At 46.7% G+C, this 55,000-nt stretch overlaps 6 protein-coding genes across 7 annotated transcripts in view; 5 read left to right on the top strand and 1 right to left on the bottom strand.

Moving 5' to 3' along the window:
• Positions 1 to 7,602, top strand: part of LOC139336250 (latent-transforming growth factor beta-binding protein 4) — a 25,766-nt gene extending 18,164 nt beyond the window's left edge. Inside the window, exons 22-35 of the mRNA XM_070970273.1 lie at positions 182 to 304; positions 435 to 566; positions 815 to 940; positions 1,308 to 1,451; positions 1,546 to 1,791; positions 1,912 to 1,983; positions 2,093 to 2,221; positions 2,624 to 2,764; positions 2,891 to 3,043; positions 3,512 to 3,625; positions 3,733 to 3,913; positions 4,335 to 4,642; positions 4,727 to 4,879; positions 4,960 to 7,602. Of these exons, the coding sequence (XP_070826374.1) occupies positions 182 to 304; positions 435 to 566; positions 815 to 940; positions 1,308 to 1,451; positions 1,546 to 1,791; positions 1,912 to 1,983; positions 2,093 to 2,221; positions 2,624 to 2,764; positions 2,891 to 3,043; positions 3,512 to 3,625; positions 3,733 to 3,913; positions 4,335 to 4,642; positions 4,727 to 4,879; positions 4,960 to 5,102 (2,165 nt within the window). The 3' untranslated portion in view covers positions 5,103 to 7,602. The remainder of the gene's footprint in view (positions 1 to 181; positions 305 to 434; positions 567 to 814; positions 941 to 1,307; positions 1,452 to 1,545; positions 1,792 to 1,911; positions 1,984 to 2,092; positions 2,222 to 2,623; positions 2,765 to 2,890; positions 3,044 to 3,511; positions 3,626 to 3,732; positions 3,914 to 4,334; positions 4,643 to 4,726; positions 4,880 to 4,959) is intronic.
• Positions 7,603 to 10,989: 3,387 nt separating this feature from the next.
• Positions 10,990 to 16,988, top strand: esrrd (estrogen-related receptor delta). The gene is made up of 8 exons (XM_070969886.1): positions 10,990 to 11,206; positions 12,001 to 12,292; positions 12,770 to 12,923; positions 13,417 to 13,533; positions 13,958 to 14,050; positions 14,146 to 14,307; positions 14,396 to 14,668; positions 16,128 to 16,988. The coding sequence occupies exons 1-8, from the start codon at positions 11,148 to 11,150 to the stop codon at positions 16,364 to 16,366; spliced, it is 1,389 nt and encodes a 462-aa protein (XP_070825987.1). The 5' UTR covers positions 10,990 to 11,147; the 3' UTR covers positions 16,367 to 16,988.
• A 26-nt stretch (positions 16,989 to 17,014) lies between these two features.
• shkbp1 (SH3KBP1 binding protein 1) lies at positions 17,015 to 28,522 on the bottom strand. Its single transcript, XM_070969885.1, has 17 exons — positions 28,353 to 28,522; positions 27,549 to 27,602; positions 27,115 to 27,160; positions 26,906 to 27,038; positions 26,613 to 26,693; positions 26,296 to 26,463; positions 26,024 to 26,114; positions 25,658 to 25,848; positions 25,438 to 25,553; positions 25,257 to 25,344; positions 25,003 to 25,119; positions 23,250 to 23,420; positions 22,981 to 23,136; positions 21,956 to 22,052; positions 21,484 to 21,668; positions 21,181 to 21,283; positions 17,015 to 20,618 (listed from the first exon to the last, which is right to left on the bottom strand). The coding sequence occupies exons 1-17, from the start codon at positions 28,409 to 28,411 to the stop codon at positions 19,868 to 19,870; spliced, it is 2,607 nt and encodes an 868-aa protein (XP_070825986.1). The 5' UTR covers positions 28,412 to 28,522; the 3' UTR covers positions 17,015 to 19,867.
• Positions 28,523 to 31,309: 2,787 nt separating this feature from the next.
• On the top strand, positions 31,310 to 37,922 carry LOC139336727 (P2Y purinoceptor 14). The gene is made up of 2 exons (XM_070970922.1): positions 31,310 to 31,388; positions 36,299 to 37,922. Exon 2 carries the CDS (start codon positions 36,301 to 36,303, stop codon positions 37,336 to 37,338), a length of 1,038 nt encoding a protein of 345 aa, XP_070827023.1. The 5' UTR covers positions 31,310 to 31,388; positions 36,299 to 36,300; the 3' UTR covers positions 37,339 to 37,922.
• Positions 37,923 to 40,050: 2,128 nt separating this feature from the next.
• Positions 40,051 to 42,782, top strand: LOC139335955 (P2Y purinoceptor 14-like). Its single transcript, XM_070969738.1, has 3 exons — positions 40,051 to 40,188; positions 40,291 to 40,547; positions 42,071 to 42,782. The coding sequence occupies exons 1-3, from the start codon at positions 40,051 to 40,053 to the stop codon at positions 42,780 to 42,782; spliced, it is 1,107 nt and encodes a 368-aa protein (XP_070825839.1).
• A 6,147-nt stretch (positions 42,783 to 48,929) lies between these two features.
• Positions 48,930 to 50,830, top strand: gpr171 (G protein-coupled receptor 171). 2 transcript variants are annotated; one of them, XM_070971019.1, is made up of 5 exons: positions 48,930 to 48,962; positions 49,050 to 49,243; positions 49,570 to 49,776; positions 50,050 to 50,178; positions 50,284 to 50,830. In XM_070971019.1, the coding sequence occupies exons 2-5, from the start codon at positions 49,076 to 49,078 to the stop codon at positions 50,809 to 50,811; spliced, it is 1,032 nt and encodes a 343-aa protein (XP_070827120.1). In that variant the 5' UTR covers positions 48,930 to 48,962; positions 49,050 to 49,075; the 3' UTR covers positions 50,812 to 50,830. The 2 variants fall into 2 exon arrangements, with proteins under 2 accessions (XP_070827120.1, XP_070827119.1); XM_070971018.1 differs by having other exon boundaries at positions 49,567 to 49,776.
• The last annotated feature ends 4,170 nt before the right edge of the window (positions 50,831 to 55,000 follow it).

Genomic DNA, 55,000 nt, shown 5'->3' with positions numbered 1-55,000 from the left:
GTGTGTGTGTGTGTGTGCAGGCTCCTGGAGCTGGAAACTCAGCGTTCATGTCGTTCTGCTGCCAGCGGCTCACAGTTCAGGACTCCTCTGGTCCTGCTTAGACAGCTGAGGTAATGGTGATGTCATCGTCCCCATGACGATGCCTATGTATGTGTGTGTGTGTGTGTTTCCCTGTCTGTAGATGTGGACGAGTGTGTGAAGCCGGGCGTGTGTGTGGACGGTCGCTGTGTGAACACTGAAGGCTCCTTCCAGTGCCAATGTCAAACCGGCTTCACCACCAACCCGGAGAAGACGGCCTGCCTCGGTATACACACACACACACACACACACACACACACACACACACACACACACACATGCGCGCACACACAGGCACGCACACACTCTGTGCTAAAGTTTTGAAGTACCTGTCTTTGTGTTTCTGAATCTTCCAGATGTTGATGAGTGCGTGTCGTCCGGCGGCTCGGTGTGCGGCTCGCAGCGGTGTGAGAATACGATTGGTTCGTACCACTGCCTCACTTCCTGTGACCCGGGCTACCAGGTCACACAGAGCGGCAACTGCATGGGTGCGTCTGACAGCACGTTACAACCACACACACACACACACACACACACACACACATACACTTGATTGGCTGAAGAACACACTGAATCTGTGTGAAGGTCGACATTTCCTGCAGGTGTTTCACATTAAAAGCATTCCAGGGAAGAAAAGATTCTCATTTAATGTGAAACAGACAGGAAGTGTTGCACAAACATTAGGAGAACGCCATGAAGCACACCGCTCTGACTCCACCTCTCCTCTCTCTGGCAGACATCGATGAATGTGCCAATCAGACGGTGTGTGGAGACCACGCCCTCTGCCAGAACCTGATAGGAACCTACCTGTGCGTGTGTCACCAGGGATTCACCTCCACCGCCAATGGAAAGGCCTGTGAGGGTACGTTAGTCTGCAGGAGGTGTCGGGTTCAGGTGGAGAGCTAACTGCTAACAGGCTAGCTCTGTGCTGACTCACACAGCTTATTAAAGGGAGCTCCTACCTGTTTCCAGGTGTGGGGAGCTCTGCTGCACACCTGCAGCCTTCAGTGTCTCAAAGAGACAAAGTGTCTGATAAATGTCCTCTAGTGATGTCACTTGAGTCTGACCTCTGTAGCTGCTGCAGGCTACGTTAGCCGCTGCTAGCATAGCACGCTACAATCTCACGCACAGCTATCCTTGGTTGAGTTGCATTGTGGGTAATGTAGGCAGCAGGCTTTGACAGGAAGAAGAAGTTCTGTTTATTCTGTCTCTCTCTCTGTGTGTGTCAGACGAGGACGAGTGTGTGTCTCTGCCCGGTGTGTGCGGTTCTGCTCGTTGCGAGAACGTCGAGGGTTCCTTCATGTGTGAATGTGACAGGCGAGGAGATGAGTTCGACGCCAGCAGCAGACGGTGTGTCAGCGCCACTCAACCAGGTAGACGCCACCGACCGCGCTGAGAAACACCGTCCTGAAAACACCGTCAGTTTGAGCGTCAGACATGTTTGTCCTCGTCTTTCTTCTCCTGCAGCAGAGAGACAGCCTGGCTCCTCCTCCTCCTCCTCCTTCCATGTCAGTGTGGTGGAGCTGGCGCCGATGCTCCCCCCGCTCCCCGCGGCCCGTCCAGGTGAGCTGAGGGAGTGTTACTACAACCTGGCGGAGCGAGGCACCTGCAGCCTGCTGGCCACCAACACCAGCCAGCAGGAGTGCTGCTGCACGGTGGGCGAGGGCTGGGGGCTGGGCTGCCAGTACCACACCTGCCCGTCCGCAGACACAGGTGAGACACGCAGGAACGGCGCAGTCTGTCCTCTAGCGCCACCTTCAGTGCGATTAAAGCATCTGTGTGTGTGTGTGTGTGTGTGTGTGTGTGTGTGTGTGTGTGTGTGTGTGCGTGCAGCCGAGTTTCTGTCTCTGTGTCCCAGTGGGAGAGGATACGTCACCGCCAGCCCAGCAGCCTTCAGCTACAGAGGTACACACACACACACACACACACACACACACACACACACACACACACACACACACACACACACACACACACACACACCTGTCACAGAATCCTTCTTTGTGTCTGCCAGATGTGGACGAGTGTAAGCGCTTCCATCCAGAGGTGTGTAAGAACGGCGTGTGTGTCAACAACATCCCCGGATACAACTGCTACTGCTCCAGTGGATACGTGTACAACAGCACGCTGCTGGAGTGTGTGGGTACGTACGCACACGCACACGCACACATACACACGCGCACACACACACACACACACACACACACACACACACACACACACACACACACACACACACACACACACACCAGACTCTGAGGAATCTGTTTATTGAGTCTGGAAACATTTCAGTCAAACACTGTGTGAAGACATGAAGATGTGTGTTCATGTGTGTTGGTCTGTCTTAAACATGGAGGCCTGTGACATCATCAGTCGATTTGATCCAATCAGAATGCTCACCTGGTCTTTATAAGATGATGTCTGTCTCTCTCCCTCTGTCTCTCTCTGTGTCCCTCTCTGCCTCTCTCTGTCTCTGTCTCTCCCTCTGTCTCTCCCTCTGTCTCTCCCTCTGTCTCTCCGTCTGTCCCTCTGTCTCTGTCCCCAGATCATGATGAGTGTGAGGAGGAGAGCTGTTTCGGAGGAGTGTGTGTGAACACCGTTGGTTCGTATTACTGCAGCTGTCAGCCTCCTCTGGTGCTCGACGACACACAACGCAACTGCATCAACTCCTCCCACCTCACTGTGGGTAAGACACCTGCCTGCTCCTCCTCCTCCTCCTCCTCCTCCTCCTCCTCCTCCTCCTCCTCCTCCAATCACTGCCTGTTGCTCCTCCTGTGAGCAGCTGTGTGACAAACTGTGGTTTCTGCTCCAGATGAGAACCTGTCGGTCTGCTGGCAGCACGTCACCGCGGACCTGGTCTGTCAGAGTCCTCTGCTGGGGGCTCAGGTCACCTTCATGGACTGCTGCTGTCTGTATGGGGAGGGCTGGGGGATGGAGTGCGCCCTCTGTCCCTCCACGGACTCCGGTGAGTCCCCCACAGGACACACTTCACCAGCTAAAACGCGTGAAGACGATTCACGTCTCAGCGGCAAAACATGAACCACGACTCCAGAACTGAAGGTAACCCTGAAGAGTCTGGAACTGGTCTGATGTGGTCTGATCCGGTTTGTACCGGCTGTAGGCCTGAGATCGTTTTTTAGCTCTAAACCCTGAAACAAACAGTTATGATGAAAGCATGAATGACCTTTTTAAAGCAGCTCCTCACCTGGTCCGCCTCGTTTTCAGGTGAAAGGTCACTTGGGACATTTCTCCCTGGTTCTGGCTGCAGGTTTGAGACCTTTTTGTCAACCTGGACTTTGGTGAAAAACTCACTTCCTGTCTGTCTGTCTGTCTGCCTGTCTGTCTGTCTGTCTGTCTGTCTGTCTGTCTGTCTGTCTGTCTGTCTGCCTGTCTGCCTGTCTGTCTGCCTGTCTGTCTGTCTGTCTGTCTGCAGAGGACTACGCCAGCCTGTGCAGCTCGTTCGTTCCTCTGTTTCCTGAGAGTTTTCCAGAATCCAGCAGACCAGAAACAGGAGTGAGACCAGGAGCTGGACGAGGAGGAGGAGCAGGTGAGTTTATCCGTTTTTCTTCTTTCTCGTCTCTTTTTTTGAAACGTTTTCACTCATTTAACTCCTCTTCTGTCCTTCTCTTCTGTCCTCCTCTCTGTCCCCCTCAGCTCCTCCGTTCTTCCCTCCCTACAGTCCGGACTCCTTCCCTCCGGCTGTGGTTCCTGGCAGAGACTTTGGTCCAGACTATGACGATTACTCTCCAGCAGGGGGCAGCAGGTCCGGCTTCAGAGGGAGGACGCCCGCCACCTTCAGCCTGCCGGACGGAGCCTATCGCAGGCCGGAGTACAGGTGAGGACGCGTCCACGTCCCGCTCAGCTGACGTTTGTCATCTCTCGATCTGAAGTCTCAGATTTTAAACTGAACTCAGCTCAGCTGTTCCTTTACATTGTAGTGCTCTTCAAAATAAAAGCATCCTCTGATGTTTCTGTTTGTTTTCAGACAGTATTGATCTTCATCAGTAGAATGTTTCTGATCAGCCTCTAAAAACTGTTTCTAAACTGATTTCGTGTAAATTAGCAGGAAGTTGAAACAGCTGATAAACACGACAGAGAAAATAAAAGCATGAAAATTTAATTAAAAAGACTGAAGGTGTTAACGAGCAGGTTTGCAGAGAAGCCTCTGTTGAGTTGATTATCATCATCATCATCATCATCATATCAGGCTGATGTCTGTCTGTCTCTCTGTCTCTGTCCCTCTGTCTGTCTCTCAGTGCTGGTTACTACTCAGAAGGAGACTTCGGCCCCTCCGATGGCTCCCCCCCCAGACCTCCGTCCTTCAGCCTCCCTCTGGACCCCCGGGGTGAGAGGGCATTCGGAGCCCGGCCTCCTCCCCCGTCCCGGCCCGAGGGGTCTCCTCTCAGCCTGGCCCCTCTGCCCGGCGCGCCCTACCAGGAGCAGGAGGAGGAGGAGGAGGAGGAGGAGGTGGCGTGGAGGCCGGGCCCTCCCTTCCCGGGCCCTCCCTTTACTGAAAGGAGCAGAGGAGGAGGAGCAGGAGGAGCACCGAGGAGGGTGTTTGAGAGTGAGTGGTGACACGTCAGTCGTCACGAATGAACACGTGATAAATGCGTTCATTCCATGCTAACGTCTTCTTCTTGTCTTTCAGGGCGCTATGAGTCCTACGCCGGCCTGAGCGCAGCAGAGGATTGTGGGATACTGCACGGCTGTGAGAACGGCAGGTGCATTCGCGTTGCTGAGGGATACACCTGTGACTGTTACCAAGGATACGAGCTGGACATGACCTCCATGACGTGTATCGGTACGCAGACATGTTAGCATTGACGTTTGACCAATCAGCTCCTCGCACTGACCTTCATCAAACCTTTTCTGTGTGTGCAGATATAAACGAGTGCGAGGACGGCGTCCGCGTGGACTTCCCGTGCGTCAACGCTCGCTGCGTGAACACCGACGGCTCGTTCCGCTGCGTCTGCAGGAGAGGATACGTCATGTCCCGCAGACCCAACCACTGCGTGGCAGCGTAGGCGGGACCACGCCGGACCGGACCAGACCGGACCGAGCTTTATTAGACCAGTCTGAACTGGTCTAGACAATCGAGACTACGTGTCGGCAGACTGGGCTAAACTACGTTAGGCTAAACTGGCTCGGGCTTTTTTATAGGACCAGATTTGACAAACTGGACTTGACCAGGATTAAAGGTTCTGGACTAAAGGACTGCACTAAAGGTCACAGTTGGTCCCTCACGGTGCACTTGAAGTACTTATTCTTTGTGTTTATATGTCGGGGGGTGACGAGACATCGTCCTGCAGTTTGGGGGACAGAAAAGCAAAACATTTCCCGTTTAATGACCACGGTGGGCCGGGACCAGCATCAGCTGATGGTGTCAGAAAGTGACACCAGCTCAAAAGAACTACAGATGTTTGTGTGAGGAAATATGATGACGTTACCGTCTTTACCGTTTTTACCATTTTTGGGACTAATGAGGTTTTGTCACGGTGTCTTCATACAGTTCATTTTTATCTGTCTCTATAATGTTCGTGGTTTGGGAGGACCCATTGTCCTGCTGTGTTTTTACGTCACTTGGAATGTGGAATCTAGCAGGCTAGGCTAGCTAGCTAGTTAGCCCGGCTTGCTTACATTAGCACTGATTCCCTCTGGATGTTATTTCCAGTGCTGTGTTTGTCCTCACGGAAAGGACGTGGCCTCGCTAACGTCTCTCCCTGTTGTCTCTCTCGGTTCATCGCGCTCTACGTTTCCTGTTTGAATCCTGACGTAACGGAAGTAACGTACCAAATAATTCAAGATAAACATTGATGATGTTCTGCCTTTTAGATAAAAACAAAAGATTTTTGGTCCAAAGTCCTGCTTCATTATAACAAGTAGCTAATTAGCTTAATATCCACTAATTAGAGTCAGTGTATGCTCAGTAAGGCCCACCATCAGCTGATCCTGGTCTCAGTCTTCAGTGCTCATTGGAGCATGTGTTCACTATTAAAATGAAGAGGGAGTTAATGAATAACGTACAAAGTTTGATAAAATGACACCCAGTCTGAGCCAGTCTAGCCCCGTTTAGCCCCGTTCTGAAACCAGAAGTAGACTCCAGGCTAACACTGATTAGCCTCATAGTGCGAACCAGGCCAGCTTCCAGCCCTGCAGACTCTGTCCGGATGTTCGTTGTGAAGAAAAGTCTGGTGGCTTATTTTCAACGGGAGGAAGGTGTTTGGAGACGTGTGGAGCTGTGCAGTAGAAGAAGAAACGGTTGTGTGTGTGATTGTTTGTTAGCAAACTAACCCGACGTCACTGGACGACACCTGCAGAGAAACACTGAGCTCAGATCAGCTGAGAAACAGCAAAACTTTACCTTTTAAACCACAAGGAAAGACATTACAGCAGCTCACAGGTGTCAGACTCACTGAAGGAGCTCAGGTGTGTAAACAGTGTTTGATTATTGGCAGAAATCACAAATATAATCAGAATATTTACAGCGTAAAATATATATAAACACACGAAAAGCACCAGGTTCACTATTTACACCAAACTGTTCAGTACAACAAAGACATGAGGAGTCATCTGGAGACAGAACCGAGGAAGAAATAGCTTTAAATACAGCAATAAAGCCTGATGTATTAGCATGATAGCTGTCCCTTTGTACACAACAGAAAGGCTATGCTAACATTGGCTAAAGTTAGCAACAAAGACCTGTCGTTAGCCTTTTGTTGTTCCTCATGAAGAAACTACAGTGTGTTATGATGCAGAATTCATTTCATCACACCTCATTTGTAATGATCAGCTAGCTCGAAGCTAAACGCTAAGGTTAGCTCGCTCTAGCTGTTAGCTCACTGGCTAACAAATGTGTTAGCCTGTACATTACAGAAGGAAAGCCTCACTTGATTAATTTTCTTTGTTCGGTCATACATTCTGGCAGCGTTTGTTAGCTAGTTAGCTGTTAGCTCAATGGCTCAAACATGTCGGGTTAGCCTGTATATTAAAGAGTGAAAGTCCCGGTTGATTCATTTTCTTTGTTCAGTCATATATTCTGGTTGTGTTAGTTAGCTAGTTAAGCAGCTGTCAGGATGAAATACTTAAATCACTTGATTACACATTAATTTGATTTTATGTTTTTTATTTTATGCCTTCCTGAACATGAGATTTTTAATCATTACTGATTGATTATTGATTACCTTATGGGTTGACTTTTCTAAATACTAAATGTTGATGGATTTTCATGTTTGTTGACCATAAATTCAGTCATGTTGTGTATATAATAATTCTTCCTCATTAATCCTTCTCGTTACCAAATGATCGAAGCTGTCGGAGCGTCGTGAACAAACGTCGGCGCCTGAAGGTTGATGTGTAACGTGCACTGTTCTCACTGTTTTCTCTGTTTTCACGCAGGAGATTTTGTACATTGTTTTAATTTTCAGTCTGGTGTTTTGCAGATGTTCATTTTTATGGTTAATGATTCACTTTTTTATGGTTGTTTGTATGACGGGAAAGGAAATATATTTGCACACACTTTTACTGAAAGCTGTCTGTTTGTCTTGTTTGACACAGAGCAGAGACAATATGAGAGGCAGCGGCAGGGCGAGCCTGAAGGTTGCTGGTTCAAATCCCACCTCCAGCTGCTAAAGTGTGGTGAGGGAGGAAGTGAGGCGCGGCGGGTCAGTGTCAGTGCGTGGAGGAAGGACAGATCAAAGTATGACTGCAGGTTTTTAGTTTTCAGAAAGACGAGCGAATCAGATGACGTGCTGGTGACACTGACCAATAGGAGCGCAGAGCGCTCTTCACCTGTAAACACGATGCTGTCGTTGCTTCAAGGTGGAACTGATGGGAGTCTACACTAGCATGTTGCTAACAGCTAGCCTCACGTAGTGAGTGTTTGTTGTGGTGGAGTCACCTCAGGTGATACTCTCGTGCTCATCGGCTCTAATCCTCCACCTGGCTCCATAACCTTAATGCCTGCACTGTTTATGTGGATCCGGGCTCTAAGCCTCTTTACGTTGTAGGCCAATCTGTCCACACACAGCACACACACCTTCACCTCAGGCAGCATTAATGGGATTACAGAGGTTCACCCAGTACTGAGGCTGAAACTGTGAGCCAGCGGAATATCAGCTTTCACTTCCACTGCAGCACTGAGACACTCACCACTGCAGGTATTACACACACACACACACACACACACACACACACTGCATCACAAGCTTCAGCTGATCCCAGTGAGCGGCGAGAATGAACAAACTGCAGCACTGAGCTGTGAGATTCACACACACGAACATTTCTTTTAAAAAATAGTCCCTCCCTCCACAAACTGTGTGTATGCAGTACATATACATATATACAGCACCAAGTACTGCGTTCAAGCTCCTAAGTAAAAGTACAAAAGTATTAGCATCAGAATACCCTTAAAGTAGTAAAAGTTCTGGTTAATTTGAAAATGATCTACGTGCAGATTCTGATGACTGATGCATTCATGTGTTCATCACTTTAATGACTTCATGCTGCTCGCTAGTTTAACCTTTAATAACACTGAATCATGTATTCTGTTTTGAGGAAAAAGTCAAATATTTCCCTCTGAAATGAAGTGTAACAAAGCAGAAAATGGAAATACTCAAAGTACACATACTTCTAAATTGTACTTTTTTGCAGTATTTGAGTAAATGTACTTTGTTTTTTTCTATAACCTGCAAACTTCTCGATGTTTACAGTTAAAATACTCGTAGCAAACTAACGATGACGAGGGTTCTGAGCGAGAAGGAGAAACATCTTCAACACGATGAAGATGAGACGTTACACTGGAGGAGGATCAGCTGCACTTACTGTTATTCTGCCTGTTTGGAAGATCTGAGAAGAGTTTTATTGTTTGTTAGTTTGAGTTTCATAATCAGACGAATTAAGAAAATTAATCATTCACTTCTTATTGAATGTTGCTCTTTTTAATCCCTTACTTTTACGTAAAGCGACTGAATTCCTGCTGAACACGACGCAGCCTGAATGAGCTTCAGGTGGGAATCCCACCTGTGCAGGTGTCACAGCCAAAGACCTGCAGGAGGACCTGAAGAAGGCCAGAACTGAAGACTGAGCACAGATTTGAGCCTCATCACACCCAAAAGATGATGAAACATCGAGCCTGTAGAGTTCTGGGGTGATGAGTCTGGACCAGTCTGGACCAGTCTGGACTAGTCTGGACCGGTATGGACCAATGGGGACCAGCAGAAAACAACCATGAGTCAAGCATGGACCTCGTTCCTGGTTAGTTATTATTCATGTGCAGCAGTGACGGTTAAACACTTGAAGCTCCTGTGAGACGTGAACCAGCAGGAGGATCCTGGATGTGAGACCCCCTCTGGGACCAGGACCGGGTCCCCCGGCCTGCGGTCTGAGCCTCAGACCAGAAGCTGGAGCAGCGTTTGTTCTGCTGAGCCGAGCGCTGACTCAGAGCGCCGCTGACCCAGATCTGATGGAGGTGAGTGGGTCAGCCGTGAGAACGCCGTCAGGCTCTTGGAGGATTTCGACTCGTTCATCTCAGGATATTTTACTCAGATTATCTCGCTGCACTCGAGGATCGTTTCCCCGCTCTGCTGAGAAAATATGAAGCAAAGACGTTCTTCATCCTGTCAACTGACCAACGTGAAAACTGCAGTACTCATCAGTACCTGAAGTACTTCATGTTCACAATGAGTGTTTGGTCTGTGCGTCCAAAATATAGAACAACATGACGGCGGCTTCAAGCAACCGACCAATCAGAACACAGCACGAGAGACAGACAGGTGGACAAACAGAGAGACAGACAGAGAGACAGGTCTGGTTATGCAGCTCTTATGAAACAGCAGATGTAGGTGAGACTGATCTGAGCTGCCTGAACGTCTGAGGGTGAGATTAGGACATGGTGTGTGTGTGTGTGTGTGTGTGTGTGTGTGTGTGTGTGTGTGTGTGTGTGTGTGTGTGTGTGTGTGTGTGTGCTTCTCACATCGTGTTGTGGTAGAAAGTGCTGCTTCAGCATCCTCACTCACTCACACACACACACACACACACACACACACACACGTTAATCCTCGTCTCCGTTTCACCTGAAGCCTCACGTGTGTGTCAGTGTTTCCTCTGAAAACGTCTTTCGTGGACACTCTGTCCCTCTGTCGTCTCTCATGTCCGGCTCGTCCTCAGACTGTTAAAAGTCATTAAATGTTTTCTTTGTTCCTGCTGTGAGAGAACGTTCACCGAGAACCTCGAAAAGACAGAAAAGACGTAAAAAATGCTCGTTTTTACTTCATAAACAAATGATCCAGTTAGTTTAAACTGGACACCACTCGACTCTCGATCAGGTTAGCCACACATGCTAACGACACGCTGTTTCTTTATTCTGAGATTGAAGCAAAAATATCGAATAATTCACTTTATTTTATCAGAAAACTCATCTGGTTCCTGTTGCTCACCCTGATGAAAACATGTTTATTTGTAGTTTTTTTTTTTTTAATTAATGAAGATTTGATCTCCAGGATGTTTCTGTGTTTTCAGGACTAAATACTGAACCTCGTTATTAGAATTGAAGGTTTTTGTCCAGAAGCTTCTCAGAGGACGCGACTGTTTGAGGAAAAGTCGTTTAAAAAAATGAACTTTGTGGATTTCTTCCAGTCTGGTGGTCGTGCGGCGGCGTTGACACACAAACATTTCAAAGCTGCAGCTGGACATCAGCACAGAGGACAGTGTCCTACATCTGTCACTGTCCAAATCAATAGAGATGATAGAAGAAGAAGAAGTCAATCCTGTGTGCAGACTGCTGATGCTGCGTGCTGATTGGCTGCTCTGGGCCACGTCCCCTCCCTCCTGTCCTGTGGACAGACGGATAAATAAGAGCTCCGAGCTTCATGTCTGTCCGTCCTCTGCAGGAGACACTTCAGGGAAACTTTTCATCTCCTGCTGGTCAGAAAAGCTTTTTTCACCAACTGTGAGCTGGGTCTGTGAACGCACCGCCGAGGCCTGCTGAAGGCTGCTTTTTGGTGGATTTGTCAAACTGCTGCAGGTCTGAAGTCTGTGTTTCAGGCTGTGGAAGCTGATCTGGGATCAGGCTGATGATGGAGCTGAAGGACTTCTGTCTGACAGACGACTGTCACTTCATCAGTCCTCCGCGGTGAGAAACACAGCTTCCTGTTCTCTGCTCCTTCTTCCTCTCTTCTTCCAAACGCTTTGAGATGAAGTTCATTAAATGCCTGCGGCTCTAACAGCAGCACCAGGATCAGTTTAGAGCTCTTAAGTTAGAGGCAGAGTCTGAATTTATGAGTCTGATTGTGTCAACGTGGAAAAAACAGATGGTGACGATGTTTTTCATTAAAATCCTTATTTCAGATAATAATTCTTTAAATGTGGTTCTTAAAGAAGTTTGAACACGAACATCAAATAGAACAAACTTCAGAGGAAAATTACTTTAAATCCACCAGTACCAAAATGTTTTTAAGGATCTGAAACTCTGAACGAGCTCATGAATCTTCATTCATTAGTTGATCATGTTTGGATTAATAATCTGTGAAGTGAAATGAAATGTTTTTCAGTGTGTTTTATTTTGAAAGTGTGTCTGCATGTTGCTTATTTATTATTGCTAACTTGACTGGAGTGTGTGAATGAATCAGACACTTTGGTTTGACATCGGGTCGATTCACTTCCTGTTCTGCCGCTGATTAAAACCTCCAGTTTCCTTTAAGTCAAATCACGTTTCCAGATAAATTCAAGGTGACCTTCATCATTCGAGGCTTTTATCAGATTTGAGTCATCAAACTCTTTCAGGACCCTTCAGTTTAAAAGAATCAACTTTTAAAAGAAGAATTTAAAAGAACAGAAACAGACTTTTATTCTGAAAATCTCTGATTTGTGGCTGCTGCTGATCATTGACTTTCAGTTGTGTCATCTCACACTTTTCTTCCTCCTCAGCCTCCTGGAATCCCCCTCCTCCTCCCCCCCCCTCTCGTCCCCCGCTGATGAAGCTCAGTCTCCGGCTTCCCTCCCCCTCTCCTCCCCCCTCAGCCCCTCCCACTCAGTCTTCATCCTCCCCAGCCCGGCGTCCTCCTCCTCCTCCTCCTCCTACAGCCTCCTCTGTGGGGCGCCGGACCCCGACTCCCCGACAGGATCTAGTTCCAGCGGAGGAAGCGTGGAAGGCGGCGGCGTGGCGTCGGAGGCTTCGGTGTGTTTTTCGATGTCACAGTCGGGTTCGTTCTCAGCACAGGTAATCATGAACACACACACACACACACATACACACACACACACACACACTCACTACAGCACAATGTGGATTCATCTGCCGGCCTGCTTCCTCATGCGTTTTGTGTGTGAGGTGTGTTTAAACATTCACGCCTCCAGCAGGAACCAATGAGCTGAGAGCCACAGACAGGAAGTACTGAGAGATGGACCACAGAGTAACCGCTCACATGTCTGGTTGACGAACTGCTGCAAGCTAACCGCTAACACACTGGCTCGCCGGGTAGCGTTGGTTTTTCCAGCCGACTTCAGGTGAAACCACGCCCACTTCGGTCGAGGCTTTTGTCGTACAGAAGTGGGCATGGTTTCAGCTGATGCGGGTGGGAAAAGGATGGACATGCTAATGCTAATGCTAATCAGTCACAATAGCTGGCTGAGGTTCTCCATGCTGAAGGTCTCTGGGCGCTCTGTCATGGTGGCTTGAACTGTTACCTCCCTGCAGGTGGACTCCATCCTGAGGGGCGACTACCTGACGCCGATGGGGGCTGCGGGGCCCAAGAGGCTCTGTCTGGTGTGCGGAGACTTCGCCTCTGGGTATCACTACGGGGTGGCGTCCTGCGAGGCCTGCAAGGCTTTCTTCAAGAGGACCATACAAGGTGACGGCGGCGTGAATCATCAGAGGATTAACGAGCAGCTGATCAATACAGCGGCTCACTGCATTGATTACTGTGTGAAGCTGTGAGCTCACTCATCAGCTGCTGCATTCAGACCATTGATCGTTCAGTTTATACTCAGGTTCTGTACTCAAGTACACGTTTGTAGTACTTGCAAACAGAGAAGTTTAATGAGACAGCTGTGACCAGGACAGAGGAGGAACATAACGAAGTACATGTACTCAAGCACAGTATGAGTATTACCATTTCATACTCTGATTGTACTTCTACTTCATTCCCTTAACTTTATGATTTGAATCCAAAAATAAAATATTACATGTATTTCTACATAATGAGTACTTTTCCTTTTGCTACTTTAAGTGTATTTTGACGCTACTGTGTTCTGGACACTCAAAGTAAACCCTACAGTGCGTCTCTGACTGAGGACGTGATGTCACTGACATGTGGCATGTACTTCCTGTTTGTGGTTACCTAGGTAACATCGAGTACAGCTGCCCAGTGATGAACGAGTGTGAGATCACCAAGAGGAGGAGGAAAGCCTGTCAGGCCTGCCGCTTCCGGAAGTGTCTCCAGGCCGGGATGATGAGGGAGGGTACGCCACGCCCACAAAACGACACAAAACGACCACAAAGACACACAAAACAACACAAAACGACCACAAAGACACACAAAACAACACAAAACGAACACAAAGACACACAAAACAACACAAAACGACCACAAAGACACACAAAACAACTCAAAACGAACACAAAGACACACAAAACAACACAAAACGATGAAAAACGACACACAAAACAACACAAAACGATGAAAAACGACACAAAATGACACAAAAAACACACAAAACAACTCAAAACAACACAAAATGACTACGAAAACAGACAAAACGACCGCAAGGACACACAAAATAACACAACATAATGACAAAAATACACAAAATGACCAGAAAGAAGCACAAAACGAGAAACGGCGTGGAGGACAGCAGCTGACAGGACGTCCTCTCTGTGTCGCAGGTGTCCGGATGGACCGGGTGCGAGGGGGGCGGCAGAAGTACAAGCGGCGGGTGGAGGCCGGCCTGGGCTCGTACCTCCACCCCGTCAGCAGCAGTGCGTTCTCGCTCCTCCATCTTTTTTCTGCTCATTCAAACGTCTTGACCGCCGTTTCACTTCCTTATTTCACTTCGTTATTTCCTGTCTTTCAGGAAACAAGGTCGTTTCCCATTTGCTGCTGACCGAGCCCGCCCCCCTGGCCGCCAATCAGGACGATTCGACCGATGACGGCAGCCTGCGGACCCTGCTGACCCTCTGTGACCTCCTGAACCGGGAGCTGCTGGTTCTGATTGGCTGGGCCAAACAGATCCCAGGTACGCAGTGCGATCACCTGGAGGGTGAAACGATCCTCCATGTTTAGAGACACACCTGAGTGACACCTGCTCTGCCCGCCCCTCTCAGGTTTCTCCGGGCTCTCTTTGGTCGACCAGATGTCGCTACTACAGAGCGGCTGGATGGAGGCGCTGCTGGTGGGTGTGGCCTGGCGATCGCTGGCCGCGGCGGGGGAGGAGCTCGTGTTCGCCGGAAACCTGCGGATGGACGAGGATCAGTGTCGAGCTGCCGGATTGGCCGACCTGTACGAGGCGGTGCATCACCTGACGGCTAAATACCGGGCGATGAACCTGAGCGCAGAGGAGGCGGTGACGTTAAAGGCCATGGCGCTCGCCAACTCAGGTACACACACACGCACACACACTCACACCTATCAACAAACAGAGTTTTAAAAAAATACACAAATCAAATCCAGTGTGGAATGTAACAAAGTACATTTACTCAAGTACTACTCTTTGAGGTACTTTAACTTGAGTATTTCTGTTTTCTGCTACGTTTCACTTCTACTTCACTACATTTGTTTCATTACTTCGTTACAGCTTTCGTTACTTTACAAATGAAGATTTTACATGAAATCAAAAGTAATAGTACTACTAATACTTGAACCACAGAAAACTTCAGTACTTGTACTACATGAAGCTGAGAGTACTTGAGTACTTTGATATTACCTGTAAACTAATGCAGTAGCCTGCAAAAACAGATCTGTGGGGGGGTCTGAACTTAGTGATTACTGATATTGATCAGAGGCTGAAGCGTCAGTATTGATCGTCTCAGGAGGACGATCAGACGTGACGTTGGATTCTGGTGGAATTACATGTTTGTCTTCATTAAGTCTCACATTCAGACCCAAACCAACATGTTGGTCCGTCTCTAAATACTGTGTGACTTCCTGTTTGACTTCCTGTCTGACTTCCTGTCTGACTTCCTGTTTGACTTCCTGTCTGTTGCTCATTGGTTCCTACTGAAAACGTTCATCATCAAAAACTCAAATATTTGGTTTCATGTTTAAAAGCTTCAGTCATCAAACAGCTGCTCACTGTAGGAACTATTTTCAGCAGCAGATGAATCCACATTTGGTGCTGTAGTGTGTGTGTGTGTGTGTGTGTGTGTGTGTGTGTGTGTGTGTGTGTGTGTGTCTGTGTCCATGGTGATGAAGTGATGTGTTTGAATGGAGCTTCAGAGGATGAAGATCAATCAGCTGTGATTAACACTGAGCTGCTCGGAGGGTCGATGCTAACAATGCTAACAATGCTAGCAGTGTGTGGACAGCTGTGTGTTAGTTTATCAATAATCATCATCTGACACTGTCCTGCTGAAGCAGTGCATGATGGGACACTAGTGGGTCCCTCTAGCTGAAGTCTGGTCAGTCTCCCACCGTCTGAGCCTCGGATCAATAAACTGTATTGATAGACTCTGTTCTGGATCTATAAACTGTTAACTGTCAGCTGTGTGTGTGTGTGTGTGTGTGTGCGTGTGTGTGTGTGTGTGTGTGTGTGTGTGTGTGTGTGTGTGTGTGTGTGTGTGTCTGAGTTTCTCTGCTCAGTCCATTAACTGAACATCAATAGTTGACACAATGGAAGACGACGCTTGTGTGTGTGTGTGTCTGTCTGTCTCAGGCTGACCTTGACCTTGGCTGTCTCGTGTCCTCTTTGTGTCCTCGTCAGTCGTCCATCTGAACATACATACATACAAATATTAGAAATCTCCTGAGCAGCATCAAACAGGACTTTAAGAGTACTTTTACCTCAAAGCTGTACTTGATGTCCTCCTCTGAATGTCCTCTTTCGCTCTGTCCCGTCAGACGCCGACCCGGTGGACTGTCCGGACTCGGTGCAGCGGTTCCAGGACGGGCTCCATGAGGCCCTGCATGAGTACGAGTCGTCCCGCGGCGAGCAGCGCCGGGCGGGCCGCCTGCTGATGAGCCTCCCCCTGCTGCGGCAGACGGCCGACCGAGCCGTGCAGGCCTTCCTGCGGCTGCACCGCCGCCGCCGCATCCCCCTCCACAAACTGCTGCTGGAGATGCTGGACGCCAAGGCCTGAACGGGACTGTATGTCACCCTGAGACCAGGATCCTGAGAGGACCTGCTTTATCTGACCGAGGCTGAAACCACTTCTCATTGCTGCCGTTACTGGAGGTGAAGCTAAGCCCCGCCCACAGATCGTGACCCCAGGTGACGGCGTCAGACCGGAGGCGCTGAAGACGCCAACAGAACAGTATCGTCTGCAAAGAGACGCAGAAACGCCACTGTGCTAACATTAGCATGTGACCCCTCGCTACTACTGCAGGTGCTAAGCTAGTTAGCTGCACATGCTAACATTAGCAGACACTGTGAGTCAATAAAAAGACTCGACCTGCCTGCCACACATAGAAACTGCTGCTACGCTATGATTGGACAATTGCTTTTTGGGGGCGGGGTTTAGAGCAAAGAATCAGTGGACGAACACACCTTCACCTCACGTCCTTCATCACCATCATCATCATCATCATCATCATGACCGTTGTCTGAACCAGAACAATTTTCATAAAGTTTGGAGTTTCAATCTATTTTTGTAAACAGACGATGACGTTTTAATGTTGTGAACTTTTGTTTGTCTCCGTTTCCTCTTTAGCTTTAATGTGTAATGAGTTCATTAAATGCTTTTGGAATAAAAACAAGATTTAGTTGATTCTTTGATTTTTTTAATAATATTAAAGAAATACGACCACAGAAACAACGTGAGACGTCTGAGTTCAGCTGTTAACAGAAATGGATCAATAAAGTTTCATGTGATAAACAGACATACAGGAAGAGTTCAGAGTCACAAATGCTGCATTCACAGGTAGTGGGAAACATGGAAATCCACAAGAAAAAAAAAACATTTCAAAAACTGGACTGCATCAAACAATCATATTATTCATGATCTCGCTAATAAATGTGAAAAGCAGCTCGTTTGGTGTTTGAGATAAAACGATGATCATTTATTACTGTTTGTTTGACTGTTTGATCAATTTAACGTCATCAAACAGCAGAAATGCTCCAAAACCCAAAAATATTTTATTTCCAATTATAGAAATCAGAAAAAAAAAAAAAAAAATCGAGTTTTTTTTTCGAGCAGGAGTAATTAAGTGAAATAAATTCAGGTCTTAGTCATCTGCAAAGTTCAATAAAATCAGACGTTTGAAAATAATGAAATCCAATAATTGATCATGAAATCAGTTCAGAATGAATCAATTATTTCTCAAACTGTTGGTTCGTTTATATATTTTTGTTTATTCATCTGATTGGTTGAGCAAAAAGGAAAATCATTCTGTGACTTATAATCAATAATCGTTTTCTATCATTTTCACTCAAATACCAAAATATTCCTTTTTTTCCAGGTAAAAAACAGAAAACATTTGACTTGTACGTCAATTTATTTTGTGTATTTACAGAGAAAATAACGGCCAGATTAATCAATATTTGATCGATAATGAAAATAACTTTTGGCTGCAGAGAAAAACATCAGAAAACAAAGTTCACGAGGACACAGATGAAAGACGGCAGCAGGAGACATGTGATGGACTGACAGGTTTGCACCCTGGACGAGGAACAGGAAGTCCATCGAAGTAAAAGCTTCTTCCTGTAATGTCAACACTTCCTGTTACAGGTCTGAAGTTTCCTCATAAGCTTCCTGGAAAGAACGATGTTCTACGAGACGAGTTTGTCCAACATCACATTCAGAACCATCATGTCTCAGTGCAGCGTTTCACTGGACTCAATACTCATCTTTACTTCAGTAAGAGTACAAATACCACAGAGTACAAATACTCTGTTACAAGTAAAAGTCCTGCATTCTAGATTTTACTGAAAAGTACAAGAATCAAAATATACTTCAACTACCAAAGGTAAAGGTACTCTTCATGCAGGACTTCATATTATTGAATTATTGTTGTTGATGCATTTATGTGTTCATCACTTTAATGTGAAGGAGGAACTGAATTTACCTCCAGGGATCAATAAGTATCATCTAATAGTAGATATTAGTTGATTGATCACAACGTTCGGAGTAACATGAAGTAAAAAGTACAAATATTTTGTAACTCATTTCCATAAAACGAAGTTCTTTCCAGATCATCACTGAAACTCACAGTCAGGTGGCAGCAGAGCCGACACCTGATTGGCTGTGACGGTGAGGCGTTCAGGCTCGGCTCGGCGACAAGTGAACTGACAGAAGACAATGTTTTTCTGTTGAAAAGACGAACTTAAAAAAATAAAGTTTCTATACAAACTTCTAGAAAAAGATTCCGGTTAGAAAGATTCAAATGCTCAAACTTTTCATCTCTGCTGGTTAGAAAAAGCTAAAAACGAGCTGCGACGCACAGCAGCACCGTCCGTCCAGTGTTTGCATCCCATGTTCACCGTCTTTTAGCTCTGTTTTCGGTCTCCACCTCCTCCCGAGGGACACTTCTGTCTCAGCTAAATGTCTCAGACAGGAAATGGACCGCAGACGCCAAAACCTGAAGCTACAAAGAGGCTAACGAGCTGCAGGTAACAGCCGGTTGGAGGGTAAGCCCGGCCCACCTTAGTTACTGTTGCTAACCTGTCGAAAAACGATGAATCAAAATTCATCATCGTTTCAACAACGGGCCTTTAATTTCAGACAGAAGCAAACAAAAGCATTTTCTCAGCTAGCTGACAGGATCATCGGTAGCTTGCTGAGATAAGTTAATGCTAACGCATTAATCGGTTTCCAGCTGACCAGTTTTAAAATGAGAGCCCAGGAAAGCTGCATGATATCATGCTAAGGCTAAAGCTATGTCGACATCCACACCAGCTGTACACATCAAGACAAAGCCGCTAACGCTAACTATAACACACTCGCACTGACTGGATCTACCATGTAGGAGAATTTCACTTTTTTTTGGGTGACTATGATGATGATGAAGATGATAATGATCATCATCAGCTGGTGAGGATGATGACTTTTCACCTGGAACATGTTAGCTTTAGCCTCAGTTTGTTAGCATGATATGTGCAGATCTTAAAACTGTTCTTCTCGTTTTTAAACGAGCAGCCAGAAACATTAAAGTTAGCAGCTCAAGGAGCTAATGTTAGCTTAACGAGCTAGCCTGCTACAGCTGTCGGTTCACGACAAATAAGATGCTGCTGTTGATCTTTTCTGCCTGAAATCAAAATTCATTGGTTCATAAAGTATTATTTTGATGTCCTGTGAGAACTGAATGATTGACAGGTAAGCAACAGCAGCTGAGTGGGCGGGGATTACATCTACGAGTGAGCCCTTACACATTACAGTCATTGATTTATTGATAAAGTTGATTAGTGCAGCTTCAGTAACACAGTGGAGCCTCTCGGCTGTTTGAGGAGACTTCATTTGTCCTGATCCGGATCCTGAACCTGATCCTGATCCAGGAAAAAAGCAGCCACCATGTGGTTACAATGGCCACAGAGCTTTGTTTGACGGCTGATTGGCTGTCATGTCTCGACGACCACAGAAATCCAAACCTGCTGAAAACACGAATCAGCTCTCAGGATCGTCTGCTCTCAGAGTCTGAACAGCCAATCAGAAGCTGGTCTCGTTCATGTGCGGTTTGGGGCTGGTGGGCGGGCCGGCGGCGGGGTCATCCAGACTCGCTGGGCTTTCGGGGGAAATCGGAGCATCGACAGGAGACGCTGCAGCGCTGCGGCGAGGTGAGACGGGCGCCTGAGGCCGGGTCGGGCTCACAATGGGGGGTGGAGGTGGGGCGGGGCTTGTTGGGGATGTGGGAGTTGTCCTGCGGTGTGAAGAGGATGAGGATAGCGGCGGCGATGACAGAGTTGAAGGTGTTCCTGGAGAGTGGCGTGCACCGGGCGACACAGAGAAGGTGTTGGGGGTCCTGAGGCCGAATCTGGCCTCTAACTCGCTGCACACCGCTAGGCTGCGCCTGACGCCCTCCGCCCCCGCTGGAGCCCCGAACGCAGAACCTGCCGCTGCCTCTGAACCCTTCGCCAGCTCCTGGCAGCGCTCCACGAAGCTCCCCCTGCGGACAGACCCCCACTCTCTGTCTCGCTCCATGCGTCTGGGCCGGGGGCTGGCGGTCTGGCCGGGGCTCGACGGCGAGCTGTGGCCGTAGGTGGCAATGGTCAGGGTCTGCGGTCCGGCTCCGGCTGAGGGGCCGGGGTCTCTGACGGGTTTGGTGAGGGGCACGGGGGGCGGAGCCTGTCGGGGGAGGCTGCCGCACAGCGAAGCCGACGAACCCGAAGCTCCGGCTCCTCGTCCTCCTGCAGAGTGGAGACGATCCGTCCTGAAGCTGTCGCTGAGCTGAGAGTGGAGACTGGAGGGACAGGAAGTCACCAAATTCATCATCATCATCATCATCATCATCATCAACGACAACAACAACAACAACAACATGAGCAGAGCATGATCAGTGTTTCGGGACGCTACTTCTACGTAGCATTGCTAGCTTGTTTAGCTGTAGAAGTCAACTGTGACGAAGCAGCACAGCCAAAAAAAAAAGTCTCTTCATCATGAGACACTTTTCTTTGTCTTTAGTTTTGAGGACTGACAGCGTGAAACATTTCAGATGTAAAGACGAGGAACAGAAGAAAAACCCACTAATGACTTGCAACACACTAACTTCCCAAATTAGCTGTCGTGGAGTCACATGACCAGACCCAAACTGCTCCTTGTCTAGGCTGCAGGCTACATTAGACGCTACGAGCATAACACACTCTAATCTCTCACCCAGCTTTCAGCTGCATTGTGGGTAATATAGGAAGAAGAATATATGGAACAAAAACGATGGTTCAACAACTGTGAAGGATTTGTTTGTTACATTATATGAGTTTTGATAATGGATGTGTGTGTGTGTGTGTGTGTGTGTGTGTGTGTACCTGCAGGTGGAGGCTCGAGGTGTGCTGTCAGGTGTTCTGGTCAGAGCCAGGTCACACTGGTCCAGCAGCTCCAGCAGTTCCTCCTCTGTTGGCCCGCCCAGTGCTGCAAGACAACCAATGAGAGGCCACATTACTCAGTGACCAATCACAGTGCTTGCAATAGTCACTTCCAAAGGTAATCGACCAATGACAGAGCAGACATCGCTCTTGGACCGACCTCCATGTTTGTAACAGAACGATAAAGCTACGCTGTCTGTGGCGACGTCAGTGGACAATAAAGTCGTGTGTGTTCAAGAGTCTGACCTCTGATGTCGACCTTTCCGGCAATGTCCATGGCGGTCGTCAGGTCCCACATCTGGATACTGCCGTTGCCATGGCCACTGAACAGGTATCGACGGGGCCGAGAGCCGATGCGACTCGAACCTTCACACTCGTGCACCATGAAGGCCGTGATGGAGGTGCCGTCCACTGAGCGCACCTCACACACCCTGGAACACACACACACACACCAGTTTATTAACATTTAAAATGACAGGAGGTGATGAAGGTTGTCCTCTTAATGCCACACAGCTCAACCCTCACTGGTCACACACACACACACACACACACACACACACACACACACACACACACACACACACACACACACACACACACACACACACACACACAAACACACACACACACAAACAAACACACACACACACACACACACACACACACACACACACACACACACACACACACACACACACACACACACACACACACACACCTCTTTCCATTGGACGACAGCCTCACGTAGAGTTTATCGGTGTCTGGTACGACCCTCTGGATGAACACCTGCTGGTCATCTCTCTCTCCATACGGACCTGAAACCAGAAGACTCTGAGTCTGAGATCAGGGCCGTTTCTCAATACAAAGTACGCCAAGTTCGGACTTACGAACTTGGCAGTTCGGACTTAGCAAGTTCGACTTAGGAGTACAGTCTCTCCAGGACGGGAGGACGCAGGACCGTCATTCTGCAATTGGGACAGCAGCGTACTTGATGACGTTAGCAGGACGACACATCTCCGAAAACTTTGGATCAAATTTTAAACTACGCGCTATCGTGATGAATCGACCACAGATTTTAAGTTTTAACGTCCACTTTCTCACATAAAATAATCTTAAAACCACATTCCGTACTACTGAAACAGCAGTATTTCCAAACTTGTAACTTATAGTTGTGAGTCCTCTCCTCCGGCATCGTTGCGACGAAATGCATTCTGGGATACGTGGTTGCCCCAAGTCCGCACAAGTCACCATCCGATGCATCCTCGATAAAGTGGGAGGGGCAAGAACACATCCGCGTATTTGAGCGTACTTGTCGAGATGCGGACTTGAGAATTGGAACCGTACTTGGACTCAGAGTGATGACGTTTCTCAAGTACACAAGAACACAAGTACAGAGAAGAACGCATATTGAGAAACGGCCCAGGGCTCACGTGGAAGCTGTGACCTTTGACCTCTGTGACCTCTGATGACACCTTTACACAGAGTGTGACCTCCACATCACAGCATGCTTCATCACTGCCCTATGGTGGTCACTCTCCAGTCAGACTGGGTTTTCGTGGGTGTTCGTGTTCCCTGGACTGAAGCTGGGACACCTGAGCAGGTGTTTGGAGCTGGACTGAAGAACTGTTACGTCTAACGCCGACATGTTTTGTGTGTGTGTGTGTGTGTGTGTGTGTGTGTGTGTGTGTGTGTGTGTGTGTGTGTGTCTCATGTCATGGTCTCCATGGACACACTGTCTCTTACCGATCTCCGTCCCAGCGCTGCAGCCTCCGTGTCCGTCGATGTCGTCCAGGCTGAGGATCTTGAAGGAGGTGAGCGGCGTGGACCCCGGCTGGGTGGAGATCATCCCCCTGAACCGAGTCACCGTCCACGTCCTCACGTGGTTGTTGTCAGCGCAGACTGACGGACAGCAGACATGAAAAGCATCAGTGAGACAGACGGAGACAGACCAGACTGACGCTGAGGCACATGTGACGGTCTGACGGTGCGTTTAAAGCCTCTCAGACTCTGACCTGAGATCAGGTGTTTCTCAGACAGCATGATCTTGGTGACGGGGCTCCGGTGGACAGAGAAGGTCTGGAAGAGCTGCGGCCCCGAACCGACCGTCTCCGGGTGCTGAACGATGACTCGAACCGTCCCGGAGCTGGTCCCGTACGCGATCTCGATCCAGTTCCCGCTGTCACCTGATCACATGACCGACACGTTTCAGACTCCGGTTAAAGGAGTCTAAGAACAGTAGTAGTAGTAGTAGTAGTAGTAGCAGTAGTAGTAGCAGTAGAGGCAGTATAAGACCAGTAGTAGCAGTAGTAGTAGTAGTAGTAGTAGTAGTAGCAGTAGTAGTAGTAGTAGAGGCAGTATAAGACCAGTAGCAGCAGTAGTAGTAGTAGTAGTAGTAGTAGCAGTAGCAGTAGCAGTAGTAGTAGCAGTAGAGGCAGTATAAGACCAGTAGCAGCAGTAGTAGTAGTAGTAGTAGCAGTAGCAGTAGAGGCAGTATAAGAACAGTAGCAGCAGCAGTAGTAGTAGTAGTAGTAGTAGTAGTAGTAGAGGCAGTATAAGAACAGTAGCAGCAGTAGTAGTAGTAGTAGTAGTAGTAGTAGTAGTAGTAGTAGCAGTAGAGGCAGTATAAGAACAGTAGCAGCAGTAGTAGTAGTAGTAGTAGTAGTAGTAGTAGCAGTAGCAGTAGCAGTAGTAGTAGAGGCAGTATAAGACCAGTAGCAGCAGTAGTAGTAGTAGTAGTAGTAGTAGTAGCAGTAGCAGTAGTAGTAGCAGTAGAGGCAGTATAAGACCAGTAGCAGCAGTAGTAGTAGTAGTAGTAGTATCAGTAGCAGTAGTAGTAGTAGTAGAGGCAGTATAAGACCAGTAGCAGCAGTAGTAGTAGTAGTAGTAGTAGTAGTAGTAGTAGTAGTAGCAGTAGCAGTAGAGGCAGTATAAGAACAGTAGCAGCAGTAGTAGTAGTAGTAGTAGTAGTAGTAGAGGCAGTATAAGAACAGTAGCAGCAGTAGTAGTAGTAGTAGTAGTAGTAGTAGCAGTAGCAGTAGAGGCAGTATAAGAACAGTAGTAGTAGTAGTAGTAGTAGTAGCAGTAGCAGTAGTAGTAGTAGTAGTAGCAGTAGCAGTAGCAGTAGCAGTAGAGGCAGTATAAGACCAGTAGTAGTAGTAGTAGCAGTAGTAGTAGTAGCAGTAGTAGTAGTAGTAGTAGTAGTAGTAGCAGTAGTAGTAGCAGTAGTAGTAGCAGTAGAGGCAGTATAAGACCAGTAGCAGCAGTAGTAGTAGTAGTAGTAGTAGTAGTAGTAGTAGTAGCAGTAGTAGTAGAGGCAGTATAAGAACAGTAGTAGTAGTAGTAGTAGTAGCAGTAGCAGTAGCAGTAGAGGCAGTATAAGACCAGTAGCAGTAGTAGTAGTAGTAGTAGTAGTAGTAGTAGCAGCAGTAGCAGTAGTAGTAGAGGCAGTATAAGAACAGTAGTAGTAGTAGTAGTAGTAGCAGTAGCAGTAGCAGTAGTAGTAGAGGCAGTATAAGAACAGTAGTAGTAGTAGTAGTAGTAGTAGCAGTAGCAGTAGCAGTAGAGGCAGTATAAGAACAGTAGTAGTAGCAGTAGTAGTAGTAGTAGTAGTAGCAGCAGTAGCAGTAGCAGTAGCAGTAGCAGCAGAGGCAGTATAAGAACAGTAGTAGTAGCAGTAGTAGTAGTAGTAGTAGTAGCAGCAGTAGCAGTAGCAGTAGCAGCAGAGGCAGTATAAGACCAGTAGCAGCACTGTGGACAGTTGCTTACTGGTTTTGGGCGTGAGGTAGACGCTGAGCGCAGTGATGGCGTCCTCAGTCGGGTCTCTGTAGAGCTCCGTCACCAGCAGGTCGTTGTCCTTCATCCTCAGAGGAAACTTCTGCACATCTGACAAACCGACCAATCAAACAGAGCCGTCATGAACTGCAGCAACCGTCTCCTCAAACTGGATCTTTATTGATGGTAACCCTGGCGTGTCTGCGTGTGAGACAGGTAAGCTGTGAGACAGGTGAGCTGTGACTCACCTATGTAGTAGATGGAGCCGTTGTTGCAGCCCAGGATGAGGAAGGAGCCGGCGGTGTCGTAGCTGCTGATGGGAACCACGTCCTGATTCTGCAGAGAACATCACACTGCACTCGTCAGTCTGACGCACAGCGACCGTCAGGAAGCAGCATCCATCAGCGACCTGAGTGCGTCTCCACCCACCTGCCAGTGTTTGGTGACGGCGTTCCAGACCCCGACCTTCCCTGTGTGGCTGGTGGCGATCAGCTGGTTACCAACGAAGAAGAGAGCCTCGACCGGGACGTTGAGACTGAAGACGCCTGTGGCAGAGAGACAGAAGTTAACATCCTGACAGAGACACATCAAGGCGGCGGGACAGACAGAGACACGGGACACCGCAGACGTCTCGTATCCAGACTCGCACCGATTTCGTTTCCGTTGCCGTCCGGGCAGATGGCCCACAGGATGATCTCCGTCCCCGAGGCCACGGCCACCATCTTGTCGTTGTCTCCCAGCGAGCCGGCCATCACCTTGGCGTTGAGCGCGACTCTGTCGATCACCCAATCGAGACGAGGAGAGGTGAAGACCTGCTGCCACCCGGTGGACTCCTTCACCCTGAGGACAGAGGAAGAGGAGGCCGTAACAATCAGAGACATCTTCACTAGAGACTGAGGAGGAGGACAGAGGACTGATAGAGAGCGTCGGCACAAGACGGCGAACACCTGAAGCTCAGCTCAACCAATCAGCTTCTGCTGATGCCTCAAACATGGACGCCGTGTGCAGTGTTCACCTGTAACAGACGACAAACTGAGCGTAGGCCACAGCGATCCAGTTGTGATGACCACAGATGATCCGAACCATGCCGGGATCTGAAAACTGACCTGCACACACACACACACACACACACACACACACACACACACACACACACACATTAGTTCAAATGCTTCCCTAAAAAAACACTCAAAATCGTTTGTTTCACAATCCAGAAACTTCATTTGTATTTATTTGTGTGTGTGTGTGTGTGTGTGTGTGTGTGTGTGTGTGTGTGTGTGGACCTACCAGGCGTCCTCTCCTCAGCGATGGCTCTGCCGAGTATCCCAGAATTCCCCAGGTTGGGGGGCATGGTGTTGCTGCGTCTGACCGGCGCTCTCTCCGCAGGAACGACTCGTCCCGCCATGAACTGCGATCCCGCCACGCTGTGACGGTTGCGGCGCTTCGCTGGGTACACTGGGACGACACAGACAGGAAGTGAGGACATGGAAGGTTCGTGTGTCTGGATTCAGGGGCGGAGCCTCTGAGCTCACGAAGAGGCGTCAACAAACCAGAGCCTCACAGAACGTTTCAGGGCTGAAAGCAGGTGAGTCAGCTGAGCTCACCTGGCGGAGGCAGGTAACCGTTGAACAGCACGTTTCCACAGGAGGATCGGTCCAGCTCGTCACACAGCTGCAGCTTCCGCACTGTCGAAAAACAGTCACTCCATTGGATCATACAGCAGGAAACCATCGACTGCAGCGAAGCACTGATGTCTTTGAGAGCGTCAGAACACGAACAAGGCTTCAACCATCTGATCGGATCTGATCCACCATGAGGTCGACCTGACCTCTGACCCCGTGGACCGGGCTGGGGGAAACCCAGCCTGTGTGTGTGAGTGTGTGTGTGTGTGTCTCACCTAGCGGCGTGATGCCGTAGAACTCGGCCTCGTGCATGAGCATGTGCACGTTGATGGAGCGGGGGTGCAGCTCTTTGGTCCGCAGGAAGTTGAGGATGGTGGCGAACAGAGAGGGGTCCCTGTCGATGAAGATCTACGGAGGGAGAGGAGGGACAAAGGTTATTACCTCCCACAGCGAGCGACGGGGATGAGACAGTCGGCGTACTCACAGCTCCAGTTTCATCCTTCAGCGTCGAGATGCGACCGCTCAGCAGACTGCAGACAGAACGCAGACGAGCATCGTGTTAGCCAACGAAACACCGCACAGACAGTTTCCCTCTGCTTCAATGTTTTATTAACATTATACGTGCTGTTAGCTCGTCTGTTCTGCTGAGGCTGCTGCTAATCCTCAGTGTGACCGGACTCTGGACTCACTGCTGGTCCACGCACACCCATTTATTCTTATTGCACACGTTCATTCCCAGTGCTGTGTTTGCCAGGCAACATAAAACTGATAAAAGTGCAGACTTTTTGAATGGAGTTTGGCATTGGACAAGCATGAAGTGTGTGTGTGTGTGTGTGTGTGTGTGTGTGTGTGTGTGTGTGTGTGTGTGTGTGTGTGTGTGTGTGTGTGTTTGTGTGTGTGTGTTTTCTCGTCACTGACCTGGAGAAGAAGGAGTCAGGAACCCATGTCAGAGTCTGTCGGGAGGTGCTGAATCTGTAAACAAACAGACATTCATTTCATTAACTCTTCTTCTTCTTCTTCTTCTTCTTCTTCTTCTTCTACTACGGGTTCGTTTCTTCTTCTTCTACGGGTTTTCTCTTCTTCTCATCAGTTAATATTGACCCAGCACTTACCAGCTAGCTAGCTACATACCGAGTTCCATTGTCGGACAGAGTTCTTCTCTTCCAGACCACACGTTACTTTACACATGAATAAAACTCCAACTTAAAAATCGTCAAACACGGACGTTTATTCATATTTTCCTTCGCGTTTAACACGAAACCGCTAGTTTAACGCTACCTCCACTTTGGTTTGCACTGCTTCCATTATCGGACATAAACGTAGTAAACGTATCGCCGTAGTTTCATTTTAACGTCACTTTACTCGCTCTAAATTAAACCAGTCCCCTTTCTAGCGCGACTATGTGCTGAGGAAAGTTAAAGGATTCACTCGTTCACGTTGTTTAACAATAAATGGAGAAATTTTGAAGACAATCACAAAGAACCGTCGAGCTCAGGACGCGACGGTGAGGTTTGAGTTAAAAACTGCTGAAGCAGAGTTTGTTTGAGGAGCGGACTGTTTATCACTGACAGACGAAAGTTAGAGGATTTGTTGTAGTGTGAGATTTTAACTCGCTGAAAACACCGGTAACCTGCAGGGACGTGGACGATCACTTCCGCCCCTTTATTAGCAGCGTTCCTGGCAGCTAGCTGCGGTTAGCCGCAGACCCGTCCGGTTCCTCACCTCTTCCCTCCGACGTTCAGGTGGATGATGTCCCCGCTCCTCGCCGTGTTAGACATCATCTGAACTCTCAGCTCCTCCGGCACATTCAAAACAACATCAGCACTTTTACATTTTAATCCGTCTTCTGGATAAATTCTGCTTCCGCTCTTGTTTTCAGGACAACTTCCTGTCGCGCGGAGAGGCGGAGGGTGAGAAGTAAAACCAGGCGCGGAGTTTCACTGTAACCGGGAGACACAAAGCCCGGAGCGGAGCCCCGACTGGAACAGGACTACAAACTCTCTTATGTCATGATGTTCTCACAAATTTAAGGCTAAAAGTAAAAATGCTCCAGATGTAATTCAACCACGTTCAGTTATCATTTCATCACATTTGTAGTCCGGAAGAGGCGCGATGTTTGCACATGCGCAATGCGAAAAGTCAGTTCTCAGTTTTATTTACTGTTTTTGTTTTTAACTTTATGTATCAGTGCCCAAATTAATTAATTAATTAATACATGAGCTTGATTTTCAGTAAATTAAAGAAAAATGCCAAAAAAAGACAAAACAATATTGATTTCCATCCATCCATCCATCCATCCATTATCTATACCGCGTATCCCTTTCGGGGTTGCGGGGGGCTGGAGCCTATCCCAGCTACAATGGGCGAGAGGCGGGGTACACCCTGAACCGGTCGCCAGCCGATTGCAGGGCCACGTGAAAGGACAAACACACATTCACACTCACACTCACACCTACGGACAATTTAGAGTCATCAATCAACCTAATGAGCATGTTTTTGGTCTGTGGGAGGAAGCCGGAGAGAAGCCACGCATGCACGGGAAGAACATGCAAACTTCATACAGAAAGGCCCCGTCTGACCCGGGGATCGAACTGGCAACCTTCTTGCTGTGAGCCTACCTGCTGCGCCACCGTGCAGCCCATGTATTGATTTGTATTTCCGAATTAAGTCCTAATTTATTGACATATTTGTGATTCTCCCACTTATTTGTGTAGTTAAATATTTGTTTCTACATTTATTCACGTATTTACTGATCTTCACATTTATTAAAATGTAATAAATATACCAAATCTATTCCCAGTGAAAACTGTTTATACGATCAAATCAATTGATCGATCGAACACTTTGAGCTTCTGTCGTCCAGTAAAGTGTCACACTGAGACGTGAGCGCTGTGCAGATGTTCGCTGTTGTTTCAGCAGAGATGAACAGAGATGCTCCACTTCCTCCTCTCCTGTCTGACATCTTCCTCTTCCCCGCTGGATTCCTCTTCCTCCCATTCTCCTCCAGAGCACAGGAAGCACCTGTCCTACAGGTGGGCGGGACTCCCAACACAGAGACACCTGCACGGCCGACCCTTCGGCTCCATGCTGCTGGAGTTCAAAGTACATTTACTCACATTCAGTTCTGAGGTACTTGTACTTTACTTGACTGTTTACATTTTGTGCAGCTGAACACTTCAGAGGTGAATACTCTACATTTTACTGCACTACATTTATTCATCATCACATTTACTGGACAAAGTAAGACTTCACATGAAACACACAGGTTCATACTGATTAAAGCTGGATTATGAAACAGCCTCAGAGCTCATCAGTATAAACATTATATATGAATAACATATTGTTGAGTTTCAGGTGTTTCTGAGTCACTTCCATCAAAGACACGTTTCCTCCAAACGTCTCACATGGTTTCATTTAAAAACTGTTTGTGGCCCAAAGAAGAAAAACATCCAACATTTTACAAAAAAAAGGATCAAATCAGAGAAAATCTGATTGTTCAAGACTTCATTTTTCTTCTTTGCTCTCACATTAATCAGACTGCTCAGGTGACCCCCCCCCCAGGTGACATGTTCTAACATGTCAGTCACTGCACACGCAGTACTTTTACTTCTCATACTTTTACTTTGCTGATAGTACTTTTAGTCAGGCAGGATTTTGAATGCAGGACTCGGTTTAAAACATCTGGCTGAGACGCTCTGCAGCTCCTGATGGACCTGATTCTTATCAATACTGTCAATCACAGCAGGAGTGTGTGTGTGTGTGTGTGTGTGTGTGTGTGTGTGTGTGTGTGTGTGTGTGTGTGTGTGTGTGTGTGTGTGTGTGTGTGTGTGTGTGTGTGTGTTGCATCTGCAGATTTTTCTCCAGGAAGGTGGAGGACGGCTGGTGAAGCGGGGGGGGGGGGGGGGGGGGGGTGGCTAAAAGTAGAAAGAAGCAAATAAAGGAAGAAGTGAGAACATCTGTCCAGCGTCAGTCTGGACGACATCCTGTTACCTGCTGACAGACTCACCTGGACCTGCTCTCGTCCTTCTGAAGTCCACACGGAAACAACGAGACTAAAGAAAGGACAATTTAAAATTCACATGAGACCAGAAATGCAAAATAAAGCCAAAATAAAGGCAGAAAAGTGACACGAGTCCACAGATGAAACATTAAATAACAGCAAGCTGACATGAAAACAGCTAAATGGTCACGAATACGTCGCTTAAATGAATGAAATCCATCAGTTGAATAAAAGTCTGTGATCTTCAGGCTGAAGAACGTCTTTAAAGAACAGTTCTCAGTGGACAAAAAGCAGCTTTTCACAGAAGACGTTCAGCGTTTTCTGGAACCAGCGATGTTTGATCAACCTGAGCAGACGTTTTCTGATTAACACGCTTTTTCTGTGTGATGGTGGTGATGAGATCAGGTTCAGACGTTCATGCTCTCCTCAGGATGAACTGACTCTTCCTCTAGCGCCACCATCAGGTCAACATCTGGTTTATGAGCAAATACCCGACATATTCGACATGCTAAGCATTAGCATGTTTGTTACTGTGAGCATGTTAGCAGCTAGCATGGCTGCAGCCTCCTGATGGAGACAGAGACACTGACAGAGAGAGAGGGAGGGACGGACGGCGAGAGAGAGAGGAAGTGGAAGTCTGATCGGCTCTCAGCTCTGAACTCCACTTCATGACTTTGAGCCAACATCACGCAGTCTGAGTTAGATCACAGGTGAAGGAAACATCTGTACAGGAGCCTGACTGAACATCTGTTTATGTGGTGAGTGGACTCTTTCAGCCACAGACACACAGACAGACACACAGACAGACACACAGACAGCAGCCGAGCTTCCAGGGTCTAATCCATCCATTTATCCATGAGACAGATGCATCGGAGGCAAAGACAGAAAGTACATACATGTCACAGTCAAACGGTGACAACAAAGGGCCAAAAACAGATGTTAAGAGGACACTTTGTCCAGGGCGAGGACGAGGGACACATCTAATGAAGCTGGGACATCTATGTTAAATCTGCTGTAACTTCACTTTTCAGGAGGGAATTTTCTTCAGTTTTCCTGTCGTAGAAAAATACAGGAGTCTGGAAAAGCGAATTATGAATTAATATTAATACAAGAGTCTGACCTTGAAAGAATGAAGTAAAAACTGAAGTTCAGCAGGTCGTCAGAGGCAGATCTGTGGTTTTCACTGGTAAACAGGATTTATCCACTAAATGATCCTTAAAAACAGCTTTCAGGCAAGTTTTATTTCAGGTTTTCTGAAAGTCCTCAATGTGGTTTTGGTTAAAAGACAGTTTTCAGGCAGAAGAAGTGAATGAAGAAGCTCCTCAAATAGCCTGAAGAGCTTCTGATGAAGTGTATTAATATTCAAACTAAAGGTCATTTGTTATCGTTAGATAACATGTTTGTGTTTTATTCACGTGGTGAAACTATTTTTCCATGCAAATAACTGTTTTGAATGTCATTTCCCTCCGGCCGGCCAGAAGGAGGAGATGGGTCAGAGTGCAGTATTACCCTCCAGGGGACAAAGTCCTATTGTAACCTCAGATGGTTTGATTGTTAATATGTTCATTTATCTGTCAGGATAAAGTCTGAATGTCTAAAAAGGCTTTGCTGTTTACAACTGGTCCTGATCAACAAGTGTTTAACCCCTCAGAAATGCTTTACAGGTGGTGGCTGGTAGATTTTTTTACAGAGCCAGGCTAGCAGTTTCCCCCTGTTTCCAGTCTTTGTGCTAAGCTAAGCTAATTGGCTGCTGCCTGTAGCTTCATATTTAGACACGAAGGAGGTGTCGGTCTCCTCATTCAAAGCTATATTTCTCAAAATGTCAAACTCGTCCTGTAACAGTGACCACGGTCGACACCAACTCTGACCATTTATGAGTCAAAACGCTCGATTTGAATATTTGTGATGGAATCTAGGAAAACCATTTTACCAGGAAAACGCGAAAATAGGTCGAAAGTTAAAATATTGGTGATATTGGCTTTTCATTAAATTATTACTTTACAACATCTTGTCTATCATTCCTGAAAATATCTCATTATATTTCGCTTGTTTAATACGTTAAGACGTTATTTAAATTAGGCACGCTGTTTGATGAAATCCTACAGGGCTTACGAAGACGGTTAATTATAGTTGGGGAGACCAGATGTCCCACAGATTGTGACATTGTCACGAATTGTTATTGACAGTAACAACTAACAACTAACTAACAACTCGTGACAACATCATAATTTGCGGGACGTGTGAAAAGTAATGAAAATGCATGAATGTCCTGCACGAAGCGGGACATCTGGTCCACTAATCGTGGTAAACCACATAACGTGAAGACAAAGTCATATTAATGCGCATTTTCACGCACAGATCCTGTTTTCCCACATTCACACTCACTGACGTTTGCGGCAGGAATCTCCCTGAGCTCGCTCAGACTCAAAGCTGACTTCCACGAACTGATGTGAAATCTGTCATAAAGCAGCTGTGGGAGTTCCACAGAGGCGGCTTTGCTTAACAAATTTCTTGTATTATCTTTACAACTACATCGATGTTTCCTCTCAACGCTCACACCATCTCCTCAGAAACCATTGCATCACTTCCTGTGCCAGGCCATCCGCAGAGGCCTGAAAGCAGAAGTTGCATTTCTGCTGCTGATCAGCATCTCGTCCATCTGCATCATCCAGAATGCCAACTAGAAGCACGAGTCAGCTTCTGAAAGTGGCAGAAACAAAAGTCTGTGCAGGCACAAAACGACATTTAGTCTCCAGATACATGAGGCCTCATGACAGAATTAAACGTGTTGAGAATAGAGCCTCCAGCACCTCCCACAGGCGGTGTCATCTCCACTGAACGGTCAAAGTATTGATCACTGCAGCCTGTAATTAATGTTCCTGCTGCGCAGGGCCGTGCAGAGGCCTTTGGAGGGACGGGGTTAAAGTTAAAAGGGGGCACATGGAGCATGAATTTGAAACACCACACAGAAACATACCTTGCAATATAACCGGTTGAATGGTAGCAACCCATGTTCATAAAGAACGTAACATGGAATCACAACGTACCATCTCATTGTCCACACCTCAAATATTTGTTAGAGGCCAGAGCAAATCAAAATTAGTCTCTGTTTTAGCTGACGGGGTGCACTGAACAGCTTCTGTTCCTTTTGTTTTTGCTTTAATCTCCTCTCCTTATGAGGCATCTCTGCAGTTAAACTACAATCTGATGCACATAAAACACACACAGACACACACACACACACACACACACACACACACACACACACACACACACACACCTTTTCAAAAATTGTACTGTATAGCCATGAATTTAATCCATTCATAATCTGCCCTTTATTATTCCTAGTGCTAAATTAATAAAGTAAAAAATAATTAAATGGTATAGAAATCATGTATTTAAAACATTTTTAAACATATTATATTAACTTGTGTGTAAATGTTACAAACAAGTACTGATATGTTTAAATGAGAGGTTGAGAAAATCACAATTCAAATTCTTCCATTATTGTTGTATTTATACTGTAATAGTCCAAAATTATGTGAATATGCATATTGCATAGTTTTAGTGAAATAACATATTCTATGCCTCATTGCCCCTTGAAACATAGGAAAAAAACAGCTTGACAGTAAAATAACACGATATCTCTCTAATGCACTTTGCCCATGACAAGAGAAACATACAGAAACAAACAAACAAAAAAGCAGGACATACTTTTCCCCACCACACGCTGTGTGTGGTTAACTAGCGGTTATAACCTGTGAGAGGTGTGAATGCAGAGTTGGGTGACACAGAGGATGCTCATTGCTCACTTCACTTCGTCAGTCATCTTGCAAGAATACACCGTGCACAAACGAATACCGCTGCAAAGCCTATTCACCGGACCAGCTGTTCACTGCCGCGGGTCTTCTTCGGTTGCGCAAGACTAGCAGTGGCCGTACGTCTCCAGCAGCTTAGCGATTAGCAGGTCATAAATCACGAACAACATGGGCCGATTCTTAATCCCTTAGTAGTTTAGGATATGTTGTGCAGATATTCAGATAAATATTGAACTTTAAACAATGAGTATGCTAGCCGGTTAGTTTGGTTTGTTTCACGATGTTAACGTTCATCTTTGTGGCTCTGGCACAGGAAGATGACTCTCAAGTTTTTGTGGTATTGAAACCCTTTGTTGATGACAGGGAAGCTCATGTGACAGATGCCTGACTGGACTCAAACCGTGGATATTGGCGCTTTAACCCCTTGGGATCCAAGGGGACTGTGGTTGTGTCAGTTGGAAATCTGATGGTGGGTTTATGTACTGCAGCTGTTTCCTTCCAGAGTCCTGATCTACGAGTGCGTTGAGCTGGAAGGGATTTCTATCTCTTATGATCTTAAAGTTGTTTCACTGTATGCGCCACAGCTGTTTCATGTAAAACAATGTGCTCAACATAAACACAGGAAGTCAGAGGAGGGTTTTTATGAAGACCATGAAGCCCTGAAACATGATCACATCTTTAAGATATTAACTTCACATGAACTGTTCCAGGATCAGATCAGCACAGGTGAGAGGCCTGGACGTGATCGTTTTCAGCTCACATGGAGACCCACCAGGTCGTTTGAGCCGATCCTCTGCAACGATCAACTAGAAGAATCATCTGGTATCAGCAGAGGTCACATGTTTGACACTGGGTCTAAAAATAAATGAATCGGGACAGGAAAACAGCCTGGTGTCGTCCTCCTCTGTCAGCAGTGACTTTAAATGTCCTGTTTTTATAAGGATGGATGAAGGAGGACCGGAGTGTGTGTTGGACTGGGATGAATCGGCGGTCGGAGGGAAGTGTGTGTGAACAGCAGGACAAACAGGAGTTCAAGACGCTTTGTATTTGTGCATGTGCCGCAGTGTAAACAGAGCACTGCGGGTTCAGTCCATGAACATGAAAGGCGTCCGCAGGGAGTTTCAGCCGGCAGCACGGACGGAAGCTGCTCTCGGACTTCTTTGTTGATATTTTAACGTAAAATTCAGAGTTGACTCTGTGAGGCTGTGACGATTGTTACGAAGAAAACCAAACCACATTTCATCGTTCTTTGTCCAGACTGAAATATCTCATCAGCTGTTGGATGGACTGTGATGAAATGTGGTTCAGAGAGTCTTGATCCTCAGAGGACGAATCCTACTGACTTTTATGAAATACTTTGATTCACGTCCAAATACCTGCAAAACTAATAACGTTCCCATCAGCCTCAGCTGGACTTACCGATAATTAGCCAATGTTGGCATGTTAGCATGCTAAACTCTGATGCTGAACTCGGTAAATGTTACTATATATCAGCATGTTAGCATTAAGCATGTTAGGTTAATGCTTGGTTCTAGACTATAAGTCTGAGTCATCTACTACTTCTAGTACTTCTACTATATTTGTAACTAAAATGAGTTGTAATCAAAGACATTGGCCTGGAATTGATGTTGTTAATGGATCCACGCGGTAACTGGTTGAATCTTTCATGTGCAGAAATTAAAAGTACAGCATTAGTAGAATCACTGTTAAGCAAACAGATAAAGAAACTCTCTTCATGGTGTTCAGGTGTGTCCTCAAAACCTTCACACAGAGTCACAGAGTCACAGAGTCTAAAATCAGAATCCCAAAGTTGTGTTCAAGACGTTCAAACTATGTTTGTGTGCTTCCAGGGATGGATCACTTTAACTCCACCCAACTGTCAACCAACCAATCAGACTTCAGCAGCTTCTTCACCAAGAATATCCTCCCGCCGCTCTACTTCATGATCTGCGTTGTGGGGATGTGTCTGAACAGTGTGGCTGCCTGGATCTTCTTCAGAGTGCCCAGTGACTCGGGCCTGGTGGTCTACCTGAAGAACATGGTGGTGGCTGACCTCCTCATGCTGGCCACCTTCCCCTTCAGGGTGGTGGCTCAGCTGGGTCTGGGCAGCTGGCACCTCGATGTTGTTATCTGCCGCTACACTGCCGTGCTCTTCTACTCCTCCATGTATGTGGGGATCCTCTTCATGGGCCTCATCAGCCTAGAGCGCTACGTCAAGATTGTCCGACACACATCCCCCTCATCCTCATCCTCCTGCAGGTCCCGTTGGGGTGGGACGTCCTTGCTGCACCTCTTGCAGAGTGTTGGCTTTGCCCGGGTGCTGGCGCTTCTCACCTGGAGCCTCCTCCTTCTCTGTGTCCTGCCCAATGTCCTGCTGACCAGCCGCCCTGCCCATGAGGTGAATTCGAGGCATTGCATGCAGTTGAAGACAACGCTTGGCGTGCAGTGGCACCGGGTGTCCACCCTCTTCAGCGTTGGCCTATTCTGGGTGACCCTGATGGTCCTGGCCTTCTGCTATGCCTCCATCGCCTGTCGGGTCTACCAGTCCTACCGCCGTGTGCAGCGTAACAACAGTGACATCCGTCGTAAGTCTAACCGCAGCATCTTCAGCATCCTTGTGGTCTTCTTTGTCTGCTTTGTGCCGTACCACATCTGCCGTGTACCGTACACTCTGAGCCAGATGCCGACGTCGGACTTCAGCCAGGAAACCCGCTTCCTGCTGTTCCAGCTGAAGGAGGGGACGCTCTTCCTGTCGGCGCTCAATGTCTGCCTTGACCCCATCATCTACTTCCTGATGTGCCGAATCTTCAGAGAGTCACTGCTGAGGAAACTGTCAGGAAGAGTGGGGAGGAGATCCCTGACCACCGCCCAGAGTCTGAGCAACATTTAGCCGAAGGAGAGTTGAAACAAGGACAGGGGAGACAATGGGAGAAGACAGCAGAGGAGACAAGGACACAAGAGAGAAGAGGACAAAATAAGCCTTAATCAGACTTTAACCACTGATGTGAGAATAGAAAAGTTGGCACTGAATGCATCATCTTCATGTTTTTTTTCTGGAAGTAAATCATTTAATCTGTACAGAACCCAAATTTAAAGGTCCAGCATACATGAAATATTCACTTATTCATGAGTGTAGAATCACCTGAAAATAAGAATCCTTGTGTTCTTGTTACCACAGAATGAGCTCTATATATCTACAGAGGGAGCGGGTCCTTCTCCACAGAATCCACCATGTTGCACACTACAGTAGCCCAGAATGGACAAACCAAACACTGACACTAGAGAGCACCTCTAATGTCTTTAGCAGCCACTGTGAAGCAGGGCGAGGCAAGGGGTGTTCATTTGGTTGCAATATGCAACCTTACCACTAGGTGGCAGTAAATCCAACATTCTGGCCCTTTAGATTAAGTAGGGTTGGCGCATCAACGAGACAGAAATTCACCTTCATCGTCATGTTATACTGTGAAATTTTAGACTCATAAACATGTATATAAATGCAGAATTATGAATATGTATCATTAATAAACAGAATTGAATAATATGTCTGTAACATGTAAGACAGTGTTTTATTCATTGTTGTAGAACCAAATGAAAGGAAAGGAAAGACAATGGAAAGGAAAGGAAGAACTAATAAGGAAGTGAAAGTGGACTCTGATGACTGGGCATCAAACCTGCGAGACCAGACTCGTCATTTCTCCTCCAGAGTTATCACGTTCAGGGAATTCAGCTGATCTGGTTTTGTGGCTCTGAGGTCACATGAGTCACTCTGGTCTGTTGCTGGGCTACAGCCTCAAATAGTCTTTAATATCTAAATGTTTGAACAGGTATGGTGTCCCTCAGGGCTCAGTTCTCGGCCTTCTGTTGATCAGTCCTACGTGACTGGATTGGAGTTCTGCTTGTCTGCTGTGACGAACTGGCGGTCATTTCCTGTTCATCAGTAAAACTGAGATTGTTTTCATTCGATATAAACACCAGTTTGATCAGGTCATAGTCACTTCCGACCACTGAACCTCAGATATGAATCTACCCTCTCTTCTGATCACCAACATCAACTTCTTCCGCTCACAAAACACAACTAAAACTCCGTCTTTTCTGTCCTCAGCTGATGTCTTATCAACAAGTTCTGTGTCAATGTCAGAGGTTAAAAAGTAGAGAATACTACAGCTGCCACACACAGCAGTAGTTCTAGTGATGGTGGTCAGAGTCATGCTTATAGTCATGTGTTCACGCTGCCCTCCAGAGGTCACATGACATAACTGCACTCCTGTCTGTCGTTAAAGCGTCAGAAGGCAGAGCAGATACAGGACCATAAAACACTCACACAGCACTCAGCTGTTCAGTGTAAACATAAACATTCATAATCATGTGTGTACACTGCCCTCCAGTGGCCACTCTTTAACTGCACCTCTTTCTGCAGTGACAGTAAGTCCTGCTGTGGGGTTGTGGACCCCCTCCTCTGATCAGCGACGGTCGTTCCACGTTGACATGGACGACTTCTTTCGGTCCATCAGTCCTCTCTGGCCAAAGGCTGGAGACACTGAGACAGACAGTTCAGTGTCTCCAGCAGCAGTCAAAGCAGCTGAGATAACAACCACTCACACACCTTTTACACACCAAAGAAAAAGTGTTCACGCGTCATCAGCTTGAGAAGCGTTTCACCTGAAGGGTCGGACCACGAGCTCACCGTGAGTCCAGACCAGGTAGAACCACGTCAGTTCTGCTCCCCCACCGGAATCTGCTCAGTCCTTCCTGATGTGAACGCTGGTAGAAGGAAGTCAGAGATTCACACTGACACACAGACAGGTAGGTAATTGTTCTGTGTACTTTTACTGCACTAATACTTGACATTTGTCTCATGTATGAGCTGTAAAGACTGTATTCACATTCATGAAGGAGTTTCTGCTTTGAATTGAAAGTCTGTGTATCTGCTGTGTGTATTTTCTCCAGCGCAAGTATTAGTACAACTATGTAAAAAATACTCTACAGTACTTAATTCAAAATAATGCTTCACTAAAAGCACAGATGTATTATTAGCTTCATGTATTTAAAGTACCAGTTATAAAAGTGTAGATAACTACATGAAGCTGACAATACTACAGTACTTTTACTGCTGATACTTTAAGCACACAAAACTGAGAATACTGCACTATTTTTACTGCTGATACTTTAACCACACAAAGCTCAGAATACTGCACTATTTTTAATATTGATCCTGATATGGATGATGGTCAGTTAAATGTCACGGTTTTGTCTGAATAAAGGACAGCACAGCGCATTTGTTCCAGGTTGTAATCAGCTCCAGGTACCAGCCTGTAGACCAGCGTAGACCAGCGCAGACCAGGGCTGATTCTGAGCCCTGGTTCATCGTGAGTCTTCCCACATGTCAGATTTAGTTGGCTGCTCGGCCGAGCACTCTTGGCCACCTGTGGTGTATTTTAGCGTACATTCTGGTCTGCAGAGTTTTGCTTGGCTGCTGTGATGATCTGTCACTTCCCGTTCAGCTGTAACCACTTCCTATATGCAGACAGATGATACATAAACCATTGTCTAATACCTCTGAGATCATTTGTCTGAGTTCAACTCTCTGCGAACATCCAGAAACATGAGTGACCTTGGAGCAGGGGGAGTGACCCAGTCCTCAGCGTCCAACCAGACAAACGCCACTGATTTGACTCGCTGCGATCAGGTCGACACCTCAGCCCATGTTTTCTTCATGGTGGTCTACAGCCTGGTGTTTCTGGTGAGTCACCTGAGGAACATCTGAGGACAACACTTCAACTGTCCAGTCAAATCCTGTTGATGTTTTAAATGTGGTTCCTGTCTTCTCCCTGTTCCTCTGTAGGTGGGCTTGTTCCTCAACGGCTTCACCCTGAAGGTTTACTTCTGCAGAACTCAACAGCAGGCGTCCAGCTGTGTGACGTACCTGAAGAACCTGGCAGCCGCCGACTTCCTGATCAGCCTCTGTCTCCCCATCCGGATCATTCACTACGCCAGCACCTCCGTCCCCGTCCACCGGGCCTACTGCAACTTTGGTGCCGCCGCCTTCTATCTGAACATGTACGCCAGCATCCTATTCATGGGCTACATCGCAGCTAACAGGTAGGACTGGGCTGGACAGCATTGAGGGAGGACAGAGAAGCTTTCTGGAAAATATTCTAAATTGTTTTCTTGCAGAGAGTTTAACATCAGATCAATGCTGCTTTCATGAACAAGGACTAGAGACGGGGAGGCAGTCTCTTACTAGCAGCTGTAAAGCTCACTAATACTAACGTGTGAATTAAAGGCAGTAAGTGGGACAGGGTTTCAGTAAAAAAGTCGGATGTTGGGTGTTTGGTGGTCACCTTTCAAAAAAAAACAAACAAATGTTGCAGCAAAGAAAACCAAATGTGGTTAGATGACTGCAACATCAGTCAGGGCTTGTTGAGGTCAGGATACCTCACCAGCACCGGCCTCATTTACTGGAAAGACAACTTTGTTTTTCACTCAGCGCTGCTGCCCAGTTGTTGGTGGGTTGACTGCTTCATTTTTAATTTAATGCAGAGATGCAAAATGAGAGGTTTAAACACACACACACTGTGTTAGCGCTGGCCAATGTGGAACTCATAAACCAGTGACAGTCATTTTCAGGCATTGCATGTTAACTTACTGATCGAGTCTCATCAAACTAGTTGCTGGTTCTTCATCAAGTTTCAACAGCTTGATGTCAGCAGTGAATCGTGAGGATGTGACTGTTGCAGAGTCTCCTTCGCTAGTTGCTCAATTATGAGCTTTACTGTCACATAGTCTATCTTCCTATTTCAGTCGAACGTGTTACCGAGACCACAAGAGTTCATATAAAGAGAGATCACTGGGTCTGATGGGTTGGAGGGGTATATAATCAATCCTGTGATTGATTGGTAAGGTCACACATACATAAAAAAAACATCTGATTCAAGATCTGATTCCAAAGGGGTGCCGGCAGTCAAACCCGACACAGCAGAGACCCAAAGATGTTCAGACCTGATCCAAGATGTGGTTGAGCCAAGTTATGAGATTGACAAGAACTGCAGCTACACAGCCGGACTGTGTTCTGACCCGATTAGACTGAATTTAGTTTGATCTCAGCCCAAAGTAGGTCCTGCATGGGGTCTCATATACGAACTGACCCTCTATTGAGAAGCAGATCCCTACTTCCCCCTCAAACCAGGCGTCATGATGCATATGTACAACCTCATTACTTGACTTCGTGGCTATCAGCACGAACATCTTTTTCATGTCTATTTTTGTCCTTGGTTGTTGAGCAGAAGCGATCTCATGAGTACTTGAACATCAGCCAGTCCGTGTGCTTGATCCCATGTCGAAAAGTCTGGACCTTAGAGGAACAGCAGGTGACTGCTGACCACAAACACATGTTGATTCTATCAGTGAGACATTGGTGGTCCTGTATTACGTCCATATTTGGATGAGTCCCAACCTTTACCGACCGTGCAGGAGGTGGTTTGGAGGTCCGGTTGGTCTCCAGCTTTATCTGTGCAATGTAATTGTAGAAGCAAAGACTTTTAAAGATGTGGGTGTTGGATGTTAATTGTTCAGTGTCAGTGGTCTGGCCTTCACTCACTGACACCCGCCTCTCCTCCCTCCAGGTATCTGAAGATCGTCCATCCTTTGGGAACTCACATCCTGCAAACGGTGCGAGCCGCCCAAATCATTTCCATGGTAACCTGGGTTTTCCTCTTGACCATGACGAGCATATACATCATCTTGTCGGTCCTCACCCTGGAAGCTTTACCCTCCATCCCCAACACCATCAGCTGTGACGTCCTGCACAGCAAACAGCTCAGCCTGCTCTACAAAATCATCCACGCCACCTCCGCCGCCATCTTCCTGCTCGTCCTCGTCTCCCTGGTCTTCTTCTACTACAGCACCTCCCGCAGGTTGTCGTTGGCGCAGCAGAGGCAGCCGGCGTCCTCCAGCTCCAAGAAGCTCGCCAAGTCCCGCAGGAACATGTTGGTGCTGGTCAGCGTCTTCTGCGTTTGCTTCGTCCCTTACCACCTGGTTCGCCTTCCCTATGCGTTCCTGAGGAGCTGGTGCTCGTGGAGCCGGGCTTTCTACTACCTGAAGGAGCTGACCATCATGGTGTCAGTTCTCAACGTCTGCCTGGACCCTCTGATCTATTTCATCTTCTGCAAAGCCTTCCGGACTCAGCTGAGCCTGAAGAGGGCGTTCAGCACCACACGGGTCGCGACGCAAGGAGAAAACAGTGAGATGAGGAGCAGCGACGGGCAGATGAACGCTTCCAAGATCAACAGAGAGACGATCATCAGCATGATGACAAAACCCACCACGGTGCTGTAGCCTAAAGCCAACAGACACCACCATACGTGACTTGTGTTGTTCAACAACAACAGACAGACCACAGCTCTCTAACAGAAGGCTGCAGGCTTCCAACAGACTCTGCACTTTGGTGACCCCATGTGGCAGCAGCAGATCCTGTTTAAGACTGAAAAGCCTCACTGCACAGATATCATGTGACGTGACATCAGCTCAGTAAAGCTGTGGTTCTCATACTCCGGATGTACGTTGTTAAAAAGGCCACTGATGATCTCTGCAGAAGAAAAGGAAATTTAGAAATGTCACACTGTGACGGCTGAGGAACCTCCTGTTCATCAGTCGTACTTCTGATGTCATAGTTATAATTGTGGGGCAGCAGGCTGAGGACGGCGGACGCCAACAGACTCAACAAACTGATCAAGGCCAGTGACGTTGTGGGGATGGAGTGTGACTCAGAGAGGAGGACGCTGAGTGAGCTACGGACTATTATGGACAACGTCTTACACCCACTTCATGATGTGCTGGCCAGGCACAGGAGTACGTCCAGCGAGGGACTCGTCCCACCAAAACTCAGGACTGAATGCTACAGGAAGTCATTCCTGCCTGTGGCCATCGACCTGTACACCTCCTCCTCTGAATGGCCCCTGGACTTTTCACTTATGTTGTTACATATTTGACCAATTGAACTTTGCTCATCCGTTTATATATATATATATATATATATATATATATATATATATATATATATATACACACACACACACACATACACAAACGGATGTGCAAAGTTCTGTATACTGTTTATTTTTTTCTCAGTATACACACACACACACACACACACACACACACACACACACACACACACACACACACACACACACACATATATTCTGTTCTATATTTTGTGGTACATTTTGTGTTTTATATACATATTCTCAATATAAATATTTTCATATTTGCTTTATATATATATAGTTCTCTCTCTTTTCTAATTTTATTTTATTCTAATTCTATCCTGTAAGGAGCACTGCAACAAAAACAACTTTCCCTCGGGGATAAATAATCTTCTGATTCTGATTTATATGACCTCTGTTAACGACGCCAAGTCCACTGCTGAACCCAGACCAGCTGAGGCTGAACACAGAGGACGTGTGCAGGCAGTTATTTGTGTCTAATGTGTCGTTAGGTGATGAGCACCTGCAGATGTCCTGGATAAGAACATTAGTAGGTCCATTATTGATGTGTGTAAGATACATGTCATTAAAGTATTCGGAGTACTGGCTCTCTGCTCATTATCACTGCTGTTGTTATTTTGCGAGTAGCATTAAAGAATAATGATATTATGAATGTGGGGAAATCCTCTCATCACGCTGAACACTGCTGCAGCTTGTCATGTCAACAATGGGGACGTTTGATTTGGACGTGACTGTTGTCCAAACTCAGTTCACTGAAAACAGAAATAAATGCCAGTGTTGTTACAGACCCAGATGTGCAGTTTAACCTTTATCTTTCTGGATTTTTCTTCACCACAGCCCAACCAAGGGAAGTCCTGCTGAGTGCTGCTGCTGTACAGAGACCAGTCTGACATTTTACCCCATTTCCAGCTTGTTTTAACATGTTAGCATCTTTAACAGTGTGTGGTTTCTAACAATGCTCACTACAAAAACAAGCTAAATACATAAATACAAACAGACATGAATAAGTTTAGTGAAGCTCAGACGGCAGGAAGTGATTCATCAGCATGTTAGTCTGTTCATACAGACGTTACCTCTCAGCTTTCCTCATGTTGAGTCATTTCTACACATTTTGACTTGTTTTTGCATTTCAAAGAAACCTCAGACCGGAGTTTGTTTTCTTGTGCTTCAATGGAAAAAGTGTTTTGGAGGCAAAATGCAAATTTTCTGCTCATTTCTGGAAGAAAACGTGTTTGTATTTCTGCCTGATTACACCTCAGACAGTCTCTGTGGCTTTAGCTGGTCCATTCATCGTTTAACACGTCAGGAGGCGTTTTAATTTTGACTGTGTGTTGTTTATCTGAACATCTGAGATGAAGCAGAAGTCTGTCTCCCACTTTTAAAAAAGCCAATCAGTCATTTTGAAACCGAATTACTGGAAAGCCCTTTAACAGCTACCTGCGTGTGTGTGCGTGTGTGCGTGTGTGTGTGTGTGTGTGCGTGTGTGTGTGTGTGTGCGTGTGTGTGTGTGTGTGCGTGCTTCAGGGAGGCGTGGCCTGTGGTCACACTGACGACAGCAGCATGCAGCTTCCGCAGCCCCGAGCACATGAGCTGCACCAGCACACCGAATCAAAGCTCCTGAAGACCGGATGAGACCCTGCAGGCCCGGACGGTTCTCAGGGACTCAACACGTGGTCTGAGGACCTGTGAGAGGACTGCACAAGTCCCCAGAGAGGGCGACACAGCAGGTAAGGCTTCATTCAGATTAAGTTTGGACTTTCACTGACTGATGATCATCATAAACCAAAGATATGAAGCCGGTTCCTCTTTCACACTGATCATGGCGTTCACTGAACTCAGACGTAGTTTGATGAAAAACAAACACCGATCAAAGATCGATTGATCGACTTTTTATCAAAGATCCAGATGTTTTCGATCTTCTGTCCTGATGAGTCGAACTTTCAGCCTCTCATGCTGATTGAAGCTGTCGGCATCTTCAGGTTGTCTGAGGGAAAATGAAAAGGCCTGGAGCCACTCAGCTCACAGCAGCGTTAGAGTGATCAATATATTATAATTAGTGCTGTCAATCGATTAAAATATTTAATCGCGATTAATCTCATGAATGTCATAGTTAACTTGTGATTAATCGCAAATTAATCACACATTTTTATCTATTCCAAATTGCCCATTAATTATCAATTTAATACTCTTATCAACATGGAAAAGTGGATCGGCAAATGATTTTCATTGAAAATGTGTAGTGTTTTATTTCATACTAACAACCCGTTAATAACGTTAGATTTTTGACAGCACTAATTATAATCAATGACAACTATGACCACGACAAAAACAAGACTGAGACTGAATAAACAGAAACCTTTGAATCATGTTTTCCGTCAACGATTAAAAATGAAATGATAAAGTGAACAGTAAAGTGGACGGCTGTGGCTCAGGAGATAAAGCGGTCGTCCACTGATCAGGAGGTCGGTGGTTCGATTTCTGGCCTTGGCAGTCCACATGATACTGAACCCCCCCCCCCCCCAAAAAACAAAAGCTGCTCCAATGCTGCGCCATCAGTGCGTGAGTTCAAATGTACATTGCTTTAGATAAAAGCGTCTGAAAAATGATTGATTGTGATTGTGAACGATGAAGAAATTAACTAATTACTGTTTTAAAGCACGTTATTAGCTCGTGATTGCTCCGTTTCCTCCACCAGCCAATAACATCTCTTGTTCAGGCAGCACGCCGACCTTCATGGAAAGTTAAGCTAACGTGATTTCATCGACTGACGTTAACGTTACCTCCAGTCAGCTGAGTCAGTTTGACAGTCAAACATCCCGCAGCTGCACTAATGCTAATGCTAATGCTAATGCTAATGCTAATGCTAGGTGTTCAGGAAGAACAGCTATAATGAGAGCTTTAATGAGGGATTTACTGACCAGTGAAGACACCTGTAACCATGGTAACCGTACACAACAAAGATTGGACAACTGTAGCATCCAACGCTAAGAGGATGCCAAGAATTAAAGATGGACGACAAAAACGAGACGTTTCACTGACGGAAACTGGATGTAAAATGAAAATGACCACATTCAACTCAAAGTCATTTTCATCCAGAGACTCTGAAACTAAAACTGACTCAGGCGGTAAATTACGAAACTTCAAAGTAAATTTCTGATGTTTCACTTTGTGAACTGTCACCTGATTATGCAGCAAGGCATTGTGGGTTTGTTGGCTCTTTGGTGAATCTTTGTCAATCCACGTCGCAGAAGTTTAGATGTCAGGGCTCGTTGACCTTTGACCTTCACCTGACTCATTTTGACAGAAAGCTGAAGTCCTGATGTCACTTCCTGTGGAGCTGCTGTTCCACCAGCTTCTGTGACTCAGTACAAGATGTTTTTATTGTTATTATATTTTATTGAAACGTGAAACTGAATATTTATGAGGAGCTTTTAAAGATTTACATTTTCAGTAGGAACCGATGAGCCGCGCCTTCGTGTCATTCGACCTCAGATGAAGCTTCCTCCCCGTCGCTCGGCGTACGTGACGAACTAAACGTAGCATTCGGTACACGACAAGTTAAAAGCAGCCGTCTGAATCTCGTTCAGTCAGACCTCGAATACCAAACTTCGTCTCATCATGTCTTACAGAAATAAGATCATGTCCACCGCATGGACGACGCGTGGTGAGTGTTGGTCTTTTGTGTGATTCGTTATCTAAAGAGACCAGAGACAAGAGGACAAAAGACACAGGGGACACAATAATCTACACAGACCAGAGACAAGGGGACAACAGACACAGGGGACACAATAATCTAAAGAGACCAAAGACAAGAGGACAACAGACGCATGAAGCCAAGCAGCCAGAGCAGCCAATGATGCTCAATGATGAGCAGAAGGGCCTCCTTCTTTTCTTCCATGTGAAGACTGAACCAATCACAGCCGACCGGGCAGATGACTGACGCTTCAAACAGCCAATGAAATCCTGAATCCTGTGATCGTTTCAGCTGCAGCCTCAGATCAAAGATTTCACTGTTAACAGGATTTTAATCAGTCTGAAGAGATAAATACAGGAAACGGCCTCGATGCAAAGACACACCGCCAGAATAGAAACACCTTCAAAATTAGATTTCATGAGCATAAATAAAGGTATGCATAAATATACAGTGAAGACCCTTTTTAGAGGACGCCTTAATAAACCATCAGAGAAAACATGTAAAATATTCAGTTTGTGTGTTTCTGTGATCAGTTTTATTGAACTTGGACTCGTCTCAGGCTTCGTGCTGAGCTCTCACTGTGTTTTCCAGCTAATCGGTCTGAGATAAAGCAGGCGTCAACCTGCAAAGAAATAATACTAATACTAATACTAATACTAATACTAATAAAACCTTCTACTTCAGTGTGTTCAAACTTCTATTGCTCAATGGCAGCAGCACTTCCAGTGATTCTGACTGCTGAGGATAAAACCTGCAGCTTCTCCACATGGTTCAAGAGGAGCTCCAGTTTACTTTGGTCTGACTTTCAGGTGTTTTAGGCTCATTTTAATGCACTGAGAAGTTTTCCTTTGAATACGTCAACATTTTCTCGATTAACTCACATACTGCAGGACTCCTGTGTGTAGCAGCTGTTTCACCTGTTTTGACCTGTTTTTACCTGTTCGCTGTGTGAGTCATCCTGCATGTGCAGAGCTTGAACAGCAGCTCTTTGTCTCGTGGTGAAATGAGGGAAAGTTTCTTGATTTGCGACTTCCTGCTGCAGACACATTTGAATGTGACCACAGAGTTTGTTTTGCATCCTGTTCAGCAGCTCAGCTCACACACGTCTGTCACCTCCTGCTCTGTCAGAGGGCTGCAGGAGCTGCTGGACGTCCAGCCAGTTAAATCCAACACACTCAGTCCTCCACATGTTCACAGCCAGAAACAGGAAGGCAGCTCAATGTTTGACAGTTTTTCCACTGTTAATCTTAAACTGCTTAATTACTCACAGTTCCTTTAAATTCAAGGTCACACAGTCTCACACTAGTATTATTGATTATTGAAACATCCTCACATGTCAGTGATTCAGAGTTCAGCAGTGAGAAGCTGTCTGAGTATGATTTGATTGGCTGTGTCCCGGAAACATCAGCGAACAGCTGTCATCTCATTGGTGCACAGACATTTGTGACATCACCTTTTTCACCTTTTTCCACTTTAAAGAAGAGCTCAGACACTGACAAAGAGTCTGCCATGTTTGTACAGAAGCCCAGAGCGGACAAACCAAACACTGACACTGGAGGTCAGTGTTTGGGTGGCTGCAGGTTCTTCAAAGGCCTGAAAGGCGAGCGGTGTTTGCAATCTGCAAACTCACCACTAGATGTCACTAAACTGTTCCTTTAAGCAGCTGAATGAGGAAAAGGTTTTCAGGCTCTTCAGAGGGTTTAATGGAGGGTTTCCTTCCCACAGGCCTCTTCCTCTGAGCCACACTGTGACTCTGAACATCAGACGTCCAAACCACGATCCCTGAAGAGTCGGACGTCCTCGAAAGGCTCCACAGTAAGAACAACATCCCACCTGCACCTCTTGAATGTTGTGACACTCTTTAACATGAATGAGAGCAGGCAGGTGCTTTGTGTTTTTCAGCTCCAGGTGAGCTCTGAAGCTTCCTGATGATGCCTCCTTCCAACTCCAGCGCCGGAGGAGCCGAGGAGGGGAAGCAGTGCATCGTCAACGACCAGATGGGACCTTTCACTGTCCTCTACATACTCATCTTCATCATCAGTCTGCCCGGAAACCTGCTGTCAGTGTGGGCCTTCATCCGCAGTCCCAGAGCCAAGGTAGGACTGCTGCTGGGCCAGATCGGACGGCACTGGAGGGTCAGAAGGTGATATGATGGAGCGGTGAGCAGCTCCAAAAAGATCAGGTGAAGCTGAGATTACCTGACGTGGCGATGACGTGAGGGAAAGTATGAGACAGTGAGGTGATATGAGAGCAGATAAGATGATAAAACTTCAAATGAGATGAAAGTATGTCAAATGAGACGATGTGAAGTCAGAGATTTGAGATAAAAGCGAACTGAAAGAGGGATTTTTCCTCGCAGGAGATGAAATAAAATTAGATAACAGTAATAGTAACTCGATTATGATCTGTGATTGTGCAGCAGCAGAGCACCAGCGTCTACCTGGTCAACCTGCTGGTGGCCGACCTCCTGCTGCTGCTCGCTCTGCCCGTGAAGATCCTGAAGGACCTCGGGGTGGCGCCGTGGAGCCTCATGGTGTTTCACTGCCAGGCCAGTGGCGTCACCATCTACATCAGCCTCTACGCATCCATCGCCTTCCTCGCCTTTGTCATCACAGACCGCTACCTGCAGGTAGGGCTGCACAGGTCACCACACTGCAATGCCACCTGCTGTTCATCTCTAGACACTACACTTCCAACTCACAGTTGATACAAATCGGCATCAATTAGCCTTTAATTTAGCAGATTTTCAATGAATTCATTTGAGATTTGTGATCCAACATGACGTCTGATATGTCATATTTCTGGACCTTAAGACCTTAAAACCTAAAGAAGCTAATTTTGCCTGAACACACAGCGAGTGATGGAGGAGGTCGTGGTGGCTGATGGGTATTTTCTCCTGCAGGACTGTCACAGTCTGAGCTCTCTGCGGCTGCAGGAGGTCGGCTTCGCCCGGCTGCTGTCGCTGGTCGTCTGGATGTTGCTGCTGCTCATCATGGTGCCCAACATGGCTCTGCCCATACGGGACATACAGGTACTGTAATACTACTGGCTGGAAAACTGAGCTGAACCGAGTGAGCTGGTGCTTGCAGTGAATCAGCTGCCTTGATGAAAAGCTAACTGTCAGCTGTGGTTTCAGGAGAAGCGATACCTCAGCTGCTCCTCTCTGAAGAATGACATTGGCCTCCACTGGCACGCCCTCACCGTTTTCCTCTGCACAGCTTTGTTTCTCAACGCCTCCGCTGCCGTGCTCCTCTCCAGTGGTCTGGCCCTCAAAAGACTCCTGAGGAGCCGCAAAGACCCCAAACTTTGGGTCAATGCCCGGCGTGCAGCGGGCAACGTGGCGGCCGTGGCGGCGGCCTACGTGCTCAGCTTCGTGCCCTATCACGTGGTCCGGACGCCGTACACGCTGGCCCAGACCAAGGTTATCACAGACTGCCAGACCAAGAAGCAGCTGTTTCTGGGGAAGGAGTCAACGCTGCTGCTCAGCGTGCTGCATCTCTGCTTCGACCCGCTGATCTTCTTCTACCTCTACACACCTTTCAGACAGGCGGTCCGCAGGATGTTCCCCTGCAGCAGAAACCAGACAGTCAGCGACACCCAGGAACCGGCTGCAGAGGAGAGGACGCAGCCTTTAACCTGTGGACATCAGGAGGACGCAGCCTGACCTCAGATCTGCTGTTTGTGAAGCACATTTTCACACATGCAGAAAACTTCAAGGAAGCCTGCTGAGACAGGACGTTTAGCTTAGCTTAGCAGAAAGAACGGAAGTGTATGGAAACTGCTAGCCTAAAATCTGCGTGTGTTATGAGACAACATCTAAATCTAAAGTTATTCATGTTTTCTGATGCTGATCTTTACATCCTTAATGTTTATATAAACTACTGTGTATTTTTAATTATGATTAGTCGTTAATAGTCATAAAAAAAAACTTCTCATTGTTTTCCGGGGGGTGGTGGGGGGGGTGGTGGGGGGGGTGGTGGTGGTGTCACCACACCAGATCATCTGTTTCCACCAAATCCAGCAAGGAAATATGATTCTATGAAGGCTTTTTAGGCTCTTCCTGACACACCCGTCCTCCTTTATCCGGCCTTGGGACCAGTATTTGGGACTGCTTGTGCATCCAGTGGCTGGGGAGCAACGCGGGGCTCAAGGTCTTGGCTCAGGACCACAACAATCAAACATTTTAAAATAAACAGTAAATGGAGTTTAGTGTGCCGTTCAGTGTTTGGTCCAGCAGGTGGCAGCAGAGATCAGTGACTAATTACAACTAATTACAAAAACACGTCCACAGAACTTTATCTTCAGATTGACTTTTGGTGGAAGCAAAGAAGTACAAATAAAAACTTTTAAAACCAATTATGTCGCCATTGCAATGAATAAAGGGTAAAAATGGTAAAATAAGTATCAAAAATAAAGTGTAGAAAGGAAAAACAACAAAGCAGAAAACTCGACCAAACCATGACGACACACAGTAATGTAGAAAAATACATGATAAGAATGATGGAGGTAAATGTGGAAAATACGAGATGCAGATTATCCATATTTTCACAGACTTGTCCTGTTTAGTCGTCCTGTGTGGACAAAGTTTTTCTTTCTGCCATAAATGTCTCGTGAATCAGCGTTAACTGAGGCTCTTCTGGGCTTCAGACTCACAGCAGGAACTTCTTACAGGAAGTTCTTTTGTAGTTAAAACAGGAAAAGTTTCTTGTTAAAATTAAATAATTTTGTCCGTATTAATAATGAAAAAACATATTGTACCATGAAAAATGTGCCGTTATGACCACCTGGTGGCGTGCTGTTGGGCTAACCTCTGCATCCGTGCTGTGGACACGCTGAGACGAAACATGACGATGGACGTCGATTCGGTCCAAACGCAGCAGTCGCCTGCAGACTCTGACCTGATCGTCTGATAGCGAGATTACACAGATGAAATGATCCACAGCAGCTTGTAATAATGCTTAATTATGACCCAATGAGGTCGATCACAAACTGCAGTCTGTTAAAAATAAACTCAGCTCTTATCTGTCAAATCTGCATTTTTAGTCTGAGACGTCGTGCAGAAAAGTTACTGAAGCAGAAAATCAGATAATGTTATTTCAAACTGAACAAACAGAAAATGTGTAATACATTGAGAAACATGACAAAACCTCACAAAATGTCCTGAAAGGAAAACAAAATGTGACGTCCAGCTCAGATCATCATGTCAAAATAAACAGGAGTCAAATTTCTCCTCTGCTTCCAAACAAATTCCCCAAACTAAACAGAAAAACTCATCGTCGTCCAGAGGACAATAAATCACGGAGGCAGGCCAACGTCCTGAGAGTCAGCTGTGATAAATCAGACGTGATCATCGTCGTCAGTCCCAAATCCCTCAAAGAGCAACAACAAGCATCACGGACAGCTCCAGTCTGTCCCCACATGTCCACAGCCTCGATCCAAACCACCTTCTCCACCTAAAAAGCAGCTTGTCTCCACATGTCTCTTTGCTCCTCTGCGGCTGAAGCTTCTCTGGACCTCCATCTGCATCTGCAGTCCTCCAGAAACTCCAGACCGTCCAGCACTCAGCTGCTCCACCAGCTCCCTGGATCCAACCAAATCCTCCGGAACCAGGTTGCACCTCACCCACCACCCTCCTCCCCCCAGCCTCCACTGCTCTGATGCCAACCTCCTGTCTCGTTTCAGTGTTTCTAACCTGGTCCATCATCATTTGAACTAAGATTAGACTGAACATTAAATGTATTATTGTTAGTATCTTTATTCCGAAGTAAATATTCACAATGTATTTCATGACAAACACAGAACACCTCCATGCTCACAGTCTACGTCTGTCTTTGTGACGACCCTCGGACCAGAAGAGGACTCGGACATTCGGGGAGTCCTCCCACCATTTGTGCCATGCTGCTCCCCGACAGAACATTTCAGATATGCAGTGTGGGGGGAAACAGCTGTTTGGAGGTCTGGAAGCATAATCTGTGAAATCATGGGGGCCTGCAGATCATGGAGATCCTGACCCTAACCCAGACCTGGGCCTGCTGGAGTTGCAGATCCATGGAGGTCCGAGAAAAGACAGAAATGATGCAAAGCTGGTTGTCCTGCAGGGATCAGTCCCATATTTACTCCCCTCTGAGTATTTTGCTATCATCCGCCCTCACAGTTGTCAGCCGGCGTTCGGCTTCTCACACTCGGTGCTGCAGCAGCTGCTTCTTTTGGGAAGGTCAGCGAATGAAACATACCTCAGAGTCTTGTTTGTCACTGTGGAGAGGAGCAGATCTTTCAGCTTCAAGGAGAATTTCATCATGTATGTAACAGTAACGTACTAATTTAATAAAAACATGATCTCTTCCTCAACGTTGTCAAGTAGTTCTGCGACTGTTTCATGACTTTAATGATGTGAAGATGACGGCTCGTTGGTGGAAGCGTCCAGCTTCATGTCCATGTCTGTATGTTGTCACCTGCATCAAATGACGTCCAGCTCGTCTCTGCATGGACACGTGGATTTTAATCAGGTCAGAGGAGACAGTTAAACTCAGATCAGTGAGGTCTGAGGCCCCGAACGACAAAGAGGCCAATGAAACACAGGGGTGACAGGATACTTAGCAAAGGAGGGTCTGTGTTTATGCTAAGCTAGGCTAACGTCTTGGTCTTATCTCTGGACCGGACCGTCACAGACGCTCCACCCTTCCTCCATGTTGCACCGCTCAGTCTGTGGATCCTCTCCGCCGCGGTTCCTCCACGTTCTCCTGGCGGGTTCTCGGTGCCGTACTTTTGGCCCCGCTGGCTGAATGCGACCTGGCTTCGGTCTCCCCGGACTCATCCAATAGGAAACATCTGGACTGTGTGTGTGAGTGTGAGACTGTGTGCGCTCGCTGTGTCCTTGGTGTTGCAATAAAACACACAACTCTAAAATTAGACCCTGAAGACTCACACAGTGAGTCAGATGGGTTTTTCTGCCCTGAAACAGAGATAACAGGCGTCCCTCCATCACTGACATCATCTGAGCAACTGGGTGGAGGACAGAAATACTTTGACTTACAGTACAGTACTACAAGATGTAGTACTCTTCATAATGTTGCACCTCTGTTGGTGACACCTGTCCAAATACTTCTATCTGCGTCTGTCTCCTTGTTTTTCCCTGTTTCAACACAATAATGCTCCCTCACACAAAGCCAGCTCCAGGGAGAAGCTGTTTGTCCCAGTTTGGACAAAGAAAACGGTCAGTCGATTCAACAAGCGACCAATAAAAACATCTGTTAATGCTGCGGTGACGCAAACCTCCAGGAATGACGGCTTGTTCGTTGGTAGCAGAGGAGGAAGTGGTGTGATGTTATAGAGCTGCAACGTCCACAAAGAGAGGAGGTCGGCTGGGATTCGCCTCCTGCTGCTCGCTATACTCTTCGCTGCTGCTGCTAGCTGGTTAGCTCAGTTAGCTGTGCGGCTAGGTCCACGTTCAGCAGCCTCCCAGCGAACACGACCAAACCAGGATTGGCCTCTTAGACCAGGAGGCCAGTTTGACGGAAAACAAGTGAGAATATTTCCTCTCTTGATATTTTGCAGGTTTATTTTGTTTATTTATTTGACTGAAAAAGCTAAGAGAGCTTGTGAAACATCTCAAACAAGAAGGACGGGCTGCAGCTAGCTGGTTAGCATGCTAACGTCAGTAGATATCTCTGCAGCACAAAGCATAGAAGTCGTCCTTTAACCTTGGACTGAGCCAGGCTAGCTGTTTCCCCCAGCATGCAGTGTTTGTGCTAAGCTAGGCTAACCACACGCTAACACTCAGACATGAGATCCATACCCGCCTGAACATCTCAGCCTCAGAGAGAAAGAGAATGATTCACCAGAATGTAGAACAA

Source organism: Chaetodon trifascialis, chromosome 9, assembly GCF_039877785.1.
Source record: "Chaetodon trifascialis isolate fChaTrf1 chromosome 9, fChaTrf1.hap1, whole genome shotgun sequence".
NCBI lineage: Eukaryota > Metazoa > Chordata > Actinopteri > Chaetodontiformes > Chaetodontidae > Chaetodon > Chaetodon trifascialis.
The sequence above is the reverse complement of the archived record's forward strand: the minus strand, read 5'-3'. Positions and strand labels throughout refer to the sequence as shown.

Coding starts and splice junctions, on each gene's coding strand:
- esrrd (XM_070969886.1), top strand. CDS start 11,148: ATGATGGAGCTGAAGGACTTCTGTCTGACAGACGACTGTCACTTCATC. Junction 12,924..13,416: donor CTTCAAGAGGACCATACAAG/GTGACGGCGGCG, acceptor GTGGTTACCTAG/GTAACATCGAGTACAGCTGC. Junction 14,051..14,145: donor CCTCCACCCCGTCAGCAGCA/GTGCGTTCTCGC, acceptor CCTGTCTTTCAG/GAAACAAGGTCGTTTCCCAT.
- gpr171 (XM_070971018.1), top strand. CDS start 49,076: ATGATGCCTCCTTCCAACTCCAGCGCCGGAGGAGCCGAGGAGGGGAAG. Junction 49,244..49,566: donor TCCGCAGTCCCAGAGCCAAG/GTAGGACTGCTG, acceptor GTGATTGTGCAG/CAGCAGAGCACCAGCGTCTA. Junction 50,179..50,283: donor TGCCCATACGGGACATACAG/GTACTGTAATAC, acceptor CTGTGGTTTCAG/GAGAAGCGATACCTCAGCTG.
- LOC139335955 (XM_070969738.1), top strand. CDS start 40,051: ATGAGTGACCTTGGAGCAGGGGGAGTGACCCAGTCCTCAGCGTCCAAC. Junction 40,189..40,290: donor TCTACAGCCTGGTGTTTCTG/GTGAGTCACCTG, acceptor GTTCCTCTGTAG/GTGGGCTTGTTCCTCAACGG. Junction 40,548..42,070: donor GGCTACATCGCAGCTAACAG/GTAGGACTGGGC, acceptor TCCTCCCTCCAG/GTATCTGAAGATCGTCCATC.
- shkbp1 (XM_070969885.1), bottom strand. CDS start 28,411: ATGATGTCTAACACGGCGAGGAGCGGGGACATCATCCACCTGAACGTC. Junction 23,137..23,249: donor TGAGAAACACCTGATCTCAG/GTCAGAGTCTGA, acceptor GCTGTCCGTCAG/TCTGCGCTGACAACAACCAC. Junction 21,284..21,483: donor CGGAAAGGTCGACATCAGAG/GTCAGACTCTTG, acceptor GTTGTCTTGCAG/CACTGGGCGGGCCAACAGAG.
- LOC139336727 (XM_070970922.1), top strand. CDS start 36,301: ATGGATCACTTTAACTCCACCCAACTGTCAACCAACCAATCAGACTTC.